Consider the following 72,089-nt stretch of genomic DNA (forward strand, 5'->3'; position numbering starts at 1 on the left):
TATTTTTATAATTTTTACGCAATTGCGACTTGCTTTAAAAAAAAGGGCGCAACACACTCACCCGCCCGTATGCACATGTATCATGCAAGAGCATTCGATTCATCTCTTGTAACCTATATAGAAAGAGATGTTCTTAGAACAATTAGTAATGATATAATTTTAGTTCATTTTCAACAAATGGAAAATATATTATTTTCTTTGTAATTTTGATTGCTACAGCTATTTTTAATATAACTTCTTACTAAATACAATATTATTTAATTATTTGACAAAAAAAAAAGTTGCCCCACTAATATTTTGAGTCCAGATCCGCCCCTGGAAGAGACTCTCAAATAATTATGTCATGATAGATGATTAGCAACACAAAATTGACAAAATAATTGAGAATTCAATGTTAGAACTATTATAATGCACTTGGAATCAAAAGAAATGGATTGAGTGATAATATTACTTTGTTTGGTTTCCTAAGTTAAAAAACCAAACAATGCACATTATCATTTCAATCTCATTCTTTGAATTACAAACATAAAGGTATTGCTAACCGCAATTCTGGATTATATTTATGTGTTTACTTTGACCTATAAATGTTCCGTCATTGCATAATTTTATAAAAGACTTTTAGAATTAGTTTCTCAAGTTAATGCTGGTTTGTTTACCAAAACTATTGGTCGTTCAAATAGTTTGTTTCAAAGGGTAAATCCAATTTCCATTAAATGTCATTCTTTGTATGTTGTCAATTATCCCACGAAGAGGGCTCTATGGAGGTTGATGAAGGAGATCTTATCATTGTTGCTGACTATGGCTTTGTTTGGTAAAAAGAAGCCATAAGCTAGCTGATAGCTGAAAAGCTAGCTGATAGCTGAAAAGCTAACTTATAGCTGATAGCTGATAGTTTATAGCTGAAAAACTCGTTTATTAAAAATAATGTGTTTGGTAAAATTAGCTGTTGAAGTGGTTGATAAATATAAAATGACATAAAAGGACATTATTATTTTTTTATAAAATATATACATAAAAAATTACTTAACTTATTTCTTTTAAATATTTAAATTTATTTCAAATTACTTTCATCCCGAAAATGATAAATGTGTTTTATGAATTCATTTAACATTTTTTTAACTAAACATTTACTTCACTATTTATTGTATATTTTATTTTTGATTATAAATATATTACATGAATTTCTTCAAAAAAAAATATATTACATGAATTAAGCGCAAGGTAATAAGAAAAATATAAAAAAACTACAACATGAGGTAATAAGAAAAATAGAGCATGGTAATAACGTCCAACATGCTGGTTGCACCTAAATATAAAAAGTGGGTAGTTATGTTTTTTTTCCTCACTAAAAGTGGGTAGTTATATATGATTGTGGGTAGTTTTTTTGTAATTAAAAATATAATAAAATTAAATTAATAAGGTTAAAAATGGAAGAAAATATAAAAAGCTACAAGCTATAAGCTCAAAAGCTACTTGAAATAGCTTCTCACAAAAAGCTATAAGCTCACGAAAAAAGTTTGTTACCAAACACGTCACGTTTTCATCCAACGAGCTTATAAGCTAATCCAACAAGCTATAAGCTAGCTTTTTTGTGTTACCAAACACAGCCTATGTTGACTAGCTGATAGAGGGCCAAGTGGTCCCTTGTTTTTATCGTAATTTCATTGATGACATCATTTCTTATATTTTTTTCTAGAGAGTTTTAAATGATAGACAACAAGTTCGCCTTGTGTTCTAACTCTAAGGCAAACATTAACGATTGGATCCATAATTTGCAAACCTCTAACTACGATTTGGTTTTATTGGAGGCTTTAAAGCCCTCGTTAATGCCAAAAAATATTGGAAGCGCATATTCACAAAGGTGATGTTAAAAAGAATACGGAAAACCGCCGCACTATTTAAGGTACTGCCTATTTACAACCCCGGAAAAAGCACTTCGTATAGGTAAAAAAAAAAAAAAAAACAGCTATGCTATATCAGGCGAAAGAAAATACAGTGAAAGGATCATGAAAGAAAAATTAACCAATGAAAAATTATAGTTAAGCTTTTTTATTACATGTAGGTTGCTTAAGGAATTTGTTCAAGAACATGAGGGTGGGTTGGCTACGGTATATGTTTTGTCTGGCTGGTTAAAGAGTACTTATCCTAGTTACCACATAAGGCTTGTTTGTTACTCGATCAAAGCTTGCAGGTGCTACCATGTTTTGTAGGTACAGTGACTAATAGTAGTAGTGGCAATTATTTACTATGACGGACTCGCACAAACACCATACTAACAATGACGTGTGATCTACGCTCATAATAACTTGAGAAAATAAAAGTGATTGAATGTAATCTTATGTGTGTTGATGAAAACGAGGTTTAAATTTCCTTAATAGTTTTTTTTTTCCAATTGATTCACACTATGTGGTAAGATATTTTCATTTGATATCATACCATTAACTTTTGCTATATATATATATATATATACACACACACACACACATATATGGATGCTATTTTTCAAGTGAAGTGTTGATCGTACTTGAGCATTTTTTGTACTACTAGCTGAAACCATGACATGAATCAATTTGGTGTTTTTCTGACCTACCAGTTTGGTATGGTCAATTTTGTCTCTATTTGAAGAATTGTTTATCAAGAAGCTCAGTCAAGCTATTCATTTACCATTTTTAGTAACAGTTTTTGTTAATGAGTTTGATGGGAATTTCCTAGATCACTTCTAGAGTGGCTTGCAAACATTAGGAAGCTAGAGTAACATTAAACCTATTCTCACTTTTTATGGAGAAGCACCACAAGAGTTTGATGGGTTGAAGCAACAAAATATTATTGATCATGAAAAACCCTGAGCAAGACGAACATGACGTGCAAAGAGAGAAACAACAAAGGAACACGATATATACACGGCGAGCATTACTAAATGGCTCAACAAATTATCCGCATAAATTTAACACAAATATCAGAAAAGCAAATAGACTGATATATTTAACACAAATATCCGAATAATCACCGCTTGTGAATTTATTTCTTGACATAATTAATTATTACAAAGACCCTTCATGGTTGCATTTTAGAATATGAACCGCCTATATTAGTTGAAGCAAAATTATGGAAGAAAAAGAAGTGAATAGAAAAACCAAGCAAATACTCCCTCCGTTTCAAATTACATGTCCAAGTCAACCACTTCACATATGCCAATACACAATTTTGACTGTTAATATCTTTAATTATCTAAAGTAAAAAATTATAAAAATTTAATATTTTAAAAATATTTGTCGAGACAAATCAAACAACATCTTACATGATAATATGTGTATTTATACATTAGTTAAAAAGTATGATCAAAGTAAGTCAAATGAATAGTGCACATTGCAAAAATTGGACATGTATTTTGAAACAGAGGGAGTATATTATAGTCGTGTGATAGAGAGGTTGGTGAGCACCGTCATGGAAGTCACTAAAGTGATAACCATTAATTTTTTTTGGGTCAAATTGAAATTAAAATGATACTCCTCTATTTCATATTATGTGACATATTTGACTCTATCACACAGGCACAAATCTACCTTATAACAAATGGGGGCAGCTGACCCCACATCATACATATTTTTGAAACAATTAATAGGATATTTTGAAGCTATGCCCCCACAGCTAATAGTGTTTTGTCCCCACACGTTTCCAAATTATACATGGGAAGCCATTTGTTTCTTTAAAAAACGAGATATATGGGTTATAAAAGAGGTATATGGGTAAATAGTAATTTTTTTTGACCAAGTATGGGTAAATAGTAATAAAAATCAACTTATCCACACATACGCCCCACACCCAAAATACAAAATTAGGTGAAGCGTCTGGCTACTTACATAGAGTATTTACAATATTGAAACTAAAATAAAAATCTTACAACTCTTTTAAATATAATAAAGACACATGCAAAACACTTATAATTCTTACATGTTCATGACTTACTGTGTGAGTTTCTTGTTAGGCTCTTTATTTTTTAGATATTATATGCTACAATTTTTATAATCTCCAATATTTTACTTAGTAAAAATGATCAATATTGTCATTTTATCGCTTGTATTTATACATTTTTGGTCATGCCCCCACTATTCAAAATTTCTGGATCCGTCCCTGCTATCACATATACTAATACACAATTTTAATCTTAAATATATTTAATAATCTATCAGGAAAAATTATGAAAATTTGATATGTTAAAAATTTCATCGAGACAAATTCAACAACTTATATGCTACCATTTGTCTTTGTATATTAGTAGAAAAATATGTGATCAAAGTATGTTATGCAAATAGTGTATATTTTCAAATTAGGTCATTTCAAATGAGACGGAAAGAGTAGAAAACAAACCACTCGTGGGAATTGCACGGTTATTTTTTCGTGCATATGAGCATTTCTAAAATTAAAAAGATAGAAAACAAATCATTCCTGGGATTTGCACGAGCATTTCTCATATGCGGCCAGGGGCGGACCTGGACTTCCAATATCAGTGGGGCAACATTTTTTTGTCAAATGATTAAATAACACATAATTTAATAAGAAGTTATATTAAAAGTGGTTGTAGCAACCAAAATAACAAAGCAAATGCTCTATTTTCCATTTAACCATTGATCACTCATTTTGTTAGTAGTCGACTCTTCACATGTTTCATAGCTGAGAGAAATATTAGATTACTACATTATCAACATAAATAAAGATATAAATAAACTCCAGAATAGAGTTACAATAGTAAGCAGTAAACAAGACTGTGTAAGAGGAATTCATAGAGAGTACAAGCAATAAATCACCATTTTTGGGGATTACTTGTTATTACACAATCAATATAAAATCAACAAACAAAACAATACATCCTAATTCAATTTCAACTTCAAACAATATATAAAATCAATTTTAGTAACCAAACACTAAAAATTAAAATCAAAATCAATTTTGCTATCACTACTACTTTCACTATCTTAATTCAATTTCAATTTTAATTTCAATATCATGATTCAATCCTCTTCAAAAAAAAAATATCATGATTCAATTACTGTCACTACAACTATCAATTTCAGTAATTTTAAAACTGACCTAAAATAGAAGAAGAGAGGAGAGGAGATGGACTGACCTGACGGCTGAGAGAGGAGAGGATTGATCACGTCTTGGTTTGTGAATAGCGTTTTGTCAAAAAAGAAGGAAAGGAAATCGCGTTTTGTCAAAGAAGAAGAAAAGGAAAACACGCGTGTTTTTTCTGATACTGGAAACACAAAATAGGTGATGGGCTGGGCTTGGCTGTTGAGTTGTGTGGACTGATAAAAAAAAATAGGGCCTCAGCTGGTGTGGCTATTGCCACACCCTGCCCTGCTCAGGTCCGCCCCTGTATGCGGTAGAGCCCAAACTAAAACAACTTGAGAAGAGCATACAACAACCCACCACTGTCACTAAACAAGACACACTACACCCCTAAAAACAAAAATCAAGACCAAAAGAGCAGGTCAAGCCATAACAGTCTCGTTGCAGCCCTAATATAACACTCAAAGACTCTCCCACCAAAAGAGTAAATACAAGTTGCCCACTTTTTTTTCTCTTCCTGGTAGAAGATAACAAGTTGTCCACTTTAATGAATGACTTAATGACCTATTTTACAAAACTAATCGTTAATTTAACAATTAAAAAAAAAGGATATGTACCGATACAATGATACAATTAAATTTGCGAGTATACCATATAAACTTTATTAGGAAACCAAATGAAATGAATAGAATGAATTCTTATTGATCAAAATGTGAGATTACATCAAGTATATATACTGAAAACTAGATGCATACTAAGCTAACATGAGCCAACAATAGAGGAAATAAACCCTAAGCCCAGTTACTTGCGCAGCAAGTAACAGCTAGCTAAGTGATATTGCTATCAGCAATATCACTATGTAATAAACTTCATAATGATTTTTTTTTAAATTTTTTAACAAATCTTCGTAATGATTTATTATACTTGTTTTCTTTTTCTTTGCAATGTTTTTGTTGCATAATTCTAGGCTGGAATCATGATCAACTTTGTCCTAAAATAGTTTATAGTATACACATTTATTTTCTTTTACCAAATTGTGAATATTGATTATTTTTACGATAAAATGTGTTTTTGAGTATAAAATATAAAATTGCGTGGTATGATTATTATAAACAATGAATTGATATTTTCTAAAATATAAAAGTCAAGAAGTTCCCATGAGCATAGTTAGGTTGATAAGGACAATGCATTGTAATATGTAAAATCCGAATTCAAACCTTAAACATCCCATTCATTCACCTTAAAAGGTGGATTATAACTACTAGACTACTTGACCAAAAAGAATCGAGAAATAGCTCTTTATTTTATAAAAATGATCGTTAATTTAACAATTTAGAAAAACAAATATATCAATACAACAATACATTTAAGTTTGCGAGTGTACCATGTAAACTTCTTAATGATTTACTATGTTTGTGAGTGTACCATGTAAACTTCTTAATGATTTACTATACATATTTTTATTTTTCTTTGCTTGTTTTCTTTTTCCTTGCAATGTTTACTATCCGTGGCTTCAGTTTTTGTTGCATAATTCTAGGCTGGAATCATGATCAACTTTGTCCTAAAATAGTTTATAGTATAAGCATTTATTTTCTTTTACCAAATTGTGAATATTGATTATTTTTACAATAAAATGTATTTTTTCGTATAAAATATAAAAATACGTAGTAGGATTCTTATAAACAATGAAATGATATTTTCTAAAATATAAAAATCGAGAAGTTCCCGTGAGTATATTTAGGTTGGTAAGGACAATGCATTGTAATATTTAAAGACCGAATTTAAACTCTGGACACCCCATTCATTCACCTTAAAAGATGAATTATAACTACTAAACTACTTGTAAAAAAAAAAATTTGAGAAATAACTCTTTATTTTACAAAAATGATCGTTAATTTAACAATTTAAAAAAGCAAATGTACTGATACAGCGATACACAAGTTTGCAAGTGTACCATGTAAACTTCTTAATGATTTACTATGTTTGCGAGTGCACCATGTAAACTTCTTAATGATTTACTATAGTTGTTTTCTTTTTCTTTGTTTGTTTTCTTTTTCTTCGCAATGTTTACTATTCGTGGCCTTCAGTTTTTGTTGCATAATTCTAGGCTTGAATCGTTTCTGTAGTACAATTCTAGGCTGGAATCAGATCAACTTTGTCCTAAAATGGTTTTTTCTTTTTTTACCAAATTGTCCTAAAATAGTTTATACACATTTATTTTCTTTTTAAATTTTTATAAATGTACACATTTATTTGCTATTCAACGGAATAAAAGAACGTCCTTTCAAAAAAAAAAGGAAAAGAGAGAATAAAAGAACTTTCCTAAAAAAAAGGAAAAGAGACTAAAAGAACTTCCATAAAAAAAAAAGACTATAAGAACTCTTCTCGGAAAAAAAAGACTAAAAGAATGTAATTTTTTTTGTGGTATTAGACCAAAAATAAATTAGACCCCAATTATAAACCTATAAAAATGGTGTGTTTAATATACATTTCTAGAAGAAATTATTTAATAAAAAATGAATTTTTTTAACCCCAAATTATTTTCTCTCAAACAAAATGAGAAGAGATGAATTTTGCAAAAATAAAAAGCGAGGTTGTCTTTATGAATCCGGTCCAATAATATACTCTACTATTTTTTGGTAAGTTTTAATAAAATATTATTTTTGTTTTCAATTTTTATTATTATAAAATTTATATTCACTAAAAATGTTAACCTCCGATTCCCATGGGAAATGACCTAATCCGGAGTTTAGTCGAAAAATAACTAAAGTCTAACAAAAAATTATTCCACCCAACAATTAACTTCATATTCTCTTGAACAATTCATTTTTTTTTTGTTGAATTCATCAACCACTTGAGTCAAATTGCTTGATTTTAGATGTTCATATTAGACACACCTTTTAAAAGGTGGAGATCAACAAATATAACATTTCAATTTTTTTTTTTTTTTACAAATAACATTTCAAAATGTTTTATATGAATACGGTCCATATATGGACCTTACTACTATTAGTAAATTTTAATGTTATTTTTATTCTCTATTTTTTTATAAAAAAAAAATGATCAAGATTTGTCTTTGGCCCATTTTTTATAGGTCTATATTTGACATAATGATAATAGATAGACACAAGTGATTGATTAATAAAATCCATTTTTATAAGTGAATGTTACTAATGGATTTCCCTAAACTTACACTTATGGATAAATGAATTAAATTTGAGCTCATATATGAGGTGTTCAAATCCAAATCGTTTCAAATTAAAATCGCAGATCAATCCAAAAAAACTTAGAACCGGACAAAGCAAAAAATTATTGGATTTGGTTTTGTGAAAACCGTTCGAATTGGATATTGGATTGAATTCTCAAAACTAAAAAAACCACATATGTATAATTTAATACATTTTTTATTACTATTATATGTCACATTAATTAATCTATTATTTCTTGGTTCATAGTTTTTTTAATACTACTTATTAGTTTAATTTATTCTATTTTTTTTTACTATCTCATGTTCCAAACATAATCGATATATTTTTTTTATCTTAGAAGAAGTGGTAATCCACTGAAATTAAACTCACACACCACTGTGAGGTCCCATGTTCGAACCCGGGACACACCGTCCGGCCTTGATATTTTCTCTCCCGTAATATTTAGTTTTAACATATTATATGTTATATTCTGCATCAAACTTGTTATTTAACCATGTATATATAATATTAATGTAAATAAAAACGTTTACAATTTATACTTTGAATATTCAAAAACCGATTTAAAATAAACGACATTAATTTAGATATCGATTTTTTTAAAAATAAATCATCTAAAATCAAACCAAATCGTGTATACTTTTGCCTAAAAAATGATCCAAATTGCACACGAAACACCCCTATTAGACAGCCCATAAACTTAGACATGAAGAATGAATATTATTAATTAGACGCGTTAACTCATAAAAATCATTCCTAATTTAAAAAGTTTATACCCTTATAAAAGGCCACTATCCACCCTCTTCTTTCACTCACTCCCTCACCCTTTCTTACACTCATCCTTTCAATTCAATCCTTTGCTTTTTACTCACTCACCAATGTCAGACCCTTCAGGTTCCCGCACCTTCATCCGTGTCTTCTTGTTCACTTTTCTCGGCCTCATGCTACTCACCGGCATAATCCTCCTTTTCACATGGCTATTCCTCCGTCCAAGTCTCCCTTATGTCACCGTAACCACCCTCTCCCTCTCAAACTTCAACACTTCCAACCAAGGCATTACCGGCACATGGCGCCTCGGTTTTACCCTCCATAACGGTAACAAGAAGACGACTATTACTTATAACAAATTTCGCACTACCCTCGCCTATCATTCCAAATTCATCGCTAAAATAGCACTTGATCAGTTTAAACAGCGCGAGAGAAGTAAACTCACTCTCAGTGCAGCAACACTCTCCGCCAACAATGCTTACTTTGAACCACGTGCTGTTACCGATCTCAATGGTGATAGGTCTAAAGGTTCTGTTCAATTCGATATTCAGTCTTCTGTGGACACTGAGTTTAGGGCTGGTTTGTGGAAGTTCAGGAAGCCAACGTCTCTTCAGATTTTCTGCAAGAATATACCCATTGGAATTTCTTCGAATGCAACTTCCGGTGAATTGGTCGGTGGACCCAAAGGATGTCAAGTCAAGGAGTGACTTGCTTGTGGCCTTGCTCTGGTTACACCTTGTGATGGGAATAGGGTTTTTCACAATAAATATATTTTGCTGTTAAAAAAAAAAAAAAAAAGTGTGGGCTTTGATCAGTTTACGAGTTTGTTCCCTTTTCATGAAATCCTAGCTAGGTTTAAATATTTTGTTCCTGTTATTTAGTTATCTGTTGTGTATCTTTTGAGTGATTAGTGCTCTTGAAGTTTTTTAAGCAATCAATTTAATGTGTTTGTGTTTAATTTGAAAGTGCAAATTGAAACGTTATTAAATAATTTGCGTTCATCATATGACTATAATCTTAACTAGTATTAATATACAAAATTGCAAGTTTTCCGACTCGCAAACAATTGGTGGAATTTTTCATATGATTCAATCCTAGCAAAGTAATTCTATGTGTCATGCTAACACATTCTTTTCAAATTCTTGTAAAAAAAGAAAAGAAAACAATCGGGGGCATTCCATTTTTGCATTTACTGTCGATGGCAGAATACAAATCAATTCAAAATTTCTTACATTACATGATAGAAAAAAATTGTAAAAAAATGATTTAAAAACACAACCAATTTTAGTGATTAACTTTCTTTTAGGGAATTTCAGTAATTAAGTTTATGTCTCATTTTAAAAACCAATGGAAACGATCTCAATTGATTATTCATTAAGTATTTCTATTAATGGATTCTAATAACAGCATAACATGCCAATAAAAAAACAGCAAAAAATAGAAATAAAAATCTTATTTTTAATACAACAAATAGGATAGCCATAAGAGTGTTTTTTTTTTTTTTTGGTAGTGTGCCATAAGAGTGTTTGTTTCAAAGTAAGAAATTACGATATTCATTGGAATGATATTCTCAGGAATAATATTTCCACGAATAACATTCCTATCCATGTGTTTGATAAAAAATTAGAATTTTGAAGAATGTGTTAGAAATCATTTAATTAAAAAAATAAAAATGGAAATCAATGTGAATGGTATAGTTGGGAAGTTATAGCAAGTTACGTTGAGTTTTATTCACATGGGAATGTTCAACTCTCATCCTTTAAACATAGGAATAAAATAAAAAAATTCAATGAATAGGAAATTTGCGTTTAACCATTTTCTAGGTAGCAATACTATTTCCTTTTTGCCCACTTGGGTTGGTGGTGATGTTGGCTTGATACCTTAGAATATGTTCATACTCAAGTTCGATTTTCATGTGCCAATTCAATAGGCTAGTTTGATTTTCCCTGAATATTGATCCAAATTAAATCACATTAAACTATATCATAATATTAATCTAATTAAAAGAGTCATCCAAACTAAATTTTTACTTTGAATCAGATGATTTTTTGCTACAGAATCGATCCAAATGACATCACAAAAACAAACACTTGAACCCGAATACTCCTAATACACATGTTACTACTTACTACTATCATTGGGTTGGGGTAAATATAAAAACTATTATGAAACATAAAGAGTAATTAATAATAAACAAATTACTAGCAAATTCCTTAAAAAAGAATCATATTTATTATTATTTCATACAATTATATACTGATTAATATAATGCGCACCACTCTCAAATCAATATTTTTTATATCGTATCTATGATTCCAAAATGAGGTTCTTTGGAAATTAAAAGTTAATTAATTTACTAATTAAAAGATTTTTTTTTGAAGAATTACTAATTAAATGATGAATATTTGAAAGAGGTTATGGTTTAGTTGTAATTTTGGTCCTCCTTTTAATCAATTTCTGGATTTTGTCCCCCTGATTTCTAAATCCACAATTTTTGGTCCTTTGATTTTGCCAATTTCTTAAATTGAATCTAACATTTCAATTGTCCCCCTGATTTCTAAATCCAACATTTCAATTTTTTAAACAATGCAAATTACATTAAGGCCACCATCAAATAACAGGTGCATAACATATCAAGTATGAACCTTCCATCAAAATCACTTACTTATCGAGCATGAATGAAAGCTGTTTTGATTCACTATTCATTTTTCTATAGATATTGATTGAACATCCATGATTGTTTGTGGGTGAAATTTTAGAGTGACAATGAATGAAATTAAGGTTTTAAGAAATTTTTATAAAAGGAAAATTTTGGTATTATTGTAAACTTTTAAGGGAATTACATGGGGTGTGAATAGAAAAACTCTTTCAATTTTACAAATTTTGTTAAATTAATAGTAATATAATTTGAAAATAGTTTTTTGAATTTTAAAGTAATATTATTTTTCTTATTCTTATAAAACAAAGTAATATAATTTTAAGTTTAATCTGACGTGACATTCATGTGAGAGCCACATCACCTAAAATTGTGTCACACAACATCAATTAAAATGTTGGATTCAATTTAAGAAATTGGAAAAATCAAGGGACCAAAATGTAGATTAATAAAATCATGGGACCAAATTCCATAAATTGATTTAAAGATGAGACCAAAATTGCAATTAAGCTAAATATTAATTTCTAAATCCTAAAATTGATTAAAAAAGCGGACCAAAATTGCCATTAAGCCAAATATTAATTTGTACATGATGAATCCAACACACTATTTTTTTAAGTAAATATTATTTATAAAGAAGATATTGTTTATTTAATTTTGCCGACAAAATAATAAAAGTTGTAAAATTTAATCTGAATTTTATTTAAGAAATTCATTTTATTTTATTCGTAAGAATGATAAAAGTAGTAAAAAAAATAAAATATGGGAAGAGTAAAATTGAAAAAAAAATGCTACACCAAAACATAGTATCTTTTTTCATATAAAAGTATAGATATTTAAAAAATTAATTATTTAATCAAATAAAGAAAAATTAAATTGTAAATAAAATAGTTTATATAAAAATGAAAAAATTGGAAATAAAAAGATATCCTAAAAGTAAATATTCCCCTTTACTTAGTAAAGTAATTTTCCAAGTAAACGTAGATATAAGCGTAATATACGTAATAGAATATATTTTTTTGAGAGGATATGCGTAATATAAATGGAAGGCAAGTAAATTCCTTGATTGCATGAATATTTATTTTCCTTAAACAGCATTGAGACATGTCACATACACAGCAGCTCACTCACATTTTCTTACTCTACTTAAAGCAGTATCCTGTATCCCTTATCAAGCAACTATTCACATTTTTCTTAGTCCCATATATTCTACTGAGATCTGTGTTTTTTCTCAAACCTTATTTTCCTTCGTAAGTTTCCGTTTTTTCTAGGGTTTTCCTTCCATTTGAATACATATGTATCATGTTAGGATGCTCCAAAACCACATGCAACATGCTTGCTATTTATTTATTTTATTATAATAGTTGCTTATTTGATCATTTTGTTGAAGCGCCGTTTTATAAAGTTTATGCATGTCATCTTACTGAATACTTTTTTTTTTTTTTTTTTTTGTAGATGTTATGATTTTTATGCATTTGACTAGTTTAGATCTATGGTCGTTTTGATTAGTTTAATTGTCATATGGTGTGATTCACTTTATTTGTATCTTTAGTTGATAGATTTTTAGTATATGGTCAAATTTGAGCTGTAAGATCAGATGAAAAGTAGTCAAATAACTAGAGGTAGGCGAAGACCTGGTAAAACTAAAAATAACTATTAAAAAAGATAGATCAAAGAGTTTGATAGAAATATGGTACATGACAAAGCATTAGGGCGTCGTTTGATCTGTGTAGTTGACCTCACCTAGTGGGAAAATACTTGATTGTTGTTGTTCGTAAAATTATGTCCAAGTATTTGAGTATGCTCATTCGCCTCATTTGTTTGTGTAATCCATTCATTTTATTAATGAAAAAAGTATTGAGTATGATAGATCTGATTATAGTTGTATTTTAGCATTTCAGGTTGCAGAAATGTCTCCACCTATTGAGACCCCAAACAAGGTTGCCACCTCCTCACCATCACCTCCACCGCTTAATGAGAGGATCGTTTCATCTTTGGCAAGGAGATCTGTAGCTGCACACCCTTGGCATGATCTTGACATAGGTAAACGATCGTGGCGTGTTGGTTTGATTACAATGCCCTGCTACTCTGTTTCTTTTATTTACGTACTTTGTAATGCTTTTGGTATTCTAATACTTTTTCCTAACAATGTAGGGACTGAAGCTCCCAAGATCTTCAACTGTGTAAGCATGCTTGACATTAATTTATAATGAGTTGTATATGTTTCTATGAATAATAGAATTTCTTTGTAGCCGTTTGCTTTATAGCAATGTTTTCAATTTTCATTTTCAATTTTTTATGTTGCATGTGGCTGGCTTGAATAACATTTGGTTATGGATTTTCTTTTTTAATTGTGATAGAGAATATGTAAGCTAACTAACAAAAATGCATTTCTGAAACCAATGTTTCAAAATTGAAGTTTAACAGATTTTTCAAAAATATTTCAAGAACCCCCAAAAGTAAATGGACCCTTAGTTGATGACTACTATCCTCCCGCTTTCCATGCCTAAAAATTAACATATTGGATAGTTCTGATTCTGTTTGAACCGTTGGTTTATCTAGTTAGGCAGACTTATTATAAGAAATGGCTCTCTTGATACATTGCCGATCTGCTGAAAAGCCACATGTTGATTACTCGGACATTAGTCGGACTTAATTTGTAGCATGCTTGTGCTATAGAGCTAAGCAAGTCCAGCATTTTGTTTATGTTCATCACATAATACAACTTGATTGCGCCTCATTCTGAACTTGTATATTATCATGTTTGGACATCAATTAAGATCTTCATTGAGAAATCTGATTTTAAGACTTCACTTGTGAAATGTTGATGGATTTTTAGGTGATTGAAATTGGAAAAGGAAACAAGGTCAAATATGAACTTGACAAAAAAACTGGACTTATTAAGGTGATTATGGTTGCTTAGCTATTTTTTCCGCCCCACCCCCCCCTTTTGTAGTACTTGTTGCCGTTTGTCATTGCTGAGCATGCTTCTATGCGCAGGTTGACCGCGTGCTTTACTCATCAGTTGTGTATCCTCACAACTATGGGTTTATCCCTCGCACTATTTGCGAGGATGGTGACCCCATTGACGTCTTGGTTATTATGCAGGTACCCCATATAGTCATATTGTACCCTTCCCTTGCAAATTAACTTGCCTTGTGTGATAATTTCATATGAAGATAAAATCTGCGCTACATATTTATGCAATCCTGTTCTCAAATTTGGAATCTGTTATTAGTTTTTATGCGATTTGCATAGTTCTTCATTGAATTCCGAAAGGAAACCTGTATGTGCTGAAAATATTATCAAAGTTAGACCATCTAGGATCTAGCCTCCTTATAATGGAACTTCATATATCAATATTTTGGACTAGAGCTCTTGTAATTTTCTTTTTCCTTCTCAAAAATAGATTGTATAATAATAGTCAACATCTGGCCAGCTGTGATTTCAGATGCAAGATGTTGGTCGGTGTTAACATTTTAAGGAATATATTTTGATAATACTAGTATCTTAGGAAGTAAGTAATTAATGAATTTAAAAATTCTTGGCATATGAAGCCTTACCTTTTTCTTCCAAGGAAATGATCAAAATGTGCAAATGTGATAAATTTCAAAATATGACTCCTCTAATACCATTTCACAATAATGCATGGTATTAATTCATAAAGAGGATCAAGTAAGAAGTGGACTTCATCTATCTAGACTCTAGTATTAGTGTATTAGATTTGTCTTTACTGCTTTGGAGCGCTAATTCGTAATTGTGCTGAAACAGGAGCCAGTTGTTCCAGGTTGCTTTCTCCGTGCCAAAGCTATTGGACTCATGCCTATGATTGATCAGGTATGTGAGACATTCCATTTTGCAGATAGCAATAATTTCTATTTTGATTATTATTGCTCAGCCACTAATTCTTTTGAAAATCAGGGTGAGAAAGATGACAAGATAATTGCTGTCTGTGCTGATGATCCTGAGTATAGGCATTACAATGATATCAAGGAGCTCCCTCCACACCGATTAGCTGAAATCCGTCGTTTTTTTGAAGATTGTATCCTTCCAAAAATTTCAGATGTTGTTTGATCAATGCTTTTGTTTTTCAGTATCACTACTTGCTAACTCCACCGAAATACATGGATATTTTTCTTTTAGTGCAGTATATTTATGTACTTGTTTTATTATATATATATATATATATATATATATATATATATATATATATATTTCCTTAATAAAAGTAATTAGACAAGAAAAATGAGAACAAGGAAGTTGCAGTAGACGACTTTCTTCCTTCCTCATCTGCCTATGAGGCAATCGAGCATTCCATGTAAGTAACAATGATCTGAGTCATGCATACTACACTATTCTATTCAGTTTTTGTTATCCAATGTACAGTTTGCAATTTGATTGGTTAAAAAATATGTCTTATTTCTTCAAATCAACCAATTTTGACGCCATATCCTATTTCATATATTCCGTTATACATCTAGTATTCCAGGATTTCAGTTTTCATATTTTCTTTTGATGCATGCTCAAGGATGCAGAGTTTATAATCTCTTTCTTTTTTTTTGTTGCAAAGGACCTTGTATGCGGACTACGTTGTGGAGACCTTGAGGCGCTAGTGATGCATATGGATTTTGTTTGGTCTTGAAGATATGATTTGAAGGCTGCCATTTTATAACTACGATTACGACGAAAAAATGACTTGTACCTTAATCCTAAATTTCCGACAAGATTAATATGAATTTTTTAGCCCTGTGTGTAATATTTAATCTAGACGTTTCCTTTTGTGTTTTTTTTTTCCTGATCACACATTTTATTTGAAATACATTTTGCAAGCATGCCTACAAACTTCCTTCCCCATATTGTGGCTTTTCTTTGGACGTAAATTATCTAATGTTAGTGCTGGAACTTAAGAGTACCGTTCACCATTTTTTGGCCGTCTGATAAATTAGACCATCTTGATGGTACCTCATGACCAACTTGGAATTTTAATGAAAATTAAAAAACTTCAAAATATGAGTGAAAGGGATGCGAGACACAACCAGAAACTCTGCGTTGTCATTGCAGTCACCAACTGTCATTGCCTTGCCGCTGCCTTCAGTGATTTCTGCACTGCTGCAGCAGGCTGTTGTTACCTTGCAACTGTCGTGAACATACATACCTTCTTTTTCCCATTCTCATTTCAGTCTCTTGCACTTGTATATGTTCAAAAGATTACAACTTGCCTTCTTATTTATATGTCAGTATGTTCAGTTGAAATGATTGAAGAATATATATTATTTGCTTCTTTTCTCATGTCATAATATGTACAGTGAGACGTCACTGTGATTTTGTTTTGTTCTAAGCTTAATTTTTGGATACATATGATGGTAGAATGGTAGTACCTCCTTTAAATTCATGTCTCTGGTGTCTGGTATGAGCTGATTAATTGATATGCATTTGAATTTTTGTTCATAATTGAACGAGCAAAACTGTAGGAACTTCGATATGTTTTTCACACGTGCAGCACTATTGTTACAATCTTGTAAAATTAGGGACTTGCTTTTAATTCCCTTTTTCTTAAAACTGCACTTGTGCTTGACTCAATTGAAACAAGTAATCAACACACACACACACACCCAACAAATCTTCCCCTAACGACTCAAGCGGAAAGAAGCTGCTCAACTATGTCGGCCTTCTTTCTGCAGCAAATAATCTTCGTCACAGACAAGGTCTTTGTCATCATATCTAAACTGTTCTCATCAGTATGGATTTTTTCAAGTGAAAACAACTTCATCTCCAACGCCTGTTGTATACAATGATACTGCAACTCAATATGCTTTGACCTGAATGAAATTTTACAAAGCAGATAACAAGAACTAACCAGCGTCAAGCAGACATATTCATGCCTCGTTCGTTGAAAATGCAATTCCTTTACCTACTGCCTCTTATCCAATACAACCTGTGCTTGGGTTTGAGAGCTATTAATGTATTTAGCTTCTTGTGCATCAATGCATTAGACTCCAACAACATAAATAACGAGTCTCATATTTTCTTGGATTTGTACCCACCAAGAGCACAAGATAAATAAAGGGAATAACGCCTACTTTACAATTTAAAAATTCCTCTGCATTCTTCAAGAAATCAACATTGACCCCAAACAACTTACTTTTGAAGGAATTTTTATTTTTATTTGCGAAAGGTACCACATTGACCACCATCCAATAAAAGTTGATTGATTTTTGGAGATTAGATTATTCATTACCTCCCCCATCGGAATGGTTATGATCTTTCCAAACTATTTGTGCAATCTCCTCAATAAGGAAATTGGTTGGAACCTATGAAGCCCCCATATATACCTGACAATACAATACAATACGGATACGTTACGTTACGATACTCATACGGCAATACGAGAATTTTTCAAAACCTTCTTCGATACATGATGAGATAAATCCGCAAGTGCACAGTTTACCGAAGTAGTAATAAAAGAGTATTGTTCCGACAGAGAGTTATGAATTCAATTAACTTTAACGATACATGATGAGATAAATCCGCAAGTGCACAGTTTACCGAAGTAGTAATAAAAGAGTATTGTTCCGACAGAGAGTTATGAATTCAATTAACTTTAAACAATGATTAGAAAAGAGTTTTGAGTTATAAAGTTTGGATTTTTAATTAAAAGAAAATAATAAAAATAAAAGCGCCTTGGGATTATTGGTTCATCTAAATAACAAGCCCTTCACAAACAAACCCTAAACCGGAATATTATATTGGATTTACTTTTTAAAGACAAGTTTCTCTCAAGCCTATCACATCTCCTTTCGGTTTCAGTGAGTGTGTTCCTCTAACAACCACGTCTATTCTCATGGTTGATTGCTATTGGAATCCTTGAAGAACGAAACGTTATTTGTCTCAAGGTTTGCTAGACTATTCTCATGTTTCGCAATCCTTGTCTAATTTCACTTGTTCCAATATCAAAACTCCACTTTCGCTTTATGAATTGATATTTAAGATGATGAATTAACAAATACTAACCCTCCACTTTCGTTTCATGAGTTTGATATTTATTAATTCATTATAACAACAGTGAAATTAGATTAGAAAGTAGATTTATATAAAATTAGGGTTCAAGACTTGGTTTGATTAGGGTTATGTCATTTAGACTTACCCAACAATCCCAAAACAAGAAGAGTCTACTCACTCATGTTCATTGTAGACATAGAAGAGAGGAAGAACAAGAAGAACATAAAATAAAGGTGAACTTTTATTCCAAGAACAAAAGATGAATTGTTGTGATAGCTAGCTACTCTATTTATAGTTTACAATGACTTAAATCCTAAGCAACACATCTGTAGAATGTTCCACAAGAAACCATGGACTTTTAGGTCATAAGTAAACTAATAGGTAGTTTGTCTTTTAAGCAAGAGCAGCAAAAAAGTGTCTGGGAGGTGGCACGGCCATGTGGCTGGTGGCACGGGCCGTGCCAAGCTTCTGACTTGGGGAAATTGTATTTTTGTCTTCAATGTTCGTATTTTTGACCCGAATCAGCTCCAAATCCTCTTTCTTTTGCTCAAAGACTCAATCTTTCAATTATTTGTCCCTGAAATTAAATAACTTACAATTGAAGTAAAATAGTTCTAAAAATGAAATAATATTAAATAAAACGGAATCAAATCTAAATAAAACGGACTCAAATATTATATTAAAAACGCTAATTCTTGACTGATCAATACGTTAATAAACTTTCTTTACGATACAGCTTCCAAAGATGAATACAATCCAACCTTGAGGGAAACAAGAGTTCAAAGCGCCCTCCACCACTCGGAGAAACTCTTTGCTAACCAACCAATGATTATTGAAACCAAACAATTTTAGACCCCAATCTATAACCCCATTAGTGAAGGATCAAAGGTGTTTGATCCGAAATCACTCTAGGAAATACCTAAAGATTCACATCACCCCATTTCACATTCCAACTTTGAGAGATAAACATTCTATCCAAGCGACTTAAACATTTCCTTTTCAGTTGCATCCAAGTGAATTTACACCCCAATAACGGGAGATCAATGAGAGCAAGCATTTGAATGAAGACATTAAAAAATCATCGATCTTCCTTCCCTCCTCTTCCCGCTAACACAACTCCCACCACTTTCCTCTCTGCCTTCACTAATAAAATTGAAGTCCTCCAAGCAACACCAAAAGTCCGCCACCTCCCCATGCTTTTCCACCAATATATCCGCCCACAATGCCCTCTTTGCCATCTGTTAACACAATGCATAAACATCGACAATCTCCTTCAAAGGACTCCTCTCCAAACAAATTCCTAGAAACCTCCTTCCTTGAAAAGCGGAGATGAAATTCACTTTTGAACTATCCAACAATGTAAGAATCCCACATTTATGCCTCAGACGGGACAAAAGCCAAGCCTACACAATCATTCCCCCACAAAGTTCATTTGTGTTGATAATTGCTTCGTCCTGTCATAACTTCATTTGGGAGACTGTTTGGAATTTAATTCATACTTTGCAAACAAGATGTGTCATTCCAAATTAGATGTTTTAGATGATGTACAAAAATAGATACAAGATAAACATATTAATGTAACAATTAATTGCAGATGAATTAACGTAATCAATTCAGCCCATATTTGGTGAACAAAAGCATGAATTAAATTCTCTTAGAAATAATAAAGGTGAGAGAGCTAGCAAGAGAGTTTCTGCAAACAAATTTAAAGATGTATCAAGAATTTAACATCAAGATAAAATTATTTCGATTTTCCTAATTTCACCAAAAATTATTTGGAAAGTGATAAATATGATAAGTTGGTGAAGATAAAATGATATATTGAATATGTGTAGAAAAGTGTTATGATATTAATAACAGTGTCATTAAAGGTGATATTAAACATGGTTTCATTTCGTTACCATATATATTGAGAGAGCGCAAAAGCAAAATACTACAAATATTCGGTAAATGTAGATCAATTGGTAGCTACCAAATACATTACCTATAAAAGAGTAGTGTTCAAGTACTAATTGTAATTCTCTCATTTTATCTACTACAATTCATTTTGCATTAAAAAAAAATAAGAAAGAAAAGAGTGTTCGTTCTACCTTGCAACTTTTTCCAACCGAATGAATTAATTAGGGGCTAAAAAACCAAATTAATCTTATTGGAAAGTTGGAATTACTCTTTCAATTTTTGATTTATGTAAACAATCTCAAACTGAATACTTTATAACCACAAACCAATTATTTGATGGTCATGGTTTGGTTTAAATAAAATACAAGACAAACAGCCCAGAAAAAAAATAATTAAAAATCCAAAAAGACACTTATGAAAATACAACAAAATTGCTTTTTTTTTATGGGCAAAAACAATTTATTAATAAGAAGGTAATAGCTACAAAAGTGCTTATTTATAAAAAAAAAATAAAAAACTTAATTTACAACATCAACAAAACCTTTTTTATTTTACAAAACAACAAAACATTATATCTCACTGAGTAGGATCAGATACATAGATCAAATTATATTATTTTATCATAAATCAAATTCCGATCCAACACTTATATACAATAATAACTTATTAAAGTATCAACTCCATCCATACATACTTGGTGAAGAAAAGCCTGAATTAAATTCTCTTAGAAACAATAAAGGTGAGAGAACTAGCAAAAGAGTTTCTGCAAACAATTTTAAAAACTGTATCAAGAATTTAACACACAAGAAATTATTTTGATTTTCATAATTGCACCAAATATTATTTTGATCATCATGACTAAACATGCATTCAATGTTTCTCTGTATTATTTTATTTTACTAACAAGAACAAAGAAAAAACAGAGAAACAAAGGTATAAGTTCTACCCTATATTGTATCTTTTTCGCGAATAATGCTAGGAGAAAAAATATTGAACTCTAAAGAAGCCAGTTTGGCTTTGGCCTTTAGAGCTTCTTTCAAGTTCGAGCGAACCTCTATAAGCTCGGCATCGGTATTGGTAAGCTCGTTTTTCAATTCTTGTTTATGCATGGCCAAGTGCTCAAGGCTCTCTCTAAAGACATGATCAGATCCCTCCACAGAACCATTCCATTCAGCCAGTATTGCTCTTTGTTGCGCAAGAACTTGTTGTTCTCTGATTCGAATATCTTCGGATATTTCCGTCAAGAGTTTTTCACTATACTCAAGTTGCTCGACAAATGTCCTGCTATACTTCTCGTGATCGAGCAAGAAGGCTTCGAGGTCGGACCACCATGCTCCCTCAAAAAACCATTTGAGATTTCCAATCAATTGCAAAATCTCAAATGCTAGACTTTCATCAACAACCGAGAATGGAGTGTTGTGAGCTAATAGCTCCAGCAATTTATAAAGATACTGAAGGTGAGAAAAACACAAGAAGGGGGGTTGAATTGTGTTTTAGAAAAATTCTTCGTTTCTCCTAAAAACTGAACACACTGATCAGAAGCTAAGCGAGACAGCTTCTGAAGTGATAATCAGAATCTAAATGCAGCGGAACAAAACAGAGAGAGAGAGAAGAAGAACGACACAAAGCAATTATACTGGTTCCTTCCACAATCCGGAAGTAGTCCAGTCCCCCTTGCACTTCCAAGGAGATTTCACTATGAGTAATATCTGATTACAAATGCTCAAGCACACAAGCAAGAGACTTCCAATGCTCAAGCACACAAGCAAGAGACTTCCTTTGCTCAAGAACACAATCAAGAGACTTCCTGCTCAAGCACAACTGCAAGAGACTTCCTAACTAAACAAAATTACACAGAAAATTGTTTAAGGTTGAACACTTGATATACAATCAGAGGTGCTCACAATACAAATCAGATACAGACTCAATGGACTTAAGAATTTCTAAGATATGACTTTGAGACACAGAAATTCTAAGTGAATGCAGAACAATTTCAGCAGAGGTTTGGTACTTGTGAAAATCTTGTGAGTCTTTCGTTCAGCGTTCTTGCATTACCAATTCTCTAGGTCTTCACTCCTTTATATAGAGGTGTGAGAGAGACGTTGTGAAATTGCCAGCACACCAAAGAGTCGTTGTTGAAGCTTGATCTTTCACCAATAATCTTTTGCCTGATTTGGCTGTTGTCCTATGAAGAACAAATTTGAAATCCATTCCTTATCCAAAGGAACATCTATGCAGGTGAAACCGTATTCTGGAGCTGTTTTCTTGTCCTGTAGCGCGGACACAAAACAGAGTAGTGGAGAACGTGGTTGTACAATTCGTACAAAGTACAATGTCAACGCTTTCGTCCAAATTGCAAACACACGCCTTCAAACACCTTTGAAATGACCGTTGCAAACTCCACTAATCCTTTGTTTGTGTTTTCGAATCCAATAGACAGCTTTTGCATTGATAATTCTTCAATTCTTGATTCTTTGCAAATCCAGTTGATATTCAGCTTCTGGTGAAATGGCTTCTGATGAGGCAGCTTCTGATGATGCAGCTTCTGATGATATGACTTCTGCAGCTTCTGATGACGCAGCTTCTGATGATGTGGCTTCTGGACCTTTTGTCTTCAGAAGCACTATTCTTCAGGAGCAGCTTACTTCAGGAGCGCTATTTCTTCAGGAGCAGCTTGACTTCAGGAGCGCTTTTTCTCTTCAGTAGCAAGTTGCCTTCAGGAGCGTCCAAGCTTCAAATTTTTGTTGTTTCCATAGCTCTTTATTTGCTCATTCAGAACCAATGATGATGTAACTTTATAATTATGGTCCTGTACACTTGAACAAATATTAGCTAGTCCAATTTACAATTTTTAATACCTTGTTATCATCAAAACCCTTTAAGGTTCATTGTTAAACACATTTTGTTCCAACAATCTCCCCCTTTTTGATGATGACAAACAAAAGTATTTAAAATTGATCAATTGTTGTTAATCTAATTAACAAGTTGACTTTGGGGTTCTGAGGTTTGTAAGCTCAGAATCTGAGGTTTGTAAGCTCAAACTCCCCCTGAGTCTGATAGTCTTTAAGGTGAGGTTTGTAAGCTCCCCCTAAGTTCTATCCAGGTTAATTAAATTCATTTTTCGCGCAATAATATTATCAGAGCTTAAAAACAAAATTGAATCATTGAAAGAATTAACTTATAGATAAGAAGAATGGTTCAATTAATTTTACTTGAATTTTGATACTCCTTCGTTCGTTCATAGCTTATACCAATAAGGTAAAAAAATGATAGAAGGTTTTCAAAAATTTCAAATGCCATTAATGGGGCTCAGAGCCTTTAAATACTTGTCACATATACTCCCCCTTTTGTCATTATCAAAAAAAATTAAAATAAATTTAAGCATAAAAGACAAAAAGATATGAGAAAAACTCAAACAGGAGAGAGTATAAAAGAAAGTGAGCTAAATAAGTCAGAGCAAAATATATGAACATGTATATCAATTGTCAGAAGCAGCTAAACAGTCAGAATCAGTAAGCATTCAGAAGCAAGAGAAATAAGACAAGATGGTTTCAGAAGCAAGGACTAAGAAATTTTAAAACAGACAACAAACAAAGAAAAACACAAGGGTGTGCAACTAAGGGTTGGTTTGTTGTTGTTTCTTCATCTCTTCCATTTCTTCAATCTTCTTCTTCAACAGTTCTTCAAGTTGTTGTTGCCTCTGAAGAAGAGCTTGTTCCCTTTCTCTAGCTTCTTGCTGCTGCTGTGCCATCTGTTTCTTCAGAAGCTTACACAGCCTTGCTTCTCTGGTCAAGTAATCCGTTTCAAAGAAGAAAGGCTGGTTTGCCAGGAGCAGTGTAGAACTTCTTACTCTAAGACTCTGATTCACTTGCTCCATTAGCCTTCTGACTGAAGCTTGCTTGACTCTGATGCATTTGGCCTTGATTTCTTCAATAACCCCAGCTGCCCGGTTTTGAAGAGATGCCCAGGAGTCTTCATATGCACCTGTGAGATCAATTGTCCTTCTTTGATCCACCAGATTATGCATCTGACTCAAGATTGTGAGAAGCTCAGAATTAATATATCCAGATTCCAGGATGTTTGTGGGTGGATGATCAAGGGTTTCAAGATCAGAATCACTGATTTCTAAATCTTGAATGGGGTTAGGAATTGGAAAGGTAAGGTGTGTTTGTGTGTTTGAAGACGAAGGCTGGTCAGAATCAATGTGTGTGGTGGAGGTTGAGTCTTGAACATTGACTTGAGAGATGTCAACATCCATGGGAGTTGGTTCTGGAGAGTGTTCAGGTAAAGGTTGAAATTCAGTTTCAGTTGGTGGTTGTTGTAGTGAAGTTGTTGTTTGATTGTTGAGTTGGGGGTCAATGATGGCTATTGGTGATTGTGGGGGTGTTGTGGGTTTTTGTGGTTCAGGTGTTTGTTGATGGGGGTTTTCTGAAACAACATTTTCAGAAGCAGCTGCTTCTGGAGTTGCTTCAGAGGCCTTTTCTGAAGTTTTGTCTATGGGTAATTCACCTGAGTAGTGGAGAGCAAGATTGTCTAAGACAGAAGTGTCTTCTATTTGTTCAGGTGCTGATGGTGAAGAGGGTGAAGAGGGGATAGAGGTGACTGGAATCTGGATTACCTGATCTGCAGGGTCAGCTTCAGAAGTGATCTTCTGTGGATCAGCAGATTGAGAAACTGCTTCTGAAGTTCCCTCTTCTGGAGCATTTTCAAAGACGAGCATCATATCGTCTTCCTCATTGTCTTCAGTAGGTTTACCAGCAATGGCTCTTACTTCAGCCAGTTTATCTTTGTAGAACCTATCACAGTCCTCCAATCCCAAAGCCTTGAGCTTTTCATCTCTTTGATGAATGTATTGAGCTTTTTGATCCTTTCTTTCTGATATAAGATCAGCAGCACGTTCATCTGCCATCCTTTTCCTTATTCGAGTCATCTCAACCATAGGACTCACAAGTTGAAGGGGAGCCTTCTTCTTCTTCAGCTTGGGATCAGCCTCCTCTTTCTCTATTTCTTCAAGAGCTTCATCCAGCTGCTCTTGAGTGATTACCAAGTCTGCCTTACCTTTTCTCCTCTTCTGTGGAATAGAAGCAGCACCAACCTTCTGCATCTTTCCTTTTTCCTTGATAAAAACAGGTTTAGCAGCTTCTGACTCAGTACTAGTTCTGGCCTTCTTTCCTTTAGTAGGAGCAGCTTCTGATTCAGAACTAGTTCTGGCCCTTTTCCCTTCAGGTGCCTCAGAAACAGCAGCTTCTGACACAGCAACTGCCTTGGCCTTCTTGCCTTTCCCTTTAGCAAGAGCAGCTTCCTCCTGAGACCTTGCATCTTCCTCCAAGACGTACTCAGCTACTGATTGAACTAGGAAATCAGAGTCACTTTCCTTAAAGATGGGAGGAAAGTCCCTGATTATCTCAGTTTCAGCAGTTGTCATCTCTAACCACTTTTCATCTTTAGGGGCTTCTTTGATGAACTTCATAGAGCATAAGCTCCTGCTACTGATAGTCCTTTCAGCAGTAGAGACTTCGAAACATTTATCAGAAGCACTCCTTGTCCTTTTTAAGAACTCCAGCACCCTTCCTTGATGAAAGATTTCAGAAAGCAATCTTCCATAGGGTACTTGTTTTCTTCCTCTTGTAGTGCTTTCGTTTATGGCCCAGCAGAGATGATCCATTACATATCTGGGGAAGTTTATCTTTTCAAGATTGGTCATGAAATAAATTGCTAGCTTCTGTTGGTTGTTGGGTTGGTCAGACCCTCCTGCTCTTTGAAAGAAGCAATCATTACTGAATTTCACCAACATTCTGTTGTGAATCTCCATCTCTGAAGGCTTGGCATCTTTCTTCCCACCCAGAAGAGAGTTGTAGTAACCTTTTAGCAGGACATCTTCCTTCCTGACTATTTCTTGGAATCTTCCCTCTGCATGCATCCTACAAGCTTTAGCTATAACGTCCTCAGTGATGGTTATAGGAATGCCCATCACTTCAGACCTTATTTCTAAGCTATCAAATGATGTAGGATTCATATCCATGACCATTTTCCCTTTCTTTGACCCCGCTTGTTTGCTTACGACTTTTGCAGGCTTTTCATTGTACACTTCAGCTTTTAACCAAAAGTCCTTGACCAAGTTCACATATGTTGGCCCATTTAGCATCTTGAAATACTCAGACATCATCTGAGTTTCTATCAAACCTTCCATGTTTACTTCATACTTCTTGAGTGAAGCAAAATCCACCGGTGACTCTACTTGAACTATTAAGGATTCCCATGGAATATCCATAGTCTTCTTTTTGTAGATGGACCCAGATTCTGATACGCTTTGCTTGTGATAGAGCCAAACCGCAAGCGCACGGCCTATCGAAGTAATAGTAGTAAGTAGAGTATCGTTCCGCTAGGGAGTTGGTCAATTTAATTAACTTTTAATGAATGATTAGAGGAGAGAAAGTTGATTAGAAAGGGTTTGATTGCTGAAGGTAAAAACAATAATAATAAAGGGGCCTTAGGATCATTGGTTCATCTTAATAACTAATCCTTCACTAGACAAAACCTAAACTTCTAATTTCATGGTTTACACACTAATTTCTAAAGACCGGTTTCCCTTAGCCCCTCACCTTTCCGATGAAAGTCCGGTGAGAGTTTACTTCTAGCAACCAAGCCTATTTCACTGACATGATTACTAGAAGATGCATAGAGGATTGAAACTACTCTTTGTCTCAATAGTTGCAAAGACTATTTCACTGTTTTGCAACTATTGTCTAGATTCACTTGTTCCAACATCAAGACTCCGCTCTCGCTTTATGAATTGATGTTTGGGATGATGGATTAACGATTATCAAACCCTCCGCTTTCGCTTCCACAGTTTGATAATTGTTAATCCACGTTAAGACGGTGAATCTAGATTAGAAATTAGGGTTACATAGAAATTAGGGTTTAGACATGTTTTGTTTAGGATTGAGTCATTAGACTCCCCAATAATCCTAAGACTAAGAAGTCTACTCACTCATGTTCATCGTAGACATGGAGGAAGAAGAGAGAAATACGGTAAAATAAATTGCAAGGAAAGTAAAAGGAAAATAAAGACTTTTATTAAAATAATACTTGAAATAAACAAAGTAAAGGATCCTTGTTTATGGTGGAGAGCTACTCTATTTATAGCTTTACATTCGACTTAGAAACTAAGCAACTAAAAGGATAAAACGGTAAAGCTGCAACAGGGTAACTTGGCCTTGAAGAAAAAGCAGCAAAAGTGGTTCTGGGGACGGGCACGGCCGTGCCACATGTTGGCACGGGCCGTGCCAAGCTTCTGGTAAGGGGGATTGTATTTTTGCCCCGTATCTTCGTATTCTTGCGCTGTATTTTGCTCCAGTCCTCTTTCTTTTGCTCCAAGGCACCTTCCACCATATATTTATTCCTAAAATAAAATAAAACACAATTTGAAGTAAAATATTCTAAACTAAAATAAAATGCAATAAAATAAAATCAAATCTAAAATAAAACTAAACTAAATAAGGCAATAAATAATACTATCTATGACTCATCAAACTCCCCCACACTTGAATCTTTGCTTGTCCTCAAGCAAAAGGCAGCAAACATAGCAGCAACGAAGATTGATTTATGGCAATATTAAGAACATAAGTCTCAAAGAAAGGTTTTGCCTCAAGTACACTAATTTCAATTTCAAACACTTCTCATGAACCTATTCTACCCAACATCAAGTCTCAAGTGAGTGTGTGTGTGCAGTCCAACCCTTTTCTTGCTCCTGTATAAGACAGATATTATGAGGAATAGGTTCTATCCTTAGTGCTAAAGTAACCGAGAAAAGTCCTTTCTTCATTTCATATAAGAGTGATGGGAATTTGAGTTAAAATTAAATTAGATATAACAATTAAGCACAAAGGGGCTGCAGATGCTTAGGGGCTATCTATCCTCGTAGGAAGTCTTCTCGGATGTAATTGTCCTTTCCCCCTAGATTCAAAATCACCCTAAGCAGTGCTGCAAGATTATTTATTTGTTTCATCTCCGCGTAGGAAGTCTTTTTGGATGTAATTGTCCTTTCCCCCTAGCATTGATGAATTTGTTTCACTTTAAGTTCAAATTAAGGAGTCACCACCACAATTAGGAAGTTAGGATGTAATTGTCCTTTCCCCCATATGTTGGTGCCATTCTCCCGCCCCATTTAACATTAACAAATTAATAAGAATATAACAATTAAGAACAATTTGATTAATTTTCCCACACAAACTTATACTACTTTTACTCTTAAGACTTTAAAGGGTCTAAGTTAACACTAAAGATAGAACGTGTTCCTTAAAATACCTATTCATACATTTACTCAAGGATTGCAACCGGGTGCTTTTCTCATTGGAGATTTTCACAATAAAACATGATATGGGTATAGCAAGAACATAAGAAACACAAGAAACTATTTTCATGTACCAGAGACAACCTTTAGAGAAGAGACAAAACAAAAATTTTATGCCATATTTACATTAAAAACAAGCTACTTAGTCATGCCTCTTGCTATAAAAACAAAACAAAAGAATAAAGTTCAAGGGAGTTTGGGAACACTACGACTCTAGACACTTTATTAGGCCCCCCCCACACTTAGGGGAAGCATTGTCCTCAATGATTCAAAAGAAAAAGAAATTAAAAGAAGAAGAAGAAGGAGGAGTAGAAGAAGATGAAAGAAGGAGATGAGTAGAAGAATGAGAGATATAGGGAGAAGAAGAAGGGAAGAGAGGAAGAGGAAAGCTCACATTTGTTTATTGAGGTCCGTAAGGAGGACCTTGAAGTTGGAGGTGTTGCATCATCCGACGGAGCATCTCATTATTTTCATCATTGACACGGTTGCCCCTTTGAACTTCATTGCGAAGGCCGGAGATCTCAACACCTTGCCTTTGTTGCTCGGTGCTCATCCTCTCGATTTCATTGTGAATCCATGTCCATCTTTGATTTTCATTAAGCTCATCGGCTTCATGGCCATGGTGCCCCTCTTGGTGCAAGTTAGCACCTTCTCCTTCATCATGGTGCAAGCTAGCACCCTCTCCTTCATCATCTTGTTGTTCTAGAACCTGCACATCATCAACATACAACCAATTTTCTTCCACCTCGGTGGTAGTCCGAGATGGGTTAGGCAATAAAAACACGATTGGCACATTTAGCTTAAGTTGGTAATGGAGTGGTGGACGATGTTTAATGAAATTCATAGCAATGAGGGTTTCCCGGTTAAGCTTATTGTTTCCCTCAATTGGTTTGATCCCCTCATCCTCACTCACACCAAAACATCGAGCTATGTATGTAATGATGCCACCCACCACTATGTCTCCCCTACCGGCTGGTCTAGTAGCTACAAAGTCTAGGTAATCAATCAAATAAAAGCCAGTGTTGACGGGGTGGTTATAGAGCATTGCCCATAACATGAACAACTCATCGGTTCTAGTGTTTCCTAGCTCGGTTCTACCCCAAATAGTGCAAGCCATGACCCTCTGAAGGTACCTAAGTACGGGGTTGTGAATGTTGCTAGCTTTGTTGGCTCTAGGGACATAGTTATCAAGGCCGGTGATACGGTTCCAGAAGGCAGCTGGGTCATAGTTATCCGGTTTCAGACTATCATCCCAATGATCATGAATATACCCCTCATTGACAAAACCTAAGGCTTCACAAAAGTGCTGAAGAGACATATTATAATCAATGTTCATTAACCGGAAAACAACTTTATGGTTAGGGTTATCAAAATTCAACTTATCTTTAGTGAAAACAAGTGAGCTTAAAAATTCATAAGTAAAATTCTCATAACCCCTCAAAGGTGTTAGCATATCAGTCCAACCTAGCCTACCTATCAACCTAAAAACATCATCTCTAAGCCCTAGCACTTGCAAATCATAGGAATCAGGATATCTAGAGGGATGTAAGGTTTTAGAAGTAAGAATTTTGTACCTGTCCCTTTGTTTGTTGTCTTTGAACTGAATTCCATGATTCTTGACTTGTGTTTGCTTCTTTGGGGGAGGACCGGAAGAACTTGCTGGTTCCTTTCCACTTCTTCTTCTTGAAGCCATTTGACCTTGGTTATGGTTGGTATGAAAGTTTGGGGTTTGGGAAGATTTTTGGTGGAAAGGATTGGTTTAGGGTTGGGGTGGATGTTTAAGTAAGGTTTATGGGTTTAGTTATGGAGATTGGTTGAGGTTTTGTGGTGATTGGGTTAGGTTTTGAAGGATTAGGGTTTTGGTGAATTATGGGTTTGGGTGGATGAAAGTTGTTTTTGATTGGTGATTTTTGTTTTGGATGAAGTTTGTGATTGATTGGTGAAAGAATGGAGTAGATTGATGAAGATTTGAGTGAGATATGGAGGTTTGAAGGTTTGAAGGTTATGGAGGTTTAGAGAGAAGTTTGAAGGTAGAGAGAGGTTTGTGGTTTGAGAATGAATGGAGAAGAAGAAGAAAAATTTGGTTTAAAAGGGCCAGAACACGGGCACGGCCGTGCCAACCTTGGCACGGGCCGTGCCAACTTTCTGTGGCTCCCAACCTTCTTTTCTTCAAAAACACTGGCACGGCCGTGCCAGATCCAGCACGGGCCGTGCCAACACTCTGGTCAGAGGGACTTCAAAAATTTTCATTTTCTTGATTTTTCTCGAATCATACTTGGACAATTACCTACAAAACAAATTAAAACAAAGAAAAACAAAACAAAAACAATTAAATGCGTGGGTTGCCTCCCACGAAGCGCTCTTTTAATGTCATTAGCTTGACGGTTAGAAAGAGTCCTTAGAATGGATCAAAGATATCATGTTGTGTAGATGGCGCTATAAAACGTTCTTTCACAACATGATCGTTAAGCATGCAACAAGAGTAAAGAGCGGGACCTTTCATAACGTTTTCCAACTCAAATCCTACCATCTTATCACTCACTTGAAAGACGATCCTACCAAGTTTAACATCAATGAGGGCTCCTGCAGTTGCGAGGAACGGTCTACCTAGGATTATAGGGACGTCATCGTCCTCTTCAATGTCAACGACTACAAAATCAGTGGGGATGTATATCCCCTCTATCTTAACAGGTATGTCCTCGACAAATCCTACAAGTTTCATGGTAGAACGATCAGCTATTTTTAATTCCATCTCGGTAGGTTTCAACTCTCCTATCCCTATCCTTTTAAGCAGAGACAAAGGCAGCAAACTAACACTAGCTCCTAAGTCACATAAGGCTTTGTTTATGGATTCATTCCCAATTTCACATGGTATGGCAAAGCTACCTGGATCTCTAAGCTTAGGGGGTGCTTCTTGGATGATTGCACTAGTTTCCTTAGCCAAGGCTATTGTCTCATAATGCTCTATAGCCCTTTTCTTTGAAAAAATTTCCTTTAAAAACTTGGCATAAAGAGGCATCCTAGACAAAGCTTCAGCAAAGGGAAGTTTAATGCAAATCTTCCTAAGTATGTTAACAAATTTTTCAAATTTACCCTCTAATTTAAGCTTTTCGGGATTTAAGGGGGATGGAGTTTTGTTTTCTTCAAGTGGTTTAGCTTCTTCTATCACAACTTTATCACCTAAGGGCTTGACATTTTCTTTCCCAATGTTTTTAACCTTAGCAAAAGTTTCGCCTAATTTACTACCCCTAAAAGATATGACATTAACTTGGGCTTTGGGGTTGGCTTCGGTTTGACCAGGAAAGACTCCCGGTGTTTGGGAAGATGTAGCCACTTGTTGGGCTATTTGGGCGATTTGTGTTTCAAGCATTTTAGAGTGAGTAGCAATAGAATCAACCTTGGTATTGAGCTTGGAAAGAGAATCATTCAGAAATCCAGTTTGGTTTTTGAGTTCTTGAAGTTGTTTGTTTTGGTTGGCAATAGAGTTTTCCAAAAAAATTTCCAAATTGGATTTTTGAGTGAATCTTTGGTTGTTTGCATAACCGGGGGGTGCTACTTGTCCATAGAGATTTTGGTTTTTATAAAAATTTTGATTTTGTCGCATCCCTTGGTTGTATTGAGCATAATTCATTTGCTCAACACCATTAGTAGCACTACCTAGTTGGCAATCAACACCAGCATGACCAGCTATACCACATATTTCACAAGAAGGAGTAGATGCAGAATTGATAGCACTAACATTGAATTTTTCAAGTTTTTCAGTTAGTGTATCAATTTTAGAAGCAAGGTGATCATAGTTAGAGACTTCGTGTATACCTGCCTCCTTTTTGGAGGATGAAGAACTAGAGATGGCTCTCTCGTCGGTCCATTTGTAATGATTTTGAGCCATGTCTTCAATTAGGGCATACGCCTCCGTGTAGTTTTTGTTCATAAGTGCTCCACCTGCAGCTGCATCAACAGACATCTTAGTGGTATAAGACAAGCCATTATAAAAAGTGTGGACTATAAGCCACTTCTCTAGGCCATGGTGGGGACAAAGTCTTAGCATTTCTTTGAAACGCTCCCACGCCTCATAGAGAGATTCCCCATCTTTTTGATTGAACCGTGTGATTTGGTCTCTAAGTTTAGCGGTTTTAGATGGTGGAAAGAAACGGGCAAGGAATGCTTGCCTCATCTGATCCCATGAAGTAATGGAACCGACTTCGAGGGAATGGAACCAAGCGCTAGCTCTATCCCTTAAGGAAAAGGGAAAGAGATGAAGTCTTACGGCCTCTTGGTTCTCCTTCATGGTTCCACTAATTCGTAGGAAAACAGAGATGTGAAGATTGGGATCCTCTGTGGGGGATCCCGAGAATTGGTTTTGCTGCACCAAGTTAAGTAGGGCAGGCTTGATTTCAAAGTTGTCATCCTCAACCGTTGGGTACACAATAACAGCTTGTGGCTCAGCCGTAGACGGCGTTGCATACTCTTTGAGAGCGCGATTGGCCATGGCGGTGTTATTTTGTGCTGCTCTCCTCCTTCTATGTAAGAACCTTTCGATCTCGGGTATGAATACCGCTTGATTTCTAGTTCTTCGCATACAAGGTTGAGAACCCAAGAAGTTAACGATAACAGAAAAATAAAAAGGTAAAAATAAAAATAAAAAGAAAAGAGAAAGGAGAAGAGAGAATTCTAATCACTAAGAAAAAGCTAATCAAATTAGTTAACTCCCCGGCAACGGCGCCAAAAACTTGATAGAGCCAAACCGCAAGCGCACGGCCTATCGAAGTAATAGTAGTAAGTAGAGTATCGTTCCGCTAGGGAGTTGGTCAATTTAATTAACTTTTAATGAATGATTAGAGGAGAGAAAGTTGATTAGAAAGGGTTTGATTGCTGAAGGTAAAAACAATAATAATAAAGGGGCCTTAGGATCATTGGTTCATCTTAATAACTAATCCTTCACTAGACAAAACCTAAACTTCTAATTTCATGGTTTACACACTAATTTCTAAAGACCGGTTTCCCTTAGCCCCTCACCTTTCCGATGAAAGTCCGGTGAGAGTTTACTTCTAGCAACCAAGCCTATTTCACGACATGATTACTAGAAGATGCATAGAGGATTGAAACTACTCTTTGTCTCAATAGTTGCAAAGACTATTTCACTGTTTTGCAACTATTGTCTAGATTCACTTGTTCCAACATCAAGACTCCGCTCTCGCTTTATGAATTGATGTTTGGGATGATGGATTAACGATTATCAAACCCTCCGCTTTCGCTTCCACAGTTTGATAATTGTTAATCCACGTTAAGACGGTGAATCTAGATTAGAAATTAGGGTTACATAGAAATTAGGGTTTAGACATGTTTTGTTTAGGATTGAGTCATTAGACTCCCCAATAATCCTAAGACTAAGAAGTCTACTCACTCATGTTCATCGTAGACATGGAGGAAGAAGAGAGAAATACGGTAAAATAAATTGCAAGGAAAGTAAAAGGAAAATAAAGACTTTTATTAAAATAATACTTGAAATAAACAAAGTAAAGGATCCTTGTTTATGGTGGAGAGCTACTCTATTTATAACTTTACATTCGACTTAGAAACTAAGCAACTAAAAGGATAAAACGGTAAAGCTGCAACAGGGTAACTTGGCCTTGAAGAAAAAGCAGCAAAAGTGGTTCTGGGGACGGGCACGGCCGTGCCACATGTTGGCACGGGCCGTGCCAAGCTTCTGGTAAGGGGGATTGTATTTTTGCCCCGTATCTTCGTATTCTTGCGCTGTATTTTGCTCCAGTCCTCTTTCTTTTGCTCCAAGGCACCTTCCACCATATATTTATTCCTAAAATAAAATAAAACACAATTTGAAGTAAAATATTCTAAACTAAAATAAAATGCAATAAAATAAAATCAAATCTAAAATAAAACTAAACTAAATAAGGCAATAAATAATACTATCTATGACTCATCAGCTTGTTTGATGTAGATTCTGAAACTTTTGAGCTTGATGATGCCATTTGATGATTTACGAAGATTTGAAGAAGATGAAGATTTTAGGGTTCTAAGGTTGAGAGAATGCGCTTACTTCGCAAGAGGTTTGAGAGCAAATGTGTTTGTTGTGAGTGAGTAGTGTGTGAATTGACAAAGTGTTAAAAGTAAAACGATTGCAATTCAAAAGAGACAAACAAACATAACATTAATGACAAAATTGGGGGCGCGTGAAAAGTACTTTCAAAGCTTTTAAATCATCATTGCCCTTTTAGTTATACACCAACACACACAGGCCACGTAAGAAGTTCACAGAGTAACTACCAAGTTAGTGGGCCAAAAGTTACTTTTTTTAAAAGGTAACTTCCAACGTTTCCACTAATTCAACTATTCAGAAGCAATAAATCCAGCTTCTGGACTTCAGATGCTGACGTCATCATCAGAAGCGAGTTTTCCTCAGAACCTCAATAAAGAGCTTCTGATGGACTACTGCTTCTGAACTAACTTCAGAACCTAAAATCCTATTCAGGAGCAAGCAAGCATTTAATCAGATACAAAGTGCATGTTCAAATTTTTCTTTATAAAATCAAATCTTTCAACAGTTAAAGGCTTAGTAAATATATCAGCCCATTGATTTTCAGTATCAATGAATTGTATATCTAAAATTCCTTTTTGAACATAATCTCTGATAAAATGGTGTTTGATTTCAATGTGCTTCGCTCTTGAATGCAAAATTGGATTTTTAGACAAACAAATAGCAGCAGTATTATCACAATAAATGGGAATACTGTTAGCAGTTATCTGATAATCTTCCAACTGATGTTTCATCCAAAGTAGTTGTGTACAACAACTTGCAGCTGAAATGTATTCTGCTTCTGCTGTAGACATAGCAATAGTTGTTTGTCTTTTGCTAGCCCAGGATATAAGATTATCACCCAGAAATTGACAATTGCCACTGGTTGACTTTCTTTCAATCCTATCACCAGCATAATCAGCATCACAGAATCCAATTAGCTTATAATCTAAGGATTTCCTATAAAGGAGTCCAAGATTGGTTGTTCCTTTCAAATACCTGAAGATTCTCTTGACAGCAGTCATATGAGATTCTCTAGGATCTGATTGGAATCTTGCACACAAGCATACACTGAATAAAATATCTGGCCTAGATGCAGTGAGGTATAACAAAGAACCAATCATACCTCTATACAGCTTCTGATCTACTTTAGTTCCTTCATCTTCTTTGCTCAGGTTGCACGTAGGATGCATTGGAGTGTTCATCACTTTACAATCTTCAAGTTTGAACTTCTTCAGAAGCTCCTTTGTGTACTTTGATTGATGAACATAGACTCCATCTTTGCATTGATTGATTTGAATGCCAAGGAAGAACTTCAGCTCTCCCATCATGCTCATTTCAAATTCATCCTGCATTAACTCAGAAAATTCCTTGCAAAGAGATGCATTAGTAGAACCAAATATTATATCATCAACATATATTTGCACAACAAGAATATCTTTCCCAAGGGTCCTTCTGAAGAGTGTAGTGTCAACCTGTCCTCTCTTAAAATCATTTTTGATTAAGAAATTACTTAGTCTATCATACCAAGCTCTGGGAGCTTGTTTCAAGCCATATAGTGATTTCTTCAATTTAAAAACATGGTCAGGATATTTAATATCCTCAAATCCAGGAGGTTGCTTAACATACACTTCTTCTTCTATGACACCATTGAGAAATGCACTCTTGACATCCATCTGATATAATATTATGCCATGATTAACTGCATAGGAAAGAAGTAACCTGATTGCTTCCAATCTTGCAACTGGAGCAAACGTTTCAGTGTAATCAATGCCTTCTTGTTGACTATACCCTTGTGCAACAAGTCTGGCTTTGTTTCTTGTTACTTCACCTTGCTCATTCAGCTTGTTTCTGAATACCCATTTTGTTCCAATAATGTTCTTGTGCTGAGGTTTGGGTACCAGATCCCACACATCATTTCTTTGAAATTGATTCAACTCTTCTTGCATAGCTAGGATCCATCCATCATCTGAAAGTGCTTCATCAACTGTTGTAGGTTCAATCATTGAGATTAGTCCAATCATTGACTCTTCTTGTCTGAAATGTGATCTTGTTCTTCTTGGACTATCTTTGTTTCCAATGATTAGCTCTTCAGGATGTGAAGACTTGTGTTTGAATGTGTTTCTGGGAGGATCTTCTTGATGTGAGTCATCTTGTGCTTCATCAGAAGCAGCTTCATCTTGTGCTTCTGATGTGGGTTCAGCTTCTGGACTATCTTCAGACTCAGCTATCTGATCAGGTTCTGGAGTAGCTTCAGGAACCTGTATCTCTGCAAAACTTTCACCTTGCTTTGAAGTTTTATCTTCAAGCTCTTTGTCATCAAATTTAACGTGCATAGATTCTTCAGCACAGAGTGTTTCTGAATTATACACCCTGTATGCCTTTGACCTTTCAGAGTAACCTAAAAAGATTCCTCTTTGGGCCTTGGCATCAAATTTCTTTAGGTAGAGCTTGTTGTTCAGAATGTAACATGTACATCCAAATTGATGAAAGTAAGAGATATTGGGTTTTCTTCCTTTAAAGAGTTCATATGCTGTTTTCTCCAAAATAGGTCTAATATAGATCCTGTTTTGAACATAGCATGCTGTATTCACTGCTTCTGCCCAAAAATGTTTTGGTAAATTGTTTTCATGAATCATGGTTCTGGCCATTTCTTGTAAAGTTCTATTCTTTCTCTCTACAACCCCATTTTGTTGTGGTGTTCTAGGAGAAGAGAATTCATGGAAAATTCCATGTTTTTCACAAAAAGCTTCAAATGGCTCATTTTCAAATTCTCCACCATGATCACTTCTGACTTTCAAAATTTTTGATTCTTTTTCAGATTGAATTTGAGTGCAGAAGCTACTGAATACATCACACGCAACATCTTTACTCTTTATGAATTTCACCCAAGTCCATCTGCTGTAATCATCAACAATGACTAATCCATATCTACTTCCATATAAGGATGCAGTACTTACTGGTCCAAATAAATCAATATGGAGTAATTCTAAAGGTCTTGAGGTTGAAACAATATCTTTTGTTTTAAAAGATGATTTCACAATTTTCCCTCTCTGACATGCACCACAGAGTGCATCTGAATAATAGTCAATGTCTGGTAGCCCTTTCACAAGTTGTAACTTACTAAGCTTAGAGATTAACCTCCAGTTAGCATGTCCCAACCTTCTGTGCCACATCCATTTCTTATCATTCACTGATAGTAGGCACATCACCTTCTGATCAGCCAGTTCAGAAAAATTGATTTTATAGACATTGTCAACTCTCTTTCCTTTGAACACAATGGATTTGTCTTCCTTGTTGATTACTGTACAGTTGGGTTTTTCAAAAAGCACATCATAACCATTATCACAAAATTGACTAATGCTCAAAAGGTTATGTTCAAGACCATCTACCAACCATACATTATTAATTGAGGTAGAGGAGTTACCAATAGTTCCTGTACCTATGATCTTGCCTGACTGGTTGCCTCCAAATTTCACATTTCCTCCCTCTTTCATTGTTAGGCTGAGGAACATGGACTTGTCTCCTGTCATGTGTCTTGAGCAACCACTGTCTAGGTACCATGATCTTTGCTTTGGCACTGCTCTTAGACATACCTGCATCATTGACATTTTTAGATTTAGGTACCCATTGTTCTATGGGTCCTGGAAGGTTAGTACTTAAGGCTTTACTCTTCACTTCTTGTACCTTGTGTTGTGAGTTGGGTTGCTTCTGATTAACCATCACCTTAGGTTTTGGTACTTCAGAAGCAGTAACTGTCTTCTTCTGAAACTTAGACTTCAGAACCCCAGATTTTGGTTTCACCAGACTCTGAGGAATAGGTTCTGATCTTTTCAGGATCCTAACCTTTGAAGTTTTGGAATCAGATTTGATCATAGCCTTTGACTTAGAGTTCTTTGGCTTTGAAGTAATCTTAGCCTTAGAACTAGAAGCTTCAGGTTCTGATTGAACAACAGTTTCCAACTCAGCCCCTTCTGGTACAAAGAATGTTTTCAGACCTTCCTTGATGCATTCACAACAAGACTTTAGATTGGTTTTCTCCAGTTTCACTTCTGGAAAACCAATTCCTCTGCCATTGTTCTTGTAAATGCTATAAATCATAGAAGCCACTCTGCTTCTGTCAATGCCAGATATAATAAAATCTTCAAGAGCAATTTCATGGTTACTTAAAGGTTTTTCATTACACTTTTCTTGTAGCTTCTGACATAAGAACCTGAGCTGATCTTCATATGTTTTACACATGAAGTCAAAGCCCCTAAGTCCTTGTTCAGAAGCTTTCAGATCCAATAAAGTTGATTTTTGCTGTTGTACCAAATCAGCATATTTTTCTTTTAAATCCTTCAACTCATTGGTTCTTACTTCAAAATGTGTAAGAAGTTCTTTAAGTGACTCAACAAGTTCATCTCTGGGAATTTTGGAATATACCTCGTTTTCATCTTCTGAGTCTGAATCTGACCCAGCTTCTGAAGTTGCTGTTGCTACCAACCCAACAACTACCTTTGCATCTTCATCAGCTTCCTCTTTATCAGATCCAGATTCACTACCCAAATCATCCCAGGTTGCCATTAAACTCTGCTTAATCTGCTTCTTGAATTTGCTTGGTTTGAATGTAGACCTCTTTGACTTGTCCTTTGACTTTTCTCTTTGAAGATCAGGGCATTCAGCAATGAAGTGACCTGGCTTCTTACAGTTGAAGCATCCCTTCTGATCTTCTTTCCTTGAGCTTCTGGAGTTACCCCTTCTGGAGAGAAACTTTCTGTTCTTCTTGGCCAGATATTGAAGTCTGTTTGAGAGCATGGCCATTTCTGCAGCATCTGGTTCAGAGTCTGAACTTGACTGTTCTTCCTCTTCAGATTCAACCACTTTGAGAGCTTTTGATGACTTGCCTTTGGATGGAAGAGCTATTGATTTACTCTTCTTAGTAGACTCATGTTCATTAAGACTTAACTCATGAACTTTGAGAGAACTAACAAGATCTTCGACACTTAAAGTGTTTAAATCTTTAGCTTCCTCAATGGCAGTCACTTTTGGTCTCCATCTGGCAGGTAAGCTTCTGAGTATCTTGCTTACATGATCAGAAGCAACATAGCTCTTCTTTAGAATCTGTAGACCAGAAACTAAGGTTTGAAACCTTGAGTACATCTCCTCAATAGTTTCATCATCCTTCATTTTGAATAACTCATACTGATGTACAAGCAGGAGAGCCTTTGCTTCTTTGACCTTCTTGCTCCCTTCATAATTTGAACAGAGAGAAGCAAACATAGCTTTAGTAGTGGATTTGTCACTCATCTTCATGTATTCTGCTTTGGGTATGGCAGTGACAAGAGCTCCTCTGATAATATGATGCTTCTTGTAAAGTTTCCTCAGTTCTGGAGTATGTTTCTTTCTATCCACAGCAGCTCCTTCTTCATCAAGGACTAAATCACCAACACCATCTTCCAGAATATCCCATAATTCTTCATCTAGGCTCATGATGTAACTGTAAAAGTTGGTCTTCCACCAAGAGAACTCTTCAGCATCTCCATTGAACTTTGGAACTTTTCCAATACTGGTTTTCTTACTATCACTATAATCATGTGAGACATGTTTATAGCTAGTATCACCAGGACCAGTAGGAGTAGGAGTAGACATGTTTTTCTCAGATCTTTGACTGTTGCACGGTTAAGTGTTACACAACAGACCAAGGCTCTAGATACCAATTGAAGGTGAGAAAAACACAAGAAGGGGGGTTGAATTGTGTTTTAGAAAAATTCTTCGTTTCTCCTAAAAACTGAACACACTGATCAGAAGCTAAGCGAGACAGCTTCTGAAGTGATAATCAGAATCTAAATGCAGCGGAACAAAACAGAGAGAGAGAGAGAGAAGAAGAACGACACAAAGCAATTATACTGGTTCCTTCCACAATCCGGAAGTAGTCCAGTCCCCCTTGCACTTCCAAGGAGATTTCACTATGAGTAATATCTGATTACAAATGCTCAAGCACACAAGCAAGAGACTTCCAATGCTCAAGCACACAAGCAAGAGACTTCCTTTGCTCAAGAACACAATCAAGAGACTTCCTGCTCAAGCACAACTGCAAGAGACTTCCTAACTAAACAAAATTACACAGAAAATTGTTTAAGGTTGAACACTTGATATACAATCAGAGGTGCTCACAATACAAATCAGATACAGACTCAATGGACTTAAGAATTTCTAAGATATGACTTTGAGACACAGAAATTCTAAGTGAATGCAGAACAATTTCAGCAGAGGTTTGGTACTTGTGAAAATCTTGTGAGTCTTTCGTTCAGCGTTCTTGCATTACCAATTCTCTAGGTCTTCACTCCTTTATATAGAGGTGTGAGAGAGACGTTGTGAAATTGCCAGCACACCAAAGAGTCGTTGTTGAAGCTTGATCTTTCACCAATAATCTTTTGCCTGATTTGGCTGTTGTCCTATGAAGAACAAATTTGAAATCCATTCCTTATCCAAAGGAACATCTATGCAGGCGAAACCGTATTCTGGAGCTGTTTTCTGGTCCTGTAGCGCGGACACAAAACAGAGTAGTGGAGAACGTGGTTGTACAATTCGTACAAAGTACAATGTCAACGCTTTCGTCCAAATTGCAAACACACGCCTTCAAACACCTTTGAAATGACCGTTGCAAACTCCACTAATCCTTTGTTTGTGTTTTCGAATCCAATAGACAGCTTTTGCATTGATAATTCTTCAATTCTTGATTCTTTGCAAATCCAGTTGATATTCAGCTTCTGGTGAAATGGCTTCTGATGAGGCAGCTTCTGATGATGCAGCTTCTGATGATATGACTTCTGCAGCTTCTGATGACGCAGCTTCTGATGATGTGGCTTCTGGACCTCTTGTCTTCAGAAGCACTATTCTTCAGGAGCAGCTTACTTCAGGAGCGCTATTTCTTCAGGAGCAGCTTGACTTCAGGAGCGCTTTTTCTCTTCAGTAGCAAGTTGCCTTCAGGAGCGTCCAAGCTTCAAATTTTTGTTGTTTCCATAGCTCTTTATTTGCTCATTCAGAACCAATGATGATGTAACTTTATAATTATGGTCCTGTACACTTGAACAAATATTAGCTAGTCCAATTTACAATTTTTAATACCTTGTTATCATCAAAACCCTTTAAGGTTCATTGTTAAACACATTTTGTTCCAACAGATACCAGTATGCACAAAAACGAAAGAAACGGGTTAAACAATCATTTCGCAAGACAAATCCACAACGAAGACGCCTGTTGTGATAGTCTATCAAAATGAAATTTGCAATGTTCATTGCCTGTTCAACTGTAAATCCAAGCAAATCAATCCCGTTTTCATACATGTGGCGTTCAAGATTGGAGGAGAAGTTGAAAGCCATTGATTGAAATTGAAATTTGTGGGTGTTGCAGCAGGCACAGAAAAGGAGATATATGTTGAAGGTACGACAGATAGAGAGAGAGAGAGATATATGCTTAGGTTTATGGAGAGTATAATATTGCACCTATTTATATATGCTTATGTTTTTTTTATTGTAATAAAATAATTACTATGGTCCTTGACCAAAAATAAATAAAATTAATGCGGTCAATAATGAATAAATATAATAATTTAAGGTAGTCAAAAGGAAAAGAAAAAAAATCAAGGTAATTATTGTTAGTTTTTTTGTCCTTACCTTTTGTCTTTGAAGCTTTTGCACACAGAATTTCATAAACTATCAATTCGTTCAAGCTTGATATAATTGTTTTTCTCTCTCTTGCTAACGAGTGGTTTGAAACATTTTTTAAGGATTACAAATTAAAAAGTATTCATTAAAAAACATCAATTTCTATTATATAGAGTGCACATATTTTCTTAAAAACTTACCATTTAAGATCTTTTAAAGAGTGTCATGAGACACTCGTTAGTGTTTTCCTTGTTTTCTCTACATTGGTGTAAGCACTTGTTGAGCAAAACACACCCACTGTTTGAACTGACGACTAACATCACATTCCAAACACTTTACCGTCAAACCGCTGCATATAGATTGATAGTATTTAAGGTTGAAGATATATAATGCATATTTTCGGCCTTGTCTTTACAAAAAAAAATATTATTGGCCACAAAAATTATGAGGCTCAGTGGTTTAGCTCAGCCTCGACGGGCTATGGGTCGGCCCTGATCTTCCTCATATAAGAAGTGGTTTACAACCAATTTTTAATCCTCTCATTTGATATGCCCTATATATATATATATATATATATATATATATATATATATATATATATATATATATATATATATATTTGTTTTTCATTCGTGACATTGTGTAATATTAATCTTTGTTAGACATTGTTTTTCATATCATCATATTAGACTTTGTTACATTTGTAGGTATTTTGACATTGTGTAATATTAATCTGGATGTTATGATTTGTTCGTAAATTCATCTCTTATGGTTTTAGCAATTTTTAATTTATCATACGTTGATTGAGAAATTTTTTAAAATAATAGTAAAAAAATGAAGAACATCTTTATTAATTAATATTTTATTAAAGTTTACAATATGTTGACCTTTGAATCAGGATGATTCCCTAAAAAAACCACATTGATATTAGATGCTCTTTAAATATATTATTTGGATAAATTAAACTAGGTGTGTTCGTGGTGCGGTTTTAAGGTTAAAAGTCATCCAAACCGTAAGATAAGAAAACACGTGGTTTGGTTTGTTTCGGTTGTCTTTTAAAATAAAATCCGAATGAAATCAAACCAAACTAATGCAGTTTGGTTGGATCGATTGGTGCAGTTTTTTTCGAGACAATAAAAAAAAATTCCAACATTAAAATCAAGTTAAAAATATATTTTCAGCAATGTTTTAAATAACAACCAACATTACAATTTCATTTTCAACTAAAAAATTTCCCAACTACATAAACCAAATGTAAAACGCGAACAAAAAGTAATCTTATTTGTAAGAAATACATAAGACTAAGTTTTTAACATTCACTAAAAGGTCAAGTAGCACATTAATACATTTTTGAAATAAAAAGTAAAGAAGAAACTTATTAAGAGAAAAAACATGTCATTTTATAAAAGTTTCCATTGAGTTTCTATAAGAATTGTCTAGGTGACATATATATGTTTAATCAGTGTTTTTCTTATGTTGTTGTTTGGTTTGGTTTGGTTTGTTCGGTTGATAAAATAAAAACCGCAAACCAAATCATACGGTTGAGTAAAAAAAAAGACCTGAACACGTCCCAACTAAATGCGGTTTCGGTTTAGGTTAGTTCGGTTTACAGTTTTTCTATTGGATTAGTTCGGTTTACAGTTTTTCTATTGGATTAGTTCGGTTTTAAACACCCGCAAATTAAACTAATGAAGTAAAATAGTATTTTATATCAATCCTTTTAAAAAAAAATAGTATTATAAATAAATAAGTAAAAGTATGAGTGTTAATTGTTGACGAAAAACTAGTCTATTTGGTTTAATTCGGTATCTAAGGGTTGAAATAGGATGGGTCTAGGCGTCTAGCTCATAGTTTTAAAAATCAGACCAGTCATCAAATCGACAAGGTTACTGGGTCATTGTGTCATTGGTCGAACCACATGAAGAATCGGATAACTCGATAGTATAACTCGACCTCTAAAAAAATATTTTTCTTAGTATTGAACGGTATTTTTTTTAGCAAAGTATTGAACAGTATTAAACATGTTGACTTGTTATGTAAAAACTTATAACACTCATAAAATGTATTAAAATAACTGTATATAGACCTTAATTTGATTACTTTAATTTTTTTTTGGTTACAATTACTTTAATTTAATAAGGAATTAGTTTTCATTTTTTTTAAAGAAAGAATATAGTATTTATAAAAAGCATGTATATTTATAAACAAAACAAAACAAAACAAGTATTAATTACAATTAAATGTTCTTGTAAAAAAATTACACAACTTTAATGTTTTAAAATCAAATTGAAGTTTTTTTTTTTGAAAGAAAAATCAAATTGAAGCTGTGTATCACTATATACGTAAAACATGACAAATAAATTATAAAAAAACGTCTAGCAGAGTAGCATATAGTTTGGCTTGATATGGTGTTTCTCTGGTGTACTGGGGGCGAGGGGTGCCTTTCTGTTTTGGTCATAAAGTCTGGTGGGCCGATCACTTTTGATTCGAGATCGGGAGTCAATTCTTTGGATCAAGTTTGGTTTTGGGCTTTTTTATGGTGTTTCTTTCGGTGGATCAGAGGTCGAGAGGCGGTGGAAGCTGAATGATATTTCGGATATGAGCTTTTCGGATGTGGCTCAGCTTTGGTGTTGAGGACTGGGAGTTTAATTTTGAGGAGTGTTCTTTGGGGTTGAGTAGTGACGATGGGTGGTGTTGGATATCGTTTCATTGGTCGTTTTCGTGAAGGTGTCTGTTTTAGGTGGTGACGTGTTTTTTGTAGGCGTTGTCCTCATGAGTGTTTTTTCAGGGTGTTTATTTTCGGGTGTTTCGCCTATATACGGCGCCTTTAGTTTGTATTCTCTATTTCACCGGTCTCTATTCATCTTGAGTAGGTATCTGGTTGTTAAATAAAATCCGCTGTTAAAAAAAAGTAGCATATAGCTTTCTCGTTTCACCAAATATACAATACATGCGCTTGAATCCCTCGCTTGGCACTCTTCTCGTATCATTTTTTTAAAATGAAAGCGCTGGCTTATTATCATTGATCGGTACGCACCGGTTTTCATTGGGTTACACAAGTTTGACCTGTTCAACTACATGGACCGTCTGACATATGAACCGAACCGGTCATGTGCTTGATTTACTGTCTGACCAGTTCGACTGGCCGGTCCGGTTTTTAAAACTATGATCTAGCTAGTTTTGCGAGACCTAAGTTTGATCTGACCAAAAAATTCTTGGCATAAGGTGTGTAGCATGTCATAAGCTTATTTTTAGGTTTGAATGTTGGCTTATTGAAAGTCAGGTATATATAACTTGTTGTATAACTAAAAATTATACTTTATATTTTCTGAGGGAAAAATTATATTTTATATGAATGTATCTATACTCCTTCAGAAAAAAAGAATGTATTTATACTATATATAAATAAAATACATCAATTTGCACTACCTTCATATCTTTCCAATTTCCCCTTTCATTTAAGGTATTTCTATTTACTAGTTTATCCCGTTATAATATTTAAATTAATAATTAAAAAAACATTTAAATCCTATTAAAATAGGAACTACCCCACTACAATAGGTACAATATTATACACTATAAAAAAATTATTTTAATTTTTTTTAGAGAACCTTAATTTAATCTTATTTTCTAAAATATTTAATTGTTATATAGGGGTTTAGGGTTTAGGGACACGTTAATCCCCGTTTGTAAGATATCTTACATATATAAAGAGAATATATGATTTTGGGCTGACTTTTCACTTCCAATTATACATTTGAACAAATTTGACTATAAGAATGCAATTTTGTTGGGGTCATTCAGAAAGATAAGAATTTATATAATATTTGTTATACCGTTGATATCATTGAAAAAGATAAGTATAATTTGTTACAGTATGAAAGTGCAAAATATCTATTCTCTATACCTATAATTTTAATCAAAATCAAAATTTCATAATTTATACGTGTTAGTGCAATAGAAGGAGCAGATAGACGGACACAGAGTGCCCTTCTGAACGCTAGTTTAGATAATTAATAAGACATCTGCTTAAATAGAGTAATGAGTTAATAGATCAATGATATCATATTTTTCATTTGGATATTTAACATAACATTTTAGAGAATCTTACTATATATAATATCATATTTTAATTCTAGTTTATAATAGTACATTTTTCATTTTTCTTAAAAAATAATAATTGTACATTTAAATATGTGAGAAATTGACGTAGGTTAAACTTAAATTATTATAAAGGTTATCAAGTTTATAATTTAATCCAAAGTACAAATTCTAAAATAGTAGTAGTATAAAAAAATATTATTCATATTTATTTTAGTAGGTCGGACTAGTAGGCCTAACATATTTTCTTATGGTATGTAACTTGACAATTTTAGCTAAAAAAAGCTTCGCAAAAAGTCTAACTTGATCTAAGCCTAACATAGTCTAGGCCGTATGCCCATATCGACTGGTATGACACATTCCTACCCTTATAGGCATCCAAAAAGCAATGTTAAAAATGAATTATGTTCCATTTAAAACCATAACATTTATGTTTAGAACTACACGATTCAACACTATTAAATTAATTTTCTATGTTAAACAATACATTGTTGAAAATATTTCTTGGGTTGAAGCGTAACTAGTTCCTTTCATATCGATTATCAATGAGGTAAATGTTGTATATATAAAAAATGTGACTTAAATACGTATAATTTAAGGTTTTGGGTAAACAATACAATAGTTACAGAAAGAGGCGATGACTAAATTTGTCAAGAGACGACGACTGAATTTGAAAAGACACGGTTGCACAATGCATTTGACTGATGTTGGACTTTACTGTATTCATGGTCGACAAAGAACTTGGCGGCGGTCAACACAAACAGCTATAATAACCCCCCTAAGAAGAGCATAGTGATCCTTTCACAGCGGTTACAATAGTTTTTGTCACGTGTCTAAAAACCATTGTGATGGTTCTAACTAGGGGCGGGCATGTTCCTTTCAGGATGAAAACTGAACCGAATCGAAATGAATTGTTTGCTAAACTTAAAATAATTAAATCAAACTGAATTGTTTGTAATTCAAAATGAACCTAGTTGCTTCAAACCGAACCGAATTGTTATTATTATTATTACCGTTGACAAAATATAAAAACCAAACGAAATCAAATTGTAGAAGTTTTAAAACCGAACCAAATTGTTCCAAACTGTTTCGAATCTAACCAAACTATTTTAAACCGAACCAAACTGTTTCAGTCAGTTCGAGAATTGTTAGTAATGGTTCCAAATGGTTCTTGTTTTATAAAACCATGCATCGTACCTCTTTACAAAGAAGAATTTTTACAAGACCATTCAAAATAATTTCACAGTAAAGTCATAAGTTGCTGAAGTTTCACAATTCAAATTAACATTCATGGCATCAAAATGTTAGCTACGGTACAGAGTGAATCACTTGAAAATAGACAAGTAAGATAATATATACAAATATATACATCCTGAAGCTAGCATTACAAAAAAATAAAATAATAAATGCACCATCTGCAAGTTTGAGCAGATTGAAATTGAAGCAATTCACAGTGTTGGTGTATTTAAGACTACTAATTCAACCTTTTCTATCTTTCTTGGCTTCCTTTATATCTCTGCCTTCCAACCAGCCAACCTGTCATATACAAAAAAAAAAAAACGTATATTCCAATTAAAAACTGAGAAAATATAATATCATTAAGAATTTGGTTTTTAATATGCAGTTTGTAGGAATTGAAATCTAAATCTCAACACAGAATGGATATTTAGCATAAGTAATTATAGGGTGGGATAATTTGCAAGCAAGATCCTTCATTACATGAAACATATATTTAAAATGCAAATTAGGATGTTTGAAAATTAGAAAACAAAAATAAGATAGACAGTAGAGTAGACACATTAATGTGACAATTATATTTTAACTAAAGAAACTAAGGTATAGGTGGTTCTACCTTTGTATCTTTGTTTCGAATAATGGCGGTGGGAGAAGAAATGTCGAACTCAAAAGAAGCTAGTTCGGCTCTGAGCTTTAAAGCATTTTTAACCTCCATAATCTGAGCCTCAATATCCTTAAGATTCTTTTCAAAAACTTCAAAGCGCTCTTTCAATGCTTCCTCCTCAAATATCTCATCAGAAAAATTCGGTCGGTCCTGGAGTTCCAAGACAGTGATGTACCAATCAATCAAATATTTCAATTTAAACTCTAGTCGCGAGACAGTTCCTTTGTTGCCGCGATACTTGTCATTGTCGTGCTCATGCAAGAATTGTGAGAATGCCTCCAGTTCATCTAACCATTCTCCCTTAAAATAGCCTTTGAGTTTTGCAATCCAAAAATCAAAACGCAGCAGACATTGATTGTGGATAGAGACGGGAGTCTCTCGACGTAAAAGGTCGAGCAAAGAGTAAAGAGACAAGTATGCTATGGAACGGCACCGACGCTTTTGAGTAGCATTCCATGCAAATCGACTATTCTGAATACGCCTATTTTTGTAGTCGATGGAGATGAAGTTGAAAACGGTTTGTTTCTCGTCTTCTTCAAGGGAGAAATCGTGTAACTTCATTCTGTATTCATCTATCTGGCGTTGGAGATTAGGGCAGATTTTCTTCCTCGCAACTTCATTCTTAATACTACCAACCATTGAATTGAATTTGAAAGTGGATGACTCGCGCGATGAGAGAGTGATATTTTTAGGGTTGAGGGAGTGCCTTTTATCGCGGTAATTAAAACAGAAAAACAAAAACCGTTTCGCACTTATATGGGATGCCTTTTTTTTTTTCTGAGTTAATTTAAAGAGAATTGCTAATTACAAACGCGATATTGTGATGCAACATCTAAACTCATTACTTGTTTACCGTTGCAACCAGTTAGCATATTTTTATTTTATTTTATTTAATAATATTGTTGGTCTCATCGCTCAGCACTTAAAACAACACGATATTTCACCATAACCGTTTGATTTTTGTTTGTACTCGGAATCATCTGATGTACTGTCTATGTCTATGGTATGGCCACTATGCTAGAGCCGCTTTGACGATGGGTTGTCAGACATGGTGACTTGCGACAAATACGGAGCGGCGGTCATGGATGGAGACCGGTGAATGAAGTTTGAAGCACAACATAGGAATCAAAAGTAGTGATAAAATACTTTTAGAATTAAAACGCAATTTATTTAAGATGATAAACATATTTAACCTTCGTAAAAATATATTGATATTTTGTCGTCACCTTCCTCACCCTCGCTGGATTCCAGCTCACGCCCATGTACTCCAAAACCGGGTCACAACCTGGCCCCTATACCAGCTCTTCCCTCATCATTTTATACTTCAAATCCCTTCACCTCGCTCGCAGATTCTTCAACAAAAATTCTATAAACTTGACCATCTCTTACATTCCCGGTTATTCTTCTAATTCCAAGATCTTTAAAAAATTGAACCCACTATTCATAAAACAAAATGAAAATTGAACCCAATTGGTGTTGGTAATTGCTTTAACAACTTGAAACAAGAACTCACGAACAAACTATCTTACTTGCCTTTTAATTCAATCCTCTTTAACACTAAATATACTATGAGAGTGGCAATTGAACGAAAATAAATTATGAAAGTAAAAGAATATCATGTATCTAACTACCTGCAAATTGAACCGTTTTTGGTATTCTTTACTTGTCCCTTCTAACCAGTCAAGCTTGTCGGTGAGTGTTGACCTGCCAAAATTAATTCGAAACCCTAGAGATATAATATCATTGAGATTTTGGTTTTCAATTTGCAGTTGGTAGTAGATTGAATGTAAATTTTAACACAATGGATATTTAGCATAAGTCATTATTAAGAGGGATTCAAAATCCATTATACTTTGCAAACAAGATATGTCATTCCACATTAGATGTTTTAGATGTACAAAAATAGATACAAGATAAACATATTAATGTAACAATTAATTGCATATGGACGATAGAAACAATTCTACAATAATAACTTATTCACCACCAAAAAATAAAAGTTCACCACCAAAAAATAAAAAAAAACTTATTAACGTAATCAGTTCCACCCATACTTGGTGAACAAAAGCATGAATAAACATGCATTTAATATTTTCAACTGTAGTTTCTCGTTTTACCAACAAGAACAAATAAAAAAGAGCAATGCTATATCTCTAGAAAAATAACATCAAGAATTCTTCAAGAATAAAGAGTAGCCAATCACAATGCACTATTTGCCACAATTCAAGGAGGTGTGGCTGAAAAATAGGAAGTGGACAAATAAATCATCCAATTAAAATTTGCCAACTGTGTCTTGAAAAATTCTTGAAGCAATTTTTCTTGAGAAGTAGCATTTTCCAATAAAAAACCTAGAAACGAAGTCATCTCCATTTAATCTCTTCTCCATTTCTTTCATTTGGAAAGATATAGACACAAAAAATTTTAAAAATAATTAATGATGGGTGAACCCATTTAATGATAGGACTCACCACCTACTTTTTGTGTCTACCTCTTTCCTAGTTGCAATCTCCATTTATTTTAATAAATGGAGAGGATCTCAACCCGAAACGAAGGTATAAGTTCAGCAATTTCTATGGTACTCCAAACAAAATTGAGTGTTTTGGTACTCTCAAATGTTTAACTAATAGAAAATTGTCATTTCAATTAAATGATTCATGTCAACATTATTAAAGATTGACTCAAGGGAAAGAGTTTTGGTACACTTCTCTATTCAATTTAACTTCCCAAAAATTGTACAAATTATTATTTTAGTAAAGTAATTAATTAATTTTTTTAATTAAAACAAAACCAAAATTTTAACCGTCATCACAATTTTCTCTCCAACCTTCATCTATATCAATTTTGTCTCAAACATCTTTGAACAAAGCTTCCTTTAATAGCATTCTTTCTCACACAAGTACTATATTTGTTCCTCCGTTTCTTTCTCACCATTAATTTTGCTTGCTGAATTTTAATTGGAAAATTGATGGCATAGCTTTCTTGTACGTGACCTTTTTTATTGTATTTTAATGGTAGAATTTTATGTTTTTTTTTCCTTATATGTGACGTTTGGAATGTTGTTACATAAACATCATCCATGATCATTCGCTAAAGAGACAATCTTTCTTATCAATCCAATTAATAACTGCGAAGTTTAACAATGGTGAAAGAGAGAAAGAATGCATAACATTATTTTTGGTTCAAAAACAAAATATTGGGTAACATTTTATTTTATGGATGTTCTGAAAACTGAAAATATGTAGTGTGGAGCTGCGATGAAGGAGAAGAAGAATGAAGTTCAAAGATTCAGATTTGTTTTCTGCTAAATCAAACTAAATTAAATAATTATAACATAAAATAAAAGCTCCAAAGTATATTGTAGAAGGCGCCATAAGTTCTACCTTGTATTGTGCGCCATAAGTTCTACCTTGTATTGTATCTTTTTCAGGAATAATGCTAGCAGAAGAACTGTCGAACTCTAAAGAAGCCAATTTGGCTCTGGCCTTTGGAATGTCTCTCATTTTCGAGCGAACCTCCATAAGCTTCACATCAATATTTCCAATCTCTTCATCCAATTGTTGTTTCTGCATGGCCAAATATTCAAGACGCTCTCTCAAGACTAGTTCAGATCTCTCTGCTAAAGAATTCGATATATTGGGCCATTGTTTCTCTGAGCTCTGAAAAAATTTGTTGTTCTAATGTATATGCCCTGGGTTTTATTCTAGTTTGAATATCATCAGATATTTTTGTCAAGAGTTTCTCAAGACACTCGAGTGTCTCGACATATATTTTGTTGTACTTCATGGTCGAGTAAGAATGCTTCGAGTTCGTACCACCATGCTCCCACAAAATACCCTTTGAGATTTCCAATCAATTGTAAAATGTCGAATGCTAGATTTTCATCAACAACTGAGAATCAAGTATTATGAGCTAATAGATCCAGCAATTTATAAAGATACTAATAATATGCAGAAAAACGGAAGAAACAGGTTAAACCATCCACAACTAAGACGTCTGTTGTGATAGTCAGTAGAAATGAAGTTGACAATGTTCATTGCTAGTTCAACTGTGAATCTAAACAAATCAATTCCAATTTCATACATATGGCGTTCAAGATTGGAGAATTTGAAAGCCATTGGTTTAAAAATGAAAATTGAGGGTGTTGCGGCGGGGGCACATAGAGATATGATTAGGTTTATAAGGAGAGCTTATATGCTTATGCTATTTATTTTTTATTTTATTCTATTTTTTGTCAAAAGCTTATTCTATTTATTATATTAATAAAATAATTAATAAGTTCAAGTTCAAAAAAATAAAATAATTAATAAATATAATAATTTAAGGTTCTCAAAGAACTCTTAAAAAAGGTAGTCAAAGATAAAAATCAAGGTAATAATCGGTAGTCTTTTTTTTAAGGGTTGTCCCTAACTTTTTGACTTTGAAGGTTTTTCAAAAAAAAAAAAATTAATAAAACCAATTCATTCTTTAAACAATTGTTTTTTCTACAAGGGTGAAAACCTAGCTAGAACCCGTTTCAAGCTTTTTTCTCTGCAGATCTTCCTCATCCGCCTAGTGCATGTTGACCTGCCAAATTTAATTAGAAACTCTAGAAAATATAATATCATTGAGTTTTTGGTTTATTTTTTTAGTTTGTAGTAAATTGAATTCTATATTTTAACATAATGGATATTTACTATTTTGCAAAAAGGATGCAAATCCAGTGCAATTTGCAAGAAAGATATGTCATTAAAAACTAGATGTTTTCGATGAACAAAACACAGATACAAGATAGACATATTAATGTCAAAATTAATAACATATAAACTGCATACAATAATAACTTACGGGTCTTGCTAACCAGTTCCTTAAGGGCAATTGTTAAGGAAACTATAAATAGAAAATTTGTCTTGAAAATATGAGTTTTGACTTTTGATTAAGTAATAATTACACCTTTTTTTTATTAAAAAAAAAAAAGTTACTTTGATTGCTTAACCAATGCCCTGAGGGCCATAACTTATTAAAGTATCAACTCCACCCATACTTCGTGAAGAAAAGCGAATAAATTCTCTTAAAAACAATAAAGGTGAGAGAACTAGCAAAAGATTTTATGTAAACAATTTAAAAAACTGTATCAAGAATTCAACATACAAGTAATTATTTTTTATTTTCCTAATTGCGCCAAATATTATTTTGCACCAAAAACATGCATTCAATGTTCCACTGTAGTATATTATTTTACTAATAAGAACAAAGAAAAAACCCAAAAATATTATTTTACTAATAAGAACAAAGAAAAAACCCAAAAATAAAGGTATAAGCTCTACCCTCTTCTATCTTTTTCGCGAATAATGCTGGGAGAAAACATATTGAACTCTAAAGAAGCCAAATTGGCTCTGGCCTTTATAGAGCATCTTTCAACTTCGAGCGAACCTCCATAAGCTCAGCATCGGTATTGGTAAGCATGTTTTCCAATTCTTGTGCCTGCATGGCTAAGTGCTCAAGGTGCTCTCTCAAGATTTCTTCAGATCCCTCCGATGCAAGTTTGTTTATTCATAACTAAGCATAAGAATTTGGCAACTGAAGAGACAATATAGGAGAAATTTAAAAATTGAACCTACTTAAAGATACATGAAAGAAAGTTACTGATTTTTTTTTGTGAACAGCAAACAAAACTATTATTCATATAGATATGAGATAAGTATAAGTGGTACTAAACCCACCAACTTAGATGAAGTACAACTAGTACAATTTTTTCCAACAACCTATGAATACATTCTAGAATAGGTGTACAAATCATACTATTGCAGTACCAACACTATGAGAATGACAAAATAAACAATAAAAAGGGATGAAAATCAGGAACTAATTATCTAACTGACTATCTAATTCAACCTCTTCAAGGTTTCTTGGCTTCCTCTGTATCCCTGCCTTCTAACCAGCCAACCTGTCATATACCAAATAAGATATATTAAAATTTGAAACATTAGAAAATATAATAAGATTTTGGTTTTTAATATGTTGCATAAGGTGGGATGCAAAATCCATTACAATTAGCAAGCAAGATTTTCATTACATGAAGCACATATTCAAATACAAATTAGGATGTTTAAGAAGTAGAAAACATAAACAAAGGTATAGGTGGTTCTACCTTTGTATCTTTCTTGCGAATAATGGTTGTGGGAGAAGAAATGTCGAACTCAAGAGAAGCTAGTTCGGCTCTGAGCTTTAAAGCAGTTTTAACCTCCATAATCTGAGCCTCAATATCCTTAATAGTCTTTTCAAAAACTTCAAAACGCTCTTTCAATGCTTCCTCCTCACATATCTCATCAGAAAAATTTGGTTGGTCCTGGAGCTTGAAGACAGTGTTGTACCAATCAATCAAATATTTCAATTTAAACTCTAGTCGCGAGACAGTTCCTTTGTTGCCGCGATACTTGTTATTGTCGTGCTCGTGCAGGAATCTTGAGAATGCCTCCAGTTCATCTAACCATTCTCCCTTAAAATAGCCTTGGAGTTTTCCAATATAGAAATCAAAACGTTCCAGACATTCATTGTGGATAGAGACGGGATTCTGTCGACGTAAAAGGTGGAGCAAAGAGTAAAGAGACGAGTATGCCATGGAACGGCGCTGACGGTTTCGACTAGTATACCATGCAAATCCATTACTCTTGCGAATACGTCTATTTTTATAGTCGATAGAGATGAAGTTGGAAACAGTCTTTTTCACTTTTTCTTCAAGTGATAAATCATGTAACCTAGGGCGATTGGAATTATTATTTAAACGAGAGTAAAAGCCGCGAGCGAGGATGAGACTCATAATGTTAGGGTTTGGAGAGTTGAAAAAGTGAAGGATGCGTGGGATCGATGAGAGTAATACTAGTGTTAGGGACTTGAGAGAGAGTGCACTTATGTAGTGACTTGATTGATCCCACATAACAACCTACTTTCGATATTATCCAACCCGTTTTTTGTGAGCTACATATAATATTTATTTTTAATTATTATTTTTAACAAATATCTATTTTGAATTTGTTACTATTCCCTCCGTTTTTTTTTATTAACTGCCTATTCAATATTAACATGAACTTAAGAAACTGAATTTTCGGAACTTTTGTTTTATTTTATTATATTCTCTTTTTAATCATTAATAAATTCTTTTTTTTTAATTCACTTTCTATTTCCAATAACCTTAATTCCATATCTTGATATACCTCTCTCTCTAACAAACTCCTTTTTTTGCATAGTTTATCTCTGAAGGTGAGAAAAACACAAGAAGGGGGGTTGAATTGTGTTTTAGAAAAATTCTTCGTTTCTCCTAAAAACTGAACACACTGATCAGAAGCTAAGCGAGACAGCTTCTGAAGTGATAATCAGAATCTAAATGCAGCGGAATAAAACAGAGAGAGAGAGAAGAAGAACGACACAAAGCAATTATACTGGTTCCTTCCACAATCCGGAAGTAGTCCAGTCCCCCTTGCACTTCCAAGGAGATTTCACTATGAGTAATATCTGATTACAAATGCTCAAGCACACAAGCAAGAGACTTCCAATGCTCAAGCACACAAGCAAGAGACTTCCTTTGCTCAAGAACACAATCAAGAGACTTCCTGCTCAAGCACAACTGCAAGAGACTTCCTAACTAAACAAAATTACACAGAAAATTGTTTAAGGTTGAACACTTGATATACAATCAGAGGTGCTCACAATACAAATCAGATACAGACTCAATGGACTTAAGAATTTCTAAGATATGACTTTGAGACACAGAAATTCTAAGTGAATGCAGAACAATTTCAGCAGGGGTTTGGTACTTGTGAAAATCTTGTGAGTCTTTCGTTCAGCGTTCTTGCATTACCAATTCTCTAGGTCTTCACTCCTTTATATAGAGGTGTGAGAGAGACGTTGTGAAATTGCCAGCACACCAAAGAGTCGTTGTTGAAGCTTGATCTTTCACCAATAATCTTTTGCCTGATTTGGCTGTTGTCCTATGAAGAACAAATTTGAAATCCATTCCTTATCCAAAGGAACATCTATGCAGGCGAAACCGTATTCTGGAGCTGTTTTCTTGTCCTGTAGCGCGGACACAAAACAGAGTAGTGGAGAACGTGGTTGTACAATTCGTACAAAGTACAATGTCAACGCTTTCGTCCAAATTGCAAACACACGCCTTCAAACACCTTTGAAATGACCGTTGCAAACTCCACTAATCCTTTGTTTGTGTTTTCGAATCCAATAGACAGCTTTTGCATTGATAATTCTTCAATTCTTGATTCTTTGCAAATCCAGTTGATATTCAGCTTCTGGTGAAATGGCTTCTGATGAGGCAGCTTCTGATGATGCAGCTTCTGATGATATGACTTCTGCAGCTTCTGATGACGCAGCTTCTGATGATGTGGCTTCTGGACCTTTTGTCTTCAGAAGCACTATTCTTCAGGAGCAGCTTACTTCAGGAGCGCTATTTCTTCAGGAGCAGCTTGACTTCAGGAGCGCTTTTTCTCTTCAGTAGCAAGTTGCCTTCAGGAGCGTCCAAGCTTCAAATTTTTGTTGTTTCCATAGCTCTTTATTTGCTCATTCAGAACCAATGATGATGTAACTTTATAATTATGGTCCTGTACACTTGAACAAATATTAGCTAGTCCAATTTACAATTTTTAATACCTTGTTATCATCAAAACCCTTTAAGGTTCATTGTTAAACACATTTTGTTCCAACAATCTCCCCCTTTTTGATGATGACAAACAAAAGTATTTAAAATTGATCAATTGTTGTTAATCTAATTAACAAGTTGACTTTGGGGTTCTGAGGTTTGTAAGCTCAGAATCTGAGGTTTGTAAGCTCAAACTCCCCCTGAGTCTGATAGTCTTTAAGGTGAGGTTTGTAAGCTCCCCCTAAGTTCTATCCAGGTTAATTAAATTCATTTTTCGCGCAATAATATTATCAGAGCTTAAAAACAAAATTGAATCATTGAAAGAATTAACTTATAGATAAGAAGAATGGTTCAATTAATTTTACTTGAATTTTGATACTCCTTCGTTCGTTCATAGCTTATACCAATAAGGTAAAAAAAATGATAGAAGGTTTTCAAAAATTTCAAATGCCATTAATGGGGCTCAGAGCCTTTAAATACTTGTCACATATACTCCCCCTTTTGTCATTATCAAAAAAAATTAAAATAAATTTAAGCATAAAAGACAAAAAAATATGAGAAAAACTCAAACAGGAGAGAGTATAAAAGAAAGTGAACTAAATAAGTCAGAGCAAAATATATGAACATGTATACCAATTGTCAGAAGCAGCTAAACAGTCAGAATCAGTAAGCATTCAGAAGCAAGAGAAATAAGACAAGATGGTTTCAGAAGCAAGGACTAAGAAATTTTAAAACAGACAACAAACAAAGAAAAACACAAGGGTGTGCAACTAAGGGTTGGTTTGTTGTTGTTTCTTCATCTCTTCCATTTCTTCAATCTTCTTCTTCAACAGTTCTTCAAGTTGTTGTTGCCTCTGAAGAAGAGCTTGTTCCCTTTCTCTAGCTTCTTGCTGCTGCTGTGCCATCTGTTTCTTCAGAAGCTTACACAGCCTTGCTTCTCTGGTCAAGTAATCCGTTTCAAAGAAGAAAGGCTGGTTTGCCAGGAGCAGTGTAGAACTTCTTACTCTAAGACTCTGATTCACTTGCTCCATTAGCCTTCTGACTGAAGCTTGCTTGACTCTGATGCATTTGGCCTTGATTTCTTCAATAACCCCAGCTGCCCGGTTTTGAAGAGATGCCCAGGAGTCTTCATATGCACCTGTGAGATCAATTGTCCTTCTTTGATCCACCAGATTATGCATCTGACTCAAGATTGTGAGAAGCTCAGAATTAATATATCCAGATTCCAGGATGTTTGTGGGTGGATGATCAAGGGTTTCAAGATCAGAATCACTGATTTCTAAATCTTGAATGGGGTTAGGAATTGGAAAGGTAAGGTGTGTTTGTGTGTTTGAAGACGAAGGCTGGTCAGAATCAATGTGTGTGGTGGAGGTTGAGTCTTGAACATTGACTTGAGAGATGTCAACATCCATGGGAGTTGGTTCTGGAGAGTGTTCAGGTAAAGGTTGAAATTCAGTTTCAGTTGGTGGTTGTTGTAGTGAAGTTGTTGTTTGATTGTTGAGTTGGGGGTCAATGATGGCTATTGGTGATTGTGGGGGTGTTGTGGGTTTTTGTGGTTCAGGTGTTTGTTGATGGGGGTTTTCTGAAACAACATTTTCAGAAGCAGCTGCTTCTGGAGTTGCTTCAGAGGCCTTTTCTGTTGTAGACTCAACATTTTCTGGAGGAATCATGTTGAGAGGTTGAATGTTAAGAGGTTGAGGGTGAAGGCGAAAAATAGTATCAATGACTCTTTCTCTCTGCTCAGCCAGTTCAGCCAACTTCTCATTAATTATGTGACCAACTGGTTCATAAGTAGTTGACTGAGAGGGCTTATCGTTGGTTTTGGTTGATGTTGATTGGCTTTTTACTGGTTTTCGAAACAGTTGAGCTAAGGGTATATCATCATCAGAATCATCAGAGTCTGATAATGATTTGGATGCGGAATCTGATGATATATTAATTACCTTCTCTGGTTCAGGATCAGAATCCTCTTGAGCAAACTCACTGGTCATCTGCAACATTTTCTTGGCTTCTGAGACTACAGACTCTTGTAGCTCAGCAGCAATTTCCAAGACTTTTTCAGCTGCTGCCTTCTTCTCTTGTAACTCCTTTAACTCCAAATCAGAAGCATCTTGAGCTGTAGAGGTGATATGAGGAAAATCCTTGGTCCTCCTCAAGGCTGGCTTCCTCTTCCTCTTTGGTATAGCAGGTTGATCAAGAGAAATGCCAACATCCATGATCAACCTGGAATCCATGTCTTCAATGGCTTCTTCAATAGAAGGTACTGATGAACTACCAATTTTGAGCTTGTCAGTAGCAACTTTTGCCTTTTTAGCAGGTTGTTCAACCTCTAGATATTGCTCTGCAGTTATCTTCCTTTTTGACTTTCTGCCTCTGGCTCGTGGCAGAGCACCACCATACATTTCCTCTGGAATATCTTCCAATCTGATTCTCTCATTGGTTGCCTCAAAATGTTCCTTGATATAGTACATCTGCACTTCAATGGGATCCTTCTTGCAGATGGGTGGAAAATCCTTCATAAGATCAGACTTAACAAATGATTCACTTAAATCAGTTTGAAGTTTGGTGACTTCACTGATTAGCTTCATATTCAAGAGAGTATGAGCATTAATGAATTTTCCAGTTTTTGTGTCAAGTAGCTGATCTGTGAAGCCTTGAGATTGACTGAGACTGTCCAAGATACCTCCTTGATAGAATATCTCTGAGAGGAGTCTTCCATAAGGAACCAAGGGTTTATCCAGTAGCTGACTCTGTTTCAAACACTCTACCAAGTACTTGAACATGTATTTGGGCACATTCACCTTTTCCTTCTTGATGAAGTGCTGGAGAAGGACCTTCTGAGCTAGATTTGGTTTCACACAGTCACCACTTGGAAACAGGTTCTCATTCTGAATCTTCAGAAGCATCTTAGTTTCCATGCTCAATTCAGCATATTTCTTCTCCTTCTCAGAATTGTATATCACCAAGTTGGCTTGCTTTTTCCAAATGCGTTTTTCAGCAGCATCTGAAAGATCAATTCCAGAGTAGTATCCAGAGGCTGCAGCCTTGAGAACATACTCTATGTGCCATTGTGCAAGTCTTACTGGAATACCACAGATGCTGGACCTGATTTCATCTTCAACAAATGGCGCAAGACCCATTTCTTCTCTTGTTTTCCCTTCTAATTCAGGATACATTAGCACCATCTGACTTTCCTCAGCTAAGGATGCCGCTTTGTTGTAGAATTTTGCTCTTACCCAGAAGTGTCTAACCAGAGCTTCATATGTTGGTCCATTCAACATTTTGAAATAATCCATGAGTCCTTGCTCTTCATAGTAGCTTCTGATTGAACACCTATGAAAATTCAGAGAATCAAAGTCCACTGGATTCTCTATCTGAACCTGCAAATCCCATTCTTCCAATTTCATGCTTCTTCCTCTGTAGTCATATTCAGGGACCATTCGTGAAGTAGATACTGAATCTTCTCGTTGCGAGCTTGATGATGCCATTTGATGATTGACGAAGACTTGAAGAAGATGAAGATTTTAGGGTTCTAAGGTTGAGAGAATGCGCTTACTTCGCAAGAGGTTTGAGAGCAAATGTGTTTGTTGTGAGTAAGTAGTGTGTGAATTGACAAAGTGTTAAAAGTAAAACGATTGCAATTCAAAAGAGACAAACAAACATAACATTAATGACAAAATTGGGGGCGCGTGAAAAGTACTTTCAAAGCTTTTAAATCATCATTGCCCTTTTAGTTATACACCAACACATACAGGCCACATAAGAAGTTCACAGAGTAACTACCAAGTTAGTGGGCCAAAAGTTACTTTTTAAAAGGTAACTTCCAACGTTTCCACTAATTCAACTATTCAGAAGCAATAAATCCAGCTTCTGGACTTCAGATGCTGACGTCATCATCAGAAGCGAATTTTCCTCAGAACCTCAATAAAGAGCTTCTGATGGACTGCTGCTTCTGAACTAACTTCAGAACCTAAAATCCTATTCAGGAGCAAGCAAGCATTTAATCAGATACAAAGTGCATGTTCAAATTTTTCTTTATAAAATCAAATCTTTCAACAGTTAAAGGCTTAGTAAATATATCAGCCCATTGATTTTCAGTATCAATGAATTGTATATCTAAAATTCCTTTTTGAACATAATCTCTGATAAAATGGTGTTTGATTTCAATGTGCTTCGCTCTTGAATGCAAAATTGGATTTTTAGACAAACAAATAGCAGCAGTATTATCACAATAAATGGGAATACTGTTAGCAGTTATCTGATAATCTTCCAACTGATGTTTCATCCAAAGTAGTTGTGTACAACAACTTGCAGCTGAAATGTATTCTGCTTCTGCTGTAGACATAGCAATAGTTGTTTGTCTTTTGCTAGCCCAGGATATAAGATTATCACCCAGAAATTGACAATTGCCACTGGTTGACTTTCTTTCAATCCTATCACCAGCATAATCAGCATCACAGAATCCAATTAGCTTATAATCTAAGGATTTCCTATAAAGGAGTCCAAGATTGGTTGTTCCTTTCAAATACCTGAAGATTCTCTTGACAGCAGTCATATGAGATTCTCTAGGATCTGATTGGAATCTTGCACACAAGCATACACTGAATAAAATATCTGGCCTAGATGCAGTGAGGTATAACAAAGAACCAATCATACCTCTATACAGCTTCTGATCTACTTTAGTTCCTTCATCTTCTTTGCTCAGGTTGCACGTAGGATGCATTGGAGTGTTCATCACTTTACAATCTTCAAGTTTGAACTTCTTCAGAAGCTCCTTTGTGTACTTTGATTGATGAACATAGACTCCATCTTTGCATTGATTGATTTGAATGCCAAGGAAGAACTTCAGCTCTCCCATCATGCTCATTTCAAATTCATCCTGCATTAACTCAGAAAATTCCTTGCAAAGAGATGCATTAGTAGAACCAAATATTATATCATCAACATATATTTGCACAACAAGAATATCTTTCCCAAGGGTCCTTCTGAAGAGTGTAGTGTCAACCTGTCCTCTCTTAAAATCATTTTTGATTAAGAAATTACTTAGTCTATCATACCAAGCTCTGGGAGCTTGTTTCAAGCCATATAGTGATTTCTTCAATTTAAAAACATGGTCAGGATATTTAATATCCTCAAATCCAGGAGGTTGCTTAACATACACTTCTTCTTCTATGACACCATTGAGAAATGCACTCTTGACATCCATCTGATATAATATTATGCCATGATTAACTGCATAGGAAAGAAGTAACCTGATTGCTTCCAATCTTGCAACTGGAGCAAACGTTTCAGTGTAATCAATGCCTTCTTGTTGACTATACCCTTGTGCAACAAGTCTGGCTTTGTTTCTTGTTACTTCACCTTGCTCATTCAGCTTGTTTCTGAATACCCATTTTGTTCCAATAATGTTCTTGTGCTGAGGTTTGGGTACCAGATCCCACACATCATTTCTTTGAAATTGATTCAACTCTTCTTGCATAGCTAGGATCCATCCATCATCTGAAAGTGCTTCATCAACTGTTGTAGGTTCAATCATTGAGATTAGTCCAATCATTGACTCTTCTTGTCTGAAATGTGATCTTGTTCTTCTTGGACTATCTTTGTTTCCAATGATTAGCTCTTCAGGATGTGAAGACTTGTGTTTGAATGTGTTTCTGGGAGGATCTTCTTGATGTGAGTCATCTTGTGCTTCATCAGAAGCAGCTTCATCTTGTGCTTCTGATGTGGGTTCAGCTTCTGGACTATCTTCAGACTCAGCTATCTGATCAGGTTCTGGAGTAGCTTCAGGAACCTGTATCTCTGCAAAACTTTCACCTTGCTTTGAAGTTTTATCTTCAAGCTCTTTGTCATCAAATTTAACGTGCATAGATTCTTCAACACAGAGTGTTTCTGAATTATACACCCTGTATGCCTTTGACCTTTCAGAGTAACCTAAAAAGATTCCTCTTTGGGCCTTGGCATCAAATTTCTTTAGGTAGAACTTGTTGTTCAGAATGTAACATGTACATCCAAATTGATGAAAGTAAGAGATATTGGGTTTTCTTCCTTTAAAGAGTTCATATGCTGTTTTCTCCAAAATAGGTCTAATATAGATCCTGTTTTGAACATAGCATGCTGTATTCACTGCTTCTGCCCAAAAATGTTTTGGTAAATTGTTTTCATGAATCATGGTTCTGGCCATTTCTTGTAAAGTTCTATTCTTTCTCTCTACAACCCCATTTTGTTGTGGTGTTCTAGGAGAAGAGAATTCATGGAAAATTCCATGTTTTTCACAAAAAGCTTCAAATGGCTCATTTTCAAATTCTCCACCATGATCACTTCTGACTTTCAAAATTTTTGATTCTTTTTCAGATTGAATTTGAGTGCAGAAGCTACTGAATACATCACACGCAACATCTTTACTCTTTATGAATTTCACCCAAGTCCATCTGCTGTAATCATCAACAATGACTAATCCATATCTACTTCCATATAAGGATGCAGTACTTACTGGTCCAAATAAATCAATATGGAGTAATTCTAAAGGTCTTGAGGTTGAAACAATATCTTTTGTTTTAAAAGATGATTTCACAATTTTCCCTCTCTGACATGCACCACAGAGTGCATCTGAATAATAGTCAATGTCTGGTAGCCCTTTCACAAGTTGTAACTTACTAAGCTTAGAGATTAACCTCCAGTTAGCATGTCCCAACCTTCTGTGCCACATCCATTTCTTATCATTCACTGATAGTAGGCACATCACCTTCTGATCAGCCAGTTCAGAAAAATTGATTTTATAGACATTGTCAACTCTCTTTCCTTTGAACACAATGGATTTGTCTTCCTTGTTGATTACTGTACAGTTGGGTTTTTCAAAAAGCACATCATAACCATTATCACAAAATTGACTAATGCTCAAAAGGTTATGTTCAAGACCATCTACCAACCATACATTATTAATTGAGGTAGAGGAGTTACCAATAGTTCCTGTACCTATGATCTTGCCTGACTGGTTGCCTCCAAATTTCACATTTCCTCCCTCTTTCATTGTTAGGCTGAGGAACATGGACTTGTCTCCTGTCATGTGTCTTGAGCAACCACTGTCTAGGTACCATGATCTTTGCTTTGGCACTGCTCTTAGACATACCTGCATCATTGACATTTTTAGATTTAGGTACCCATTGTTCTATGGGTCCTGGAAGGTTAGTACTTAAGGCTTTACTCTTCACTTCTTGTACCTTGTGCTGTGAGTTGGGTTGCTTCTGATTAACCATCACCTTAGGTTTTGGTACTTCAGAAGCAGTAACTGTCTTCTTCTGAAACTTAGACTTCAGAACCCCAGATTTTTGGTTTCACCAGACTCTGAGGAATAGGTTCTGATCTTTTCAGGATCCTAACCTTTGAAGTTTTGGAATCAGATTTGATCATAGCCTTTGACTTAGAGTTCTTTGGCTTTGAAGTAATCTTAGCCTTAGAACTAGAAGCTTCAGGTTCTGATTGAACAACAGTTTCCAACTCAGCCCCTTCTGGTACAAAGAATGTTTTCAGACCTTCCTTGATGCATTCACAACAAGACTTTAGATTGGTTTTCTCCAGTTTCACTTCTGGAAAACCAATTCCTCTGCCATTGTTCTTGTAAATGCTATAAATCATAGAAGCCACTCTGCTTCTGTCAATGCCAGATATAATAAAATCTTCAAGAGCAATTTCATGGTTACTTAAAGGTTTTTCATTACACTTTTCTTGTAGCTTCTGACATAAGAACCTGAGCTGATCTTCATATGTTTTACACATGAAGTCAAAGCCCCTAAGTCCTTGTTCAGAAGCTTTCAGATCCAATAAAGTTGATTTTTGCTGTTGTACCAAATCAGCATATTTTTCTTTTAAATCCTTCAACTCATTGGTTCTTACTTCAAAATGTGTAAGAAGTTCTTTAAGTGACTCAACAAGTTCATCTCTGGGAATTTTGGAATATACCTCGTTTTCATCTTCTGAGTCTGAATCTGACCCAGCTTCTGAAGTTGCTGTTGCTACCAACCCAACAACTACCTTTGCATCTTCATCAGCTTCCTCTTTATCAGATCCAGATTCACTACCCAAATCATCCCAGGTTGCCATTAAACTCTGCTTAATCTGCTTCTTGAATTTGCTTGGTTTGAATGTAGACCTCTTTGACTTGTCCTTTGACTTTTCTCTTTGAAGATCAGGGCATTCAGCAATGAAGTGACCTGGCTTCTTACAGTTGAAGCATCCCTTCTGATCTTCTTTCCTTGAGCTTCTGGAGTTACCCCTTCTGGAGAGAAACTTTCTGTTCTTCTTGGCCAGATATTGAAGTCTGTTTGAGAGCATGGCCATTTCTGCAGCATCTGGTTCAGAGTCTGAACTTGACTGTTCTTCCTCTTCAGATTCAACCACTTTGAGAGCTTTTGATGACTTGCCTTTGGATGGAAGAGCTATTGATTTACTCTTCTTAGTAGACTCATGTTCATTAAGACTTAACTCATGAACTTTGAGAGAACTAACAAGATCTTCGACACTTAAAGTGTTTAAATCTTTAGCTTCCTCAATGGCAGTCACTTTTGGTCTCCATCTGGCAGGTAAGCTTCTGAGTATCTTGCTTACATGATCAGAAGCAACATAGCTCTTCTTTAGAATCTGTAGACCAGAAACTAAGGTTTGAAACCTTGAGTACATCTCCTCAATAGTTTCATCATCCTTCATTTTGAATAACTCATACTGATGTACAAGCAGGAGAGCCTTTGCTTCTTTGACCTTCTTGCTCCCTTCATAATTTGAACAGAGAGAAGCAAACATAGCTTTAGCAGTGGATTTGTCACTCATCTTCATGTATTCTGCTTTGGGTATGGCAGTGACAAGAGCTCCTCTGATAATATGATGCTTCTTGTAAAGTTTCCTCAGTTCTGGAGTATGTTTCTTTCTATCCACAGCAGCTCCTTCTTCATCAAGGACTAAATCACCAACACCATCTTCCAGAATATCCCATAATTCTTCATCTAGGCTCATGATGTAACTGTAAAAGTTGGTCTTCCACCAAGAGAACTCTTCAGCATCTCCATTGAACTTTGGAACTTTTCCAATACTGGTTTTCTTACTATCACTATAATCATGTGAGACATGTTTATAGCTAGTATCACCAGGACCAGTAGGAGTAGGAGTAGACATGTTTTTCTCAGATCTTTGACTGTTGCACGGTTAAGTGTTACACAACAGACCAAGGCTCTAGATACCAATTGAAGGTGAGAAAAACACAAGAAGGGGGGTTGAATTGTGTTTTAGAAAAATTCTTCGTTTCTCCTAAAAATTGAACACACTGATCAGAAGCTAAGCGAGACAGCTTCTAAAGTGATAATCAGAATCTAAATGCAGCGGAATAAAACAGAGAGAGAGAGAAGAAGAACGACACAAAGCAATTATACTGGTTCCTTCCACAATCCGGAAGTAGTCCAGTCCCCCTTGCACTTCCAAGGAGATTTCACTATGAGTAATATCTGATTACAAATGCTCAAGCACACAAGCAAGAGACTTCCAATGCTCAAGCACACAAGCAAGAGACTTCCTTTGCTCAAGAACACAATCAAGAGACTTCCTGCTCAAGCACAACTGCAAGAGACTTCCTAACTAAACAAAATTACACAGAAAATTGTTTAAGGTTGAACACTTGATATACAATCAGAGGTGCTCACAATACAAATCAGATACAGACTCAATGGACTTAAGAATTTCTAAGATATGACTTTGAGACACAGAAATTCTAAGTGAATGCAGAACAATTTCAGCAGGGGTTTGGTACTTGTGAAAATCTTGTGAGTCTTTCGTTCAGCGTTCTTGCATTACCAATTCTCTAGGTCTTCACTCCTTTATATAGAGGTGTGAGAGAGACGTTGTGAAATTGCCAGCACACCAAAGAGTCGTTGTTGAAGCTTGATCTTTCACCAATAATCTTTTGCCTGATTTGGCTGTTGTCCTATGAAGAACAAATTTGAAATCCATTCCTTATCCAAAGGAACATCTATGCAGGCGAAACCGTATTCTGGAGCTGTTTTCTTGTCCTGTAGCGCGGACACAAAACAGAGTAGTGGAGAACGTGGTTGTACAATTCGTACAAAGTACAATGTCAACGCTTTCGTCCAAATTGCAAACACACGCATTCAAACACCTTTGAAATGACCGTTGCAAACTCCACTAATCCTTTGTTTGTGTTTTCGAATCCAATAGACAGCTTTTGCATTGATAATTCTTCAATTCTTGATTCTTAGCAAATCCAGTTGATATTCAGCTTCTGGTGAAATGGCTTCTGATGAGGCAGCTTCTGATGATGCAGCTTCTGATGATATGACTTCTGCAGCTTCTGATGACGCAGCTTCTGATGATGTGGCTTCTGGACCTTTTGTCTTCAGAAGCACTATTCTTCAGGAGCAGCTTACTTCAGGAGCGCTATTTCTTCAGGAGCAGCTTGACTTCAGGAGCGCTTTTTCTCTTCAGTAGCAAGTTGCCTTCAGGAGCGTCCAAGCTTCAAATTTTTGTTGTTTCCATAGCTCTTTATTTGCTCATTCAGAACCAATGATGATGTAACTTTATAATTATGGTCCTGTACACTTGAACAAATATTAGCTAGTCCAATTTACAATTTTTAATACCTTGTTATCATCAAAACCCTTTAAGGTTCATTGTTAAACACATTTTGTTCCAACAATCTCTCCATCTGAACTGTTGTTCTAATTAACAATGTTCTTTGAAGAACGATGTTACAATGTTATTTATAGAATTAATTTCTACTCTTCAAGGATTCATTGTTATAGTAATAAAAGTTCGTTTAAAAAAAAACTTTGTTTAAAAAAATAAACTTGAATTTTTTAAATAGATAGGGTTGATCCATCATTATAGGTAACAAAAGCTTGTTTTAAAAAAATAACAAACTTAAATTTTTCAAATACATAGAATTAGTTAGTTTTATTGAACAGGAGTATGAGTAATTTATAAAGGGTATAATTGATAAATTATTCCATAAAAATCAAAACAATAATTAAATAAGAGAAATGCTAGGGTCACACCCACTAACACTCTCTTTCAACACACCCAATCATAATTAGCCACGTCATCCACATTTTTAATTTTTTTAATTAATTTTACCTGATAACTTGCTTCATCTTTACATTGATATCATTTATTTTATTATTATTAATATCAGATTTTAACTTTTCATCATAAACCTTCCACAAACCCAGTCTCTCCAGGTTCGTAGTTTTCACCCAATTGAATAGCACAGAATTATACAGTAATCGTCCTCCAAAATTTGGGAGGCACTTCAGTGCCTTTATGGCGGGAAAGGCATGTGACTTTCAACAAATCTCATCCGTCCAATTCCTTGAATACATCAGATTATGCCACGTGTTCAATCTTTTATTTACAAAAAAAAAACAAAACAAAATTGTGAGAAACATAGGAAAACAGAACGTATCAGTTCCATCCTTTCCTTCCTTCTCTAACCAGACATCAAGTTCAACCCACCACCCACCACCAAGTTGTCCATCGCTCCGGCCGTTGACCTAAACAAATATTCTTTCTTTTTATTCCCACTTTCTTGTCTTATTTTTTTGATCGATCACACACTCTATGTCTCTCTTCTTCCCTCTCTCTCAACCAGTATAATTCAAAATCCAAAGAGAAAAAATATCTTCAAAATCCAGTGAGAAATTTTTGCATATGGTTTTGTTTTTCAGAATAGTGATGCTAAATCTCTTCAATTCACCACAAGACCCATTTATATATACAGAGCAAGAGAAAGGGTTTGTTTTGTTTTTTGATTCTTGAAAATCGAATCATTTTTTGAGATATCCAGAAAGGTAATTAGGGTTTATTGGGAGAAAAGTGAAGTTGGCATAATTCAAGTTTGAATTTTGGGTTTGAGACAGAAAATGACATTTTTGTTTTCGATTTAGAGAATACTTTTCTGATGCTGAAATTGATGAGGCCGTGTGTAAACGACGATGACGGTGATGCGGCGGGCGGCGGGCTACCGTAGGCAAGTTGATTGTGAGTGAAGGGTGGTTGATGTCGAGGAGAGGGGACCTGAAACACTACTGTTCTATTTTTGTTCTGTTTGTTTTTGTAAATAAAAGATTTAACACATGGCACAATTTGATGTATTCAAGGAATTGGACGGATGAGATTTGTTGAAAGGCACATGACTTTCCCGCTTTAAAGGCACTGAAGTGCCTCCCCCAAAATTTAGCCCAAACACTAAGCAATTACACAAACATGACATATAAGCTTTTAAAGAGAGCCAATTTTAATTTGATTTCTAATCGTCCTCCATATTTTATTCTTCGTACATTGAGTTTGTTGTTGTAATGAATGGCAATTTTTATTTGATTGCAAATCGGTGCAAATTACAAAAATCTGAACAAAAAACAACATAAATTAAAAAATAACATGTTTATATATATTTTCAATTACAACAATCCAAAGCAAAACCCATTGAAAACATGTTATAGAAGATTGGAGATTTTTGTTCTCTTTGGATACAAACACGTAGGAGATGAGATGGGTCAGATTTACGAACAAATATGATGAAGCTTATGCCATACAAATAGGAAGGAGCCATGGAGAGGTTTGAAGAAAATTGAGATGAAATAGCTTACATAAGAAAAAAGTGACAAGATCAGAAGGAAAGAGAATAAGATGGTCAGATCTGTACGAGAAGTCACATAGATAAGAAGGAGCCATGGAGCTCTTGTTGAGATAGAGTGTTGGACAACCGAGTTACAGGCAAAATATTTTAAAAATAATTGTAAATAAAAAAAGTGTTTAGAAACTTGTAATTCCGGTTACCAGTAAAGGAGTTAAAAAAGTGAGTGATGTGGCAAATTATAATTGGAGTGTGTTATAGGAGTGTGTTAAAATGAGTGACCATAGCATTTCTCATTAAATAAAAACACAAAATCAAACATGAAACTGCAGTTAAATAAAAATGAAAAGAGTATTACCGGTTGATATTGTTCACTTTACCCTCTAAAGTAAGTTGTTGATTTTAAAGGGTATATCTATTTCTTATGGTCTAAAACCACGCTTAATTTAACCTTCACACTAATAGAAATAAAAAACAAACAAAAGAAGACACCTATGCATCCTATTTTTCAGCATTGCTATTTAAAAATAAATTAGGTATGATGTGCATGATTTTTTTTTTATATTGAATTATAATTACTATATTATAATTATTGTTATTATTATTACTAGCGTTTAGATGGACACTTCGTGTCTGTCTATCCACTCTTCTTATTGCATTAGCGGATATAAATTACATACAATAATTTTTATGAAATTTTGATTAAAATTATAGGTATAGATAATAGATATTTTGCACTTTCACATATTGTAACAAACTATTTTTTTTCTTGTCAAAAAAAAAACAAACTATTTTTTTTTAAGGATGTAACAAACTAAACTTATATTTTTCAATGATACCAATAATATAACAAATATAATATTTTTCAAAAAATATAACAAATATGGAAAGGCATGTCGATCTATCTTACAGGTTCTTTGGTATGTCACTACGTGGGAAATATGAAAAGAAAGGAATAACAAGGTGTTTAATGGCAAAGAATGCTCAATTGTGCAGGTGGTTGATAAAGTTAAGTCGCTGACGTTCATGTGGTTGAAGGAGAAATTTCCTTCTCTTCCCTTCAACTATCATAGTTGGTGGCTTAACCCTTTCACCATGTTGGGCATAGGCTAATAGTTATTGCCTTCCTTTACTCACTGTTTTTGTTTCCATTGTAAATATTTGTTTTGTGACTCTAGCTTCTTTCTCTGGCATACCTTGTGCTAGGAAGGACCTTTTGATGTGGTAATATAATTCATTTTAGCCTCTTCAATAAAAATATATAACAAATATAATATAAATTCTTATCTTTTTAATGACACCAACGAATAATTTTTTTTAATGACACCAACAAATTAGAGTTAATTGTTTAAATTGACTTTACACAAAAAAATTATATTTTTCCGACTAGGGGCGGATTTATTATGAATTTTAATTCCCCATAATTATGAATTTCTTAAACAATTCATAATTAATTTGTATCTTGTTTAAAAATTCAACATTTTATGATGAAGGTTCTTATGATGTTCTAATCATGCCTACAAAATTAGATAACAAAATTTGGCCCCTGAGCATACGCTTACTCGGAACAAAATTGCAAATTCGCACGTTTTGGTTGAAAAATAAAAATAAATCGAAACAATTTTGAAATGCTACGAAATTTTTCAGATCCATTTTATGTACTCCCTCCGGTCCTAAATATAAGAGAAGATTCTTTTTTTTCAGGTTCATTGAATAAATGATGTATTTAGTTTATATTATGGTCTAGATACATTAGTTTTCAATGAATCTTCAAACAAAATGAATCTTAAAAAAGTTGTTCTCTTATATTTAGGACCGGGTGGAGTATTTCTATAGATGTCTCTGCAAACAATAAGCTCAAAATTTGATTTTTAGGTTGGGGTTTTCATTATTTTGTTTTTTGAGTTTTTTTGCGCTTTAAAAATTCATATTCATAATCAATTCGTGCTTAATTAGTTAAAAAATTCTAATTTTTTTGTGTAAAGTCAAATTTTAACGTGCTAAGCATACCTGAAAAAAAAGCATGAAAAAATTCAACCTCTAAACAGCTTTTTCAAGATAAAAATAATAAGAATCTCAAATTGCAAGGATAGAATATACACCCTCCAGTCACTATTATAAGCAAAAATCCATTTTCTAGGTTCATTCATTAAATGTTGTATGTGGTCTATATTTAGGTTACATACAACATTTAATGAAT

At 34.5% G+C, this 72,089-nt stretch overlaps 3 protein-coding genes and 1 non-coding gene across 5 annotated transcripts; 3 read left to right on the top strand and 1 right to left on the bottom strand.

The window, feature by feature from the left end:
* The first annotated feature begins 9,101 nt into the window (after positions 1–9,101).
* LOC146958135 (uncharacterized protein At1g08160-like) lies at positions 9,102–10,002 on the top strand. The gene has a single exon (XM_085739719.1). The coding sequence runs from the start codon at positions 9,155–9,157 to the stop codon at positions 9,749–9,751; it is 597 nt and encodes a 198-aa protein (XP_085595845.1). The 5' UTR covers positions 9,102–9,154; the 3' UTR covers positions 9,752–10,002.
* Positions 10,003–12,840: 2,838 nt separating this feature from the next.
* Positions 12,841–16,554, top strand: LOC146958136 (soluble inorganic pyrophosphatase 4-like). Of its 2 annotated transcripts, none has more exons than XM_085729385.1 (9): positions 12,841–12,950; positions 13,594–13,743; positions 13,855–13,883; positions 14,540–14,605; positions 14,701–14,808; positions 15,472–15,537; positions 15,622–15,742; positions 15,937–16,018; positions 16,271–16,554. In XM_085729385.1, exons 2-9 carry the CDS (start codon positions 13,611–13,613, stop codon positions 16,311–16,313), a joined length of 648 nt encoding a protein of 215 aa, XP_085585511.1. In that variant the 5' UTR covers positions 12,841–12,950; positions 13,594–13,610; the 3' UTR covers positions 16,314–16,554. The 2 variants fall into 2 exon arrangements, with proteins under 2 accessions (XP_085585511.1, XP_085585543.1); XM_085729417.1 differs by having other exon boundaries at positions 12,859–12,950; positions 13,602–13,743.
* Positions 16,555–21,545: 4,991 nt separating this feature from the next.
* Positions 21,546–29,021, bottom strand: LOC146958137 (uncharacterized). The gene is made up of 2 exons (XM_085751586.1): positions 29,004–29,021; positions 21,546–22,049 (listed from the first exon to the last, which is right to left on the bottom strand). The coding sequence occupies exons 1-2, from the start codon at positions 29,019–29,021 to the stop codon at positions 21,546–21,548; spliced, it is 522 nt and encodes a 173-aa protein (XP_085607712.1).
* A 3,949-nt stretch (positions 29,022–32,970) lies between these two features.
* LOC146958138 (small nucleolar RNA R71) lies at positions 32,971–33,077 on the top strand. Its single transcript, XR_015025120.1, has one exon. It is a non-coding gene; the product is annotated as a small nucleolar RNA R71 (small nucleolar RNA).
* The last annotated feature ends 39,012 nt before the right edge of the window (positions 33,078–72,089 follow it).

The sequence above is a fragment of the Medicago sativa genome, chromosome 1 (assembly GCF_051527215.1).
Source record: "Medicago sativa cultivar Bolivia chromosome 1, Bolivia_mono, whole genome shotgun sequence".
Taxonomy (NCBI): Eukaryota; Viridiplantae; Streptophyta; class Magnoliopsida; order Fabales; family Fabaceae; genus Medicago; species Medicago sativa.

Excerpts from the sequence above, each read along its gene's own strand:
- LOC146958135 (XM_085739719.1), top strand. The coding sequence starts at position 9,155 with ATGTCAGACCCTTCAGGTTCCCGCACCTTCATCCGTGTCTTCTTGTTC.
- LOC146958136 (XM_085729385.1), top strand. The coding sequence starts at position 13,611 with ATGTCTCCACCTATTGAGACCCCAAACAAGGTTGCCACCTCCTCACCA. Across the intron at positions 15,538-15,621 it reads TCATGCCTATGATTGATCAG|GGTGAGAAAGATGACAAGAT; the intron begins GTATGTGAGACA and ends TTTGAAAATCAG. Across the intron at positions 15,743-15,936 it reads CCGTCGTTTTTTTGAAGATT|ACAAGAAAAATGAGAACAAG; the intron begins GTATCCTTCCAA and ends AAAAGTAATTAG.